A 60,948-nucleotide genomic window follows, 5' to 3' on the forward strand; every position below is an offset into this window, starting at 1 on the left:
AGCAGAAGGGACCTCCTGCTTGGATGTTATGAAGTGTGAGACCTTCACATATGGCTTGTCCTCAAAGGAGAACTCATACCCACTTATGCCAGTGGTCAACAACCTTTTAGGACCAGTAGGACCAGTGGGTGCATTTTAATTCTGAGAAAGTGCTGTGGGCACCAGTCAAAAAATGGCTGATGTGGGAGAATGGCATGACACAGAATTAGAGGGAGTATAGTCATTGCTGCTCCATGCAGCCTGGACAACCTCAGGCTTCCTGAGGGAAGTCAGCCATGTCCCGCTGGTCCTGTTTCTGGAGATACAATACTGATCTCTCTCTCTCTCTCTCTCTCTCTCTCTCTCTCTCTCTCTCTCTCACACACACACACACACACACAAACACACACATGCTGTTGCTAATAACAATAGGGAGCATTTCCCAGTACAAGAAACAATGAACTGGCTACACCATCATCCCTCTCTCGTGAACACTGCACACAAACAGACCACAAATGCGCCTGCATCACTCACTCACTCACTCACTCACTCACTCACTCACTCACCTTGAATGAGAGAAATAAAGACAAGCAGGCCTGAGAAATACTCAGATGCCCATTTGTACAGATTCTTAAAACATTTGGTGTTGCCATCCAAAGAATGCATGTATGAAATCTCTGTGCAGAGCTGCCCAAGAATTTGAAAATATTATTCCAGCACTTTTGCCCAAAGTGTCTTGTAAGCTAAAGGTACCCCTGCCCGTACGGGCCAGTCGTGTCCGACTCTAGGGTTGTGCGCCCATCTCACTTAAGAGGCCGGGGGCCAGTGCTGTCCAGAGACACTTCCGGGTCACGTGGCCAGCGTGACGAAGCTGCTCTGGCGAGCCAGCACCAGCGCAGCACACGGAAACGCTGTTTACCTTCCCGCTATAAAGCGGTACCTATTTATCTACTTGCACTTAGGGGTGCTTTCGAACTGCTAGGTAGGCAGGAGCTGGGACCGAAAGATGGGAGCTCACCCCGCCGCGGGGATTCGAACCGCCGACCATGTGATCAGCAAGCCCTAAGCGCTGAGGTTTTACCCACAGCACCACCCGCGTCCCTAAAGTGTCTTGTATTCTGCACCAAAAGGACCCAGATTTCCGCACCAGGAAATCCTGATTCGACCGTTAGAATATATGATGTTGTATTCTTGCCATCTGCACAGTTAAATCCTTCATATATATATATATATATATATATATATATATATATATATATGAAGGAGATGAGGGGAAGGGATTTATGTCAAATAACAAAGGCCTCTTGTAAACCTCGCCCTACCATTCTCCATTCGCTTGGAATCACAGAGGCTAAACTTTTACCGTGTGTGTTAGGCTCTCGGTGCTGCAACACACCCATCTCCTGTGTCAAAACCCTTCATTGTTTCCCCTTTAGCTGGCACAGCAGGCACTGCTTGGTCTGCTGCCTGAGAGGGAAGGAAGGAAGGACGTGGTGTCCTTCACTACCAGCTGTGCATCCAGAGCCAGGGGCAGGCAGCCCGATTCGCAGTCCAAACAATAACCAACAGCCTTCAGGGGACCAAACCATCACTAGGTTGGTTACTTGCGGCTAAGGGAGCAAGATGAACATCAGCTATGGGCTGAGGGGATTGCTAGTGAGTGACTCCTCATACAAGGCCTCTAGTTTAGGAATGAGGCAGCACACACACAGGGACATTATCCCAGTGGTCAATTTATTTGGTATTATTGCACTTGGTTGTGTAGCAGAGCAGGCCAGCAGGCAGCCCAAGGCAGGACTGACCTGTCCATGAGGCACATTGAGACAGCCGCCTCAGCCTCTGTGGGCACCAGAGAAGTGAGGAGAGGCGGCTCTGGTGGCTTCCACATTTTGGCGAGATCTTGCGAGGTTGCCCATAGGCCTGATACAACCTTCCCAAAACCCCGATAAGCGATGCGCCAGGGGTCTCAGGAAGGTCGTGTGAGGCCTCTGTGCAATCTCACAGACCACATGCAAAATCTCAACAGAGCCCAGAAGCCACAACCATGCAGCCCCAGAAAGCAAAGCAGGAAGGGGCATGAGGCACATGCACAAAGCAGCACCTTTCCATTTTGTCTCAGGCCTCAAAACAGGACAGGCCACCCCCTCGTCTAAGGGCCGGCTGCAGCCCTTGAAACGCTTTGAATCTGGTCCTTAAGGGGGGGGGGGGCTTTACAAAAACAGACTAAAAACTTGCTCACCGTTCCCGAGAGTGGGTGACTAGGTCCTCAAAGACAAGTAACCACCCACCAGGCAGCCTTGCAAGGCATGAACCCTCCCTCCAAACATGCACACGCACGAACACACACACAGAGAGTTTGCCATAATTATGGGCATTCTGTTAGTTATTAATAATGATAGTTCAAAGAAACAGAGAGCGACTTGAGGCATAGCAGAAGGGGTGGGGGAATCGCACTGCAACATTATGACTCCCAGCCTCAGATGCTGCTGCCAGGACTGATTTCAGAAGCGTGCAGAGCTATCTCGAGCACAGCTTTTATAATTGCTAGAAAGCCCTTTGCACCCTGCCCCATATCTTTCTCGCTGCCATCAACCTCCCACCCTGTCCAGTCCAAGTTCTCTGGCTCCTTTCCAATAAAATGAAGGATATCAGGCCTCGAGGCATGTGGGTGGGGTCCCTTTGGCTCACATTCCTGTTGATGAGGTCCCCCCCCCCCATACCTGTTCAGGTAAGGCCTCAAGCAATTCCTGGCCTGGATTCAATTGCTCACCTGGAGCAAAGCTTGTGTTTTCCCCACACTTTTTTTTGTGAATGGGTGTGGAATGTCATTGTCGGTTTCGCTCCTGGCAAGCTTGCTGTGCCTTTTAACAGCGGCACAGCAGCCAGAAATTCAGCAGTTATGGAAATGTGGGGAAAAGCTTGTCCTGCTGAATTTCTTCCTGGCAAAGTTTTGCCTTCAGATGTCTTCTAAAGGTTGTATACTTACCCCCTTGGCTAACGGGTTGCATAACTCCATACCCTGCAATATTTGTCTGATGAAAATAGGGACGTCCTAAGGAAAAGCAGGACATTCCAGGATCAAATCAGAAACCGGGATGGCTTCTGTAAATCTGGGACTCTCCCTGGAAAATAGGGGCACTAGGAGGTCTGCTATTTAGTCCAGTATTGCCTATTGAGTGGTAGATGCTTCCCAAGGCCTCAGGTAAAAGTAGTTCCCAGTTCTTCCAGCTGTTAACTTTTCAGATTGGAGATACCAGGGATTGAACCCACAACTTTGATGCATGCAGAGTATACACCAGGGGTCAGAAAACTTTTTTTTGGAGGTGGCTGGTTCACCGTCCCCCAGATCTAGTGGTGGGCCAAACTGCGAGCACACGGCGGAGGGGGCTTCTCTCTCCCCCCTCCCAGCCAGTGCCCTCCTCTGTCTACCTCCTCCACCGCTCTGCCTGTGGTTGGGGGCCGGTAGCGGTGGCGGTGCCTCTCCTTTTCGGGACAGCTTTCCCAGGCGCCAGGCACAGGGCCAGCAGGTGCGCCAAGCTCCAGCCCACAGCATGGCCATGGGGAGAGGCCAGTGGGCAGGCAGTGAGGATTTCTATCAAAGCCCAGCCCCCTTCCTCCGCAGAGTGAGGAGAAGCCAGGAAGAAGGAGGGAGGGAGAAGGGAGGAGGCGCCGCCACAGTGAGGGGGGTGAATTGAAAATGGCACCTGAAAAAAATGGCGATCACGCTAATCCAAGTGGTGATTGCAGAACCGTTTGCAGGCTGGATCCAGAGGGCAATTGGGCCAGATCCGACCTGCGGACCATAGTTTGCCTCCCCTGGTATATGCTGTACTGCTAAGCTCTGCCCCCTCCTTTGTGTGCCTTATTAATGTTTCACATGTTCCAATGCTGAAAACATGTCACAGAAAAACTGATTCTGCAGCCCATTCCCAGACTCAGATGTAGCTTTGCCGTGGAAAAATTCTGCAGTGATAATAAATAAAGTCTTCTGTTTAATGTGCATTATTATGCCATGATGCAAGCCCCTCCTTGTCCTTCATATCATCCAGTTATTCTCCCCACCCCACCCCCCAATTATCCTTGGCATAACTTTTTCATTCATAGGACAATATCTGTTCCATCCTTGTTCTATTAAGAACAGAAGACCTCCTACAGCTTTACTGAAGACCTAACAAGGCCTCCCCCTTTCTTCCATTTTTTAGTATTATTTTTATTCCCAACATGATGTTGCAACTGAGTAAACATTTTACACATTTTCCCTGCAGCTTCATCTGAAAAAAAAGGAAAGGAGGGGGTATATCAGATTTTGTTTTCTCCCTCTAATTTGTGCTCTAAATCTGCAGAATGTGCTTTAGAAATGCCCAGCTGTTTAGAATATAGATTGTAATTTGGGGCTGTGGGAATAGAGGGGGGGGGGGAGCGGAATATGTTGGAGGGAAATCATCGGAAGCCAGCCTGAGCAAATGGGATAATTGGATCTCAGCCCACGTTCTAGACGTGGGTAAAGATCCATTATCTAGGGCTGTCAACTTATTAACAAAATTAGTGGATTAAATTCACTATTTTAAAATGTAATCAATTAATTGATTTGCATACCGACACAATTTACGCAACAGTGCCTTTCAGAGAGATTGACGCAAGCAAAACATGACTTAACAATTTAATAAACAAGGGCTACCACTCAAAGAACATTTTAATTTTATATTACAGTACTATATCTGAGCCAGCATAAGAAAACGAAGCTTGGCCATTACCTGCCAATTAAAGTTTACCGTTTTTAGTTAAAATATATATAAAAAATTGTCCAGTAGCATCTTAGAGACCAACTAAGTTTGTTCTTAGTACACTGTAGTGTATCTGAAGAAGTGTGCATGCACACGAAAGCTTATACCAAGAACAAACTTAGTTGGTCTCTAAGGTGCTACTGGACAATTTTTTTATTTTATATATATATATATTTATATATTTCAACTGCATCAGACCAACACAGCTACCTACCTGAATCTTCAGTTAAAGCTATCCATCACCAAATCAGCCAACTGTATAGGGTCCTAGCAAAGCTAGCAACACTTATGGGATAGGTTTCCAGTAAGTTGTTTTGGTACTTGAGGGAGAAAATCCCCCAGGCAGCTCTCCCTAGGAGTAAAAATAAAAAAACAGTGGTACCTCAGGTTATAGACGCTTCAGGTTACAGACGCTTCAGGTTACAGATTCCACTAACCCAGAAATAGTACCTCAGGTTAAGAACTTTGCTTCAGGATGAGAACAGAAATCTCATGGCGGTGGTGCAGCGGCAGCGGGAGGCCCCATTAGCTAAAGTAGTATCTCAGGTTAAGAACAGTTTCAGGTTAAGAACAGACCTCCAGAACAAATTAAGATCTTAACCTGAGGTACCACTGTAAACTGAATTGTAGAGTAGCAACTCTGAGGATCATCTAGTGACCAGGCATGTCCAAACTTGGCCCTTCAGATGTTTTGGGACTACAACTCCCATCATCCCTAGCTAACAGGACCAGTGGTCAGGGATGATGGGAATTGTAGTCCCCAAACAGCTGGAGGGCCAAGTTTGGCCATGCCTGATTCTAGTCCAACCCCCTGCAGTGCACAGATCTCAACTAAAGCATCTGTGCCAGACAGCCATCCAGCCTCTGCTGAAAAACCTCCAAGGAAGGAGAGTCCTCCACCTCCCGAGAGAGTCCATTCCACTGTCAAGCAGCTCTTCCCATCAGAAAGTTCTTCCTGATGTTTAGTCGGAATCTCCGTTCTTATAACTTGAATGCATTGGTATGGGTCCTACCCTCCAGAGCAGAAGAAAACAAGCTTGCTCCATCTTCCATATGACAGCCCTTTAGATAGTGGAAGATGGCTATCATATATCAGTCTCCTCTTCCCTAAGCAAAACATTACAACTCCCTCAACCATTCCTCGTAAGGCTTGGTTTCCAGGCCCATGATCATCTTGGTTCCCCCCCTCTGCACACGTTCCAGCTTGTCAATATCATATTATTAGTATTAGTATTATTTGTATGCTGCCCATCTGACTGGGTTGCCCCAGCCACTCTGGGCGGATCCCAACAGAATATTAAAAACACAATAAAACATCAAATCCTTCTCAAATTGCTGCCCTTTCATGACAAGCAAAGTCAGCTGTCTGTGACAAACACCTCACTCTGTCTCTTGGGAGAGGTTGCAGTTAGAACATCAAGCCAAAATGGTGAAATGTACTGAGGTCATTTAGGTATCTCGTGACAAAGCTAGCATAAATCTAAAATCACTTCCCAAACTACTAACCTGATCCTTCAGAGGCCGTGCAACCCCATCTAATATTGGATGAAGACCTATTTTCAAACATGTAACCCATCCAACCTCAGAACTTCCATCTTGTTGGGGCCAAGTTTGTTTTTGGCCAACATCCAGCTTGTTACCATCTACCTGGGTGACAAATGCAGTTTCAGTTCTAAAACTAGGCCCAAACCCACACTGGATGTGAGTTACCTGTTTCATTGACAGCGCTGGGTCCTTCCGATGGGTGTTTATTGTGGAACTGGTGCTCCACATGCATGGACAGTGGTACCTTGGGTTACAGACGCTTCAGGTTACAGACTCCGCTAACCCAGAAATAGTACCTTGGATTAAGAACTTTGCTTCAGGATGAGAACAGAAATCGCGCAGCAGTGGTGCGGCGGCAGCAGGAGGCCCCATTAGCTAAAGTGGTGCTTCAGATTAAGAACAGTTTCAGGTTAAGAATGGACCTCCAGAACGAATTCAGGTCTTAACCCGAGGTACCGCTGTACTGGTAATTATTATTTTTTTGCAGAATCCACATGACTTCCTCCAAAGAATCCTGGGAAGTGTAGTTTGCTAAGAATTCTGGGAATTGTAGCTCTGGGAGGGGTAAACTACAGTTCCCAGTATTCTTTGCGGGGAGTCATCCCATTTAATCTGGATTCACCCCTTAAGGTGAAACTTAAACAAAAGCCTGTCCCTAGGTCTTTTTTCAGCTGGAACTTGCTGGAACTCAGTTCTGGCATGTCTCAGGTGGGTACCATTGCCATTCTAAGAGAACAAGGGAGGTGTTCATGGTGAGTTCCAGCACCTCTTTTTCTAGAAATATAGCACTGCCTATTACAAACAACTGTTTTGTGGTATCTCAATTAACCATTTGCTAATTAAGCCCTCATCAAGCAGCACCTTTAAAAAAAAAATGTATTGGGGAAAAGGTGTTGCAACTATTGAGAAATGGAGACTGGTGTGGGGCTGGTATTGGCTTTTGGCAAGGCTGAGTGTATTCTGTACCACAAGGAAGGTTTTAAAAACCAGCACTTAGATCCATAAGGTAAAAAAGGTAAAGGACCCCCGGGCAGTTAAGTCCAGTCAGAAGCGACTATGGCATGTGGGGCTCATCTCGCTTCAAGCTGAGGGAGCTGGCGTTTGTCCACAGACAGCTTTCCGGGTCATGTGGCCAGCATGACTAAACCACTTTTGGAGCAACAGAACACTGTGACGGAAGCCAGAGCACACGGAAACACTGTTTCCCTTCCCACCGCAGTGGTACCTATTTATCTTCTTGCACTGGTGTGCTTTCAAACTGCTAGGTTGGGAGAAGCTGGGACAGAGCAACGGGAGCTCACCCCGTGATGCAGATTTGAACCACCAACCTTCCAATCAGCAGGCCCAAGAGGCTCAGTGGTTTAGACCACAGCGCCACCCGCTCTCTGCCACTTAGATTAATTCATAAACATATGAACGGCTAAGATCTGCTGCCCCACAAAATTAAGACTTATTATACACCACCTTTCGTTTCAGGGCAGTGGAATTGATATAGGTAACCTCTTAATTATAAGATTAGAGCATATTCCAGCAGGTTGCTGGTATTCTGAGAAAGTCCAGGTCACATCTGCGACAACATCCATTCCCTGGGTAAAAAGCTGACAGCTCAGCAGGATCACACGCTGCTGGTGAATCAATCTCTCCACCTCCTCAGGTCCCTTTCCACATCACTGCCTGATTCTTCCAGGCAGATGGCGAACACTGTAGAGTCCTCTGTTGCAAATGGACAGAAATGGATGCTGCAATAGTCAGAAGTTGTGATACCTGGGATGGGGAAAATGTGGCTTTCTTGGAAGGTAGGAAAGAAGAGAGATGCTCTTTGAATCAGATTGCTGGATGGAGGAGAAGGTTCTCATTATAAGGCTTTGCTGGGAACTGTGAAGGATAAACTGCACTGTCCATAATTCTTTGAAGGAAAGAATGTGCTTTGAAAGTATAGTGTGTACACAGCCTACAACTGCAATTTACTGGTGTTTTCGATGCATGCTGGATGTTTTGATGAGTAGCTTGATATTACCGATTGAAAATGTAAACACAAATAAAAAGTACTAGGTGTTAGTAAAGAGAAGCTGCCTGCCCTGCCATGATTAATTTCTCCTCTGCATGTTCCATTTTCCTGTGGCTTCCTTGGTGCAAACCCCATAGACCTAGTCCCCACATCCTACTACAGCTAAGTCTAAGTGCATGCAACCACAGTAATTGCATATTCTTTCCCTTAATCCCCCTACCTCCATTTCCCACCCCCTTCCTCTCTTGTCTCCTTTGGGTTATTTTCTAGATTGTAGACCTCCTGGGGCAGTGATCTGTCCACTCATTCTTTCATTGGGTGACTCCATATAAACAATTTATTGTTAATTATATTTGCAGCCAATGCTTTGCCACCTTGCGATCAGCCGCTTCTGTGTCAAAAATTATGGCGTATTCTGTTCGGCTGAATGTATGGTTCTGTCGTACTTTTAGGGGAAGAAAGATTAGTACCATTCTAATAGTACAGTGCCTCTCTCAGATCATTGTAGCAAGTTATTTTTGAATGAAATATACTCTTGGACTTAATAATAATAATAATAATTTGTTATTTATACCCTGCCCATCTGACTGGGCTTCCCCAGCCACTCTGGGCGGCTTCCAACCAAATATTAAAATACATATTCATAAATATGACCGTTAAAATATTTTAATGTGCGCTGTTGCTGTTTTGCATTTATATCCTGCCTTTATTCTATCCTAGAACCCAAAGTGGTGTACAGGAGCTTTTCAGGTTGCCAACTGACCAGGAAAAAGCAGCCTAGACTGTTTTTCAGTCAGCTTGATGGCAACAGAGATAAGCTTGATCAACTTCCAATGCCTGCTTATCAAGCTGTAGACTTGAACTGTTCTGTCAATGGCTATTAGTCATAATAGTTAAATGGAGGCTTCACTTGCCAGAGACTTGAGGCAAACAACGCCTTCCTCCCTGGCAGCACTCTCTCATGATAACAACCAGAAATTCAGCAGGTGTAGCTTTTATAGCATTTGCACTTCAGCTCGTAAGTTTCAACTGGCTAATGAAAGACATTAAATAAAGAAAAAAAATCCTGATATTAAGAGGGAAAACATAACTGAAAATCTACTCGTCCTCATTTGTTGCTATGCAGTGTTGATTTACAGATTATACGGAAATTATAGCCCAGGCTCCTAAATAATCACGCTAAAGTAAACCCATTAACAAGGTCTGTTCAACAGCCTTTTCGCCTTTGTAAGCGTGCTCAGTCTCGCAGCCTAAAAACTACACTTCCCAGAAGCCCGTGCGGTTTAGGGGTGGATCCCAGCCAATCCGGGAAAGGTTCTTTGTTAGGTGCAAAGATGGCGGAGCCCAGGAACTAAGACAATTGTGTTTCTTTTGTACAGGAAAGGAAATCGGTAAGTGTTGGCAGCGCATTCTTCCCTTTTAGCGGTCAAATCCTGCTCTGGCCAACCAGTTCTCCTTGCCAGAGCTAGTTATAGAACCCGGGCACCCCAATCTCCCACCTTTGTTTTAATTCCGGTGCAAAATATCTCCAGCTTTTCGCGATCTCTCTCTTTGTTGAATGAATGCACCAGGTCCCATGTGTTCAGAATTTAACAGGGAATCCCATATGTGTGCATATGGAATAAAGTCTCTCTGAATTTAACGGGATTTACTCCCAGGTAAGCATGTTTAACATTGCAACCTAAGAGTATACACTCAGGATCTCCAAATCAGGCCTAAATGGTGTGTGATCTTGAGTACTTGTTCTTGTTTCAAAGTATGAAAAGCGTCTTGCTGGCTTAGACCAAGGTTCAGCATCATTTATTTACAGTGGTACCTTGGGTTACAGACGCTTCAAGTTACAGACCCCAATAACTCAGAATCTTAGCAAGTGCCAGGTGCTCCAACATAAATTAGCTAGCGGTTCACTATGATCTGCCTTCTCCCAATCTCTTTTCTAGTCTACATTATTTTCCTAGGATTTTTTTTTAAGGACTAGTGTCTTTGACCTGGGTTCTCAGACCTCCCTAATAGATGAGGAGTAGCTGGATGTAGTTATTCAAATGTAAGATGAAGATATTTCATATCATTTTACTTGTCTCATGCGTTGGTTAACAACCACTTCATGGATTACTCTTTTTTTTTGTAATGTAGCCTAAGGTTGACACTGTTAGACTCAGTGGAACTTCCAAGTAAGCATGATGCACAGGAATGGATTCTCAACATGTTTTACAAGTACAACTGTAAAGTGGAGACTATGGTATGTTGTTGTATCTTCAGAGTGCACCATCCAGTGTTCATTGTGCTTTAAAGAGGGCAGGTTTCTTCGCTGAGGAGCTTATAGCCTAAAACGTGTCTCATAAACATATGCTGATTCAGGAGCGATGGTTAGTAATGGCTCGGTGAGTGTATATTTAACAGCAAATACTGGCTTGTGAAAAAGCCCTTTTTTCTGAGCAGATGTAAGCTGGCGTGAATGCCTGCTTCTTACCTGTTCTGTATGTGAGAATCTGCATAGGTGTGCTTGCTCTGCTGGTCTTGTAAACATAGGACCAGCCATCACTGCTGGTTTACTAGTAAACTGAGATTTTCCCAAAAGAGGCATAAGAAGAGGCCTGCTGGATCAGATGAAAGGTCCATCTAATTCAGCATCTGCTTTCCCACAGTGGCCAGTAGACGCTTCTAGGATGCCTACAAGCTTAGTTTGAAGATAGTGGCCCTTCCCAGCTGTTACCACCTTCCAACTGGATTTCAGTGGTTTACAGCAAGAATATGGAAGCTCCATATAGGCATCATGGCTAATAGGCATTCAGATATTTTTTCCTCCTTAAATTTGCCTAATCCCTTTTTAAAAATATCACCACATCTTCTGACAGCAAGAATAAATAAATTATACGTTGTGGTGATGAAGGACTTGAGTCTGACAAGAATCATCTACAAATCAAGTTTGTTGTGTGACTATGTTCTAGTACTATGGGTCGCCATTTTCTCCACATCATGTCCACTCTTCATTTTCTTTCTTTCCTAAAAAAAACCCACCCAAGTGATTTATTCCTTCCTCCTGGGAAAGGTACTCTAACCACTTGATCATTTGGGTTGCCTCTTTCTGCACCTTTTACAGCTACATATCCTTCTTGAGATGAGCTTAACAGATTGTATGCCACAGGGGTAGGGTGACCTGATCTGGGCCTGATCCTTCTCTCTCCTACCTGCAGCAAATGGGGGATGAATTAGAGTGATGTGCAAATGTGATCTACCTGTCCTGCTGATCTTATTCATTTAATTTTGGTTCTGGGTCAGGCAAACCAGATAGAATGGTGGGATTTACCAAATATCTTCTGCTTTCTGTAGCTCAGTTTCTTAGACAAAAGCATTAGAATTTGACATGCGAAAATGATTTCCTCCCTAGGCCTGGGAGTATAAACCAGGAATTCAGGTTTCCCACTTTTTCTACCACCCAATTTGCAAGACCTACCAGTGCCATTTCATTTTTGCTGCATTTGTATAGGCATGCAACATTTGAAGCAAGGTTCAGAGACTTGTTTTTGATCATTTGCAACATTAAATTGCAAAATTGTGCTATATTTTAAGCATTTATGCCTTTGGTCATCAGTAATTAAATGGCTGCAGTCATAAACATAATTAGAGAATTGGTTCTTTTGAACACAGAGGGACTTACATCTTGATTAAAAACATGTATAGGATTGCATTGTTTAAAACCAGTGGGCTGGTCAGACGTGCTCCTGTAGAATAACGACCTATCTAAAACCTGGACATACTTATGCATGTGCACAAGCTATATGAATGATTGTGAATTATTCCTTCCCTAACTCACCTAGCACTGTATGGCACTACCTGCTTTTCAAATGTATTTTTTGGAAGTGGAAATAGAGGACAGGATCTGGCTGCCTCTCACATTTGAATGTCAAGTACTGTTCTTTGAGGGAAACAACTTGTCATAAGGCAAATGTCTAAGCAAAATGGGGCCTGTATATGGCATATAGGAGGTGGGAGGGATAAGAGTATGGGCTTGGGAAACACAGGTTCAAATCTTTGTGTACAGGAAGTACATGGAAGGCACCGAGAAAGGGTTTTCTTAGCCTAAAGGATGTAGGGGTTACTCTGTGCACACTGGAAAATGTTATAGGGTTGTTTAATAATAACTGGAGTGTTGGAAACTCAACAGGGATATATGGCAGAGTTGCTGCGTCATGTTTTTCTGTTTCCTTTAGGACAGGAAGATGATGAAAGTGGTCAACCTCAAACAGGCCATCCTCCAGGCTTGGAAGGAGCGGTGGAGTGATTACCAGTGGGCCATAAACATGAAAAAGTTCTTTCCCCGGGGGACTACATGGGACATCCTGAATTTAGCAGGTCTGGTTCAAAGTTCGTACAAATCATAAGTGTTGAGTTTGTTTTTCCTAAAGTTAACTTTGTGACCTATAAGCAATAAACTGCAGTTGCCTACTGTTTTGACAGCATAGATATTAGCACTTGACTGAAAATGACCCAGCCACTGCAGTGGTTTCTAGTTCTTTATAGCGCTGCATTATATTAAGTTTAGTCGCTACAGGGAGGTCCATCAGTTGCATCATGTTAGAGATGGTGCAGGTGGTGCTGCAGGTTTGGAGTAACTACCTTTTTCCTTCTGAAAAGAAATATATTTTCTCTAGTTTGGGTGCTGCCTAAAGAACTTCAGCAAGCTGGCAGCTACAAATTATGAAATGGATAAAAAAAGTAATATTCGAGTCTTGCGGCTTTTTCAAATGCCCCATCTCTTCCCTCTTATGCTATGCTACTTGCACATGAGTAAGAAGGTGTGTGTGTAGTTTGTTTGCTTTCAGATGCTTTAAATTGTTTTTCTGTTTTGATGTGTACCACCCTGTGCTCCACTGGGAATAGAATAGAAATTTAATAAATGGAAAAAAAATACATTTCATGTGTATTGTGTCAGAATACAAGGCAGTAAACATGACTAAATCACAATGTAGTTGTACATTTTGGTGCTGCAAAAGACAATTAGTTACGGTGAATGGGCACCATGCAACTGAATATTCTGAATTCATCAATTGTTTTATATTTTGTATTTTAAGACTCAAGTTGTGGGCAGTTTTGAGAGAGGCCGCTACTGACATTGACTCTGCCTACTCCTGTTATGAAGATAAATGCAGATAATTAGACAGAGACCAATTTGCCAGATCTGTGTGTGCCTTGACTTCTGTCTCCCCATTTGCCCACATAAAGGATGTATATCCACGGGGTTTTTTTGCTGTACCCCAGTACCATTTTTCAAACATAATACCAAACCATGGTTTAGCATGATGGCCAGCCTAGTTCGCAGGCAAATTACGGTTTGTGTTCAACAAACTATGATTTATTACGGGGTGGGGACTGAATTTGGCTGGTGGGCCAGATCCAAAAATTCCTCAACTCCCTGCAGGTGGGTGGGTGGGGCCGTCCACCTCTCAGCCATCTGATGTTGCATGGTGGTTTGCCTTGCTTCAGAGAAGCCATGGGCTGGAAAACCAGGAACAAACCTTGGTTACAGCTTGTGATTTGTGTGGAGCAAGACAAACTAAAAGGCCTGGGTTTGCTAAGCCAAACCATGGATTAGCTCGCAGCAGCAGGCCCAGAGAAGGAATAAAGCGGCTGCAAGTTCCTCTCTGGGTACCCTCACACCTGTGTTCATGCTAAGCCATAGTTTGGCTTAGTGTTATGAGCAAGCCAGACCATTCTCAACTCTGTTAAAATTTGTCTTTGCTTAGGCTCTTGCCAGTGTATTGACTAAAGTTTTTGTTGGTTAATCAACCAATTAAACTGAGGTTGGTCAGACTGGCTTGCAGTGGCCTTCAAACAGGTCTATCTCCTTACCGGTTCTTCAATTTTATTGCACATCTCGCAGTCATTGAAAACGCATCTAAAAACTTACACAATGTTTTAAGTTGGCTTTGGAAAGTTTAAATTTGGGTTTTTTTGGTCGTTGGGCTGATGTGTGGTTCTGATACGGCCCAAAAGGTGGTATTGAAATGAATTAAAGAGCACATAGTTATAATAATTAGAAGCATCACTTTCACATTGTGTGCATTGAAAATTAAAGAAGAAGAAAGGCAGAAGGAGGGACCTAAGGGAATTCAGACCAACTCAACTATTCTGGGGCCTCTTAATGTTCTGATTGCTAGAACTGGAGTGATTGAGAAGAAGTAATGGGTGGATTTATGAGAGCAAAACTCCTGGTTGATTTCTTGGAGCAAGAATGAGTAGTATAGAGTTCAAATCAATCTTATGTCTTGTTTAAACTTTGGAGCAAGCCTATTTTCAAATCATGCTGTAAAGGTAAAGGACCTCTGGATGGTTAAGTCCAGTCAAATGCGACTATGGGGTTGCAGTGCTCATCTTGCTTTCAGGCTGAGGGAGCCGGTCTTTGTCCATAGACAGCTTTCCGGGTCATGTGGCCAGCATGACTAAACTGCTTTTGGCACAACGGAGCACCGTGATGGAAATGAGAGTGCACAGAAACACCGTATACCTTCCTGATGCAGCGGTACTTATTTATCTACTTGCACTGGTGTGCTTTCGAACTGCTAGGTTGGCAGTTCTCAAGTAGAGAACTATGGTTAAACCATAGTTTATCAGTTGTTTGTCTGGATTTGAACATAATGCTAATCTGTAGTAAATTACAAACAGAAGTGGAAGTGTCTGAGCACCTCTTCATGGTCACGGGGGAGGATGAGGACAACATGCAAGCCTGAGATTCTCTTTGGCTTGTTCACATAATGATAAACCATAGTTCGCTGTTCCATCCGAATGGGAACACAGTGAAAATTAAACTTGCTTCAGATTTAATTTTCTAATACAGTTACACCTTCAGACCATGTTGCCCTCTAGATCCTGAAACCTGAGACCTAAGTAGACACTGTCCACAGGTTGTCATACTTGGTTTCATAACATTAAGGACTAAAAGCTTCCTTTTTAGAGAAAAAAATATATATGTGATACTTAGAATTCTTCTGTATTACTGAATTTTGTGTTACCACTTCCATGTAGTTTTCTGGGCTTCCCTCTCTTTTGGCTGTTGCTTGCATTCCTCTTCTGTTTTAATAATTTCTTTTCTTTTCAAAACCCAGATGACACTTTTATGGTCATTTTAGTTATCTTTTCTTGTACGGTACAAGCTTTGGAATTAAGTTTGAACAGCCCTTTTTTTTTGTTTAAGGCTGCAAAGATTTTACGGCTGGGATCTGTTTTGTTTAATTTTGTAACATACCATGTGGATTAATGATGAACTATAAACTGCAGTGATCATCATTAATACTCCTGCGTGACTTCTGGAGTTTTCCAGCTGAACCACAGAAGATTTGGGTTCTTTGTTTGGACGTGACAACTTTATGTCTGCGTAAGCTGTGGAAACTCTCCTCCACACGAAGGCCGTGGATGGACTATAAATGATGGGTGCCTTTGTGAGTAGCTGTAGTAGTTGGAGGAGGAATAATCACGGTGTTGACATTGATAACTCTCCAAAGGTCATAGGAGATGGATATGTCCATTGGAGGGAAGTCCTCATGTTGTGAACTGCTTTGGGTAGATGGAACTGTGAGCAGGCCTAGCGGTTGCTAAGGGTACCTTAGGAAGGACTGTAGGAAACTGGGCCTTGAGTGGGCTGGTCAGCATTAAAAGGGCACACCTGTGGTGGCTGTAGCTGTTGCTACGGGCAACTCCAGAATTCAGATAACTGAGAAACGATGCATTGTAAGCAATAGCATTAGACATAGGATGCAGCACCACTGGCTAGGCCTAGCGATTGCTAACACTGGAACAACTTAATGGCTGAGATTGCTGTTTGGGGTAGCCCCTCTCTGGGCCTAAATTGTTGATGGGGTGTGGTTCACTGTGAAGGTGTGCATCGGCTGAATTGTTAGTTTGCCTTTGGTGTAGTCTCTTTCTAGTTGTGGTTGGCGACCTTTTGAGTACATTGTGGATGTTGATGCGAGGCAGGGCTGGATTTAGGTTTGATGAGGCCCTAAGCTACTGAAGGTAATGGGGCGCTCTATATGTCCAGCTGTCCTTTGTCAACAACAAATTGCCACTGTTTTTTTGTGTTGAATATATGCTATATGGTAATTTGTGGACCTAATTATGTAACCTAATCTGTATGTAGGTTTTATTTTATTTGTTTTTTATCTTATATTTTGGAAATGTACATCCCGGTTTTTTGTTTCCTTTTTTAAAAAATTTAGGCCCCCAAGAGAGTGGGGCCCTAATATAATAATAATATTTTTTTATTTATACCCAGCCCTTCCCGGTTCAGAAAACCAGGCTCAGGGCGGCTAACAACAAATTTAAAACACTTAATTGTAGAAGCAGCATAAAATACAGTATAAAAACAATAAAATTCAAAGTTCTTGTTTAGCTTATATGTAAATCCGGCACTGATGGGCAGGGTGCGTCTTTTATACACCGGTAGGCAAAGAGGGCCAACCATGCAATGGGGGATTGTGGCCTTTTTTGGGGTCTAATTTGAAAAGGGAGCGGGGAGTAATAGTTAAAGGGCACACAGCAAAATGGGTTTGACTTGGAAAATCCCCCCCCTCATACCCCTGTAGTTATTCAGATGGTTAATCAAAAGCTTGACTGAGCAGATAAGACGTATGCTGCCCCTTTCAGCCTTGCCAAATCTGGCATGTTGGCAGGCTGCCACTGGGAAGCGCATGCCAGCAGTTGGTGCTCATTCTGCTGGGAGATCTTGCCTGCCATCTCTCCACAGCCCCTTCCCTCCGTACCACCTTCAGTCTTAGGAAAAAGCATCTGCGTACGCTGCTGCTGCTGCCAGCGAGCAGAGGTGAGGTCTGAGAAGAGTCTGTGTACATGTCCTTTTCCATCTGAGGCTGCAGAGGTCAGGCAGAGGTCATTGCATTGACTGCAGCAATTTCTGCACATGGGGAGAGTGTGTGGCCACGGTGTCCATTTCCTATCCAGAATGCCACCAACTGCCTCTTTTCTTCCTTGAATTATTTACTCCGCTGCCGCCGCCAGAGAATGCAATATTATAGCATCCTTGCAATTCCTGGAGTTCCCCACGTTTTGTGAGAGGCTGTGGCCATAATAGTCTTTATTCTTCATGAGAGTGTATATACATTTCCCAGATTGAATTTCTTTCCTTTTCCCCCCCTTCTTTTTTTAATTGCAGAAGCACTTCTTGAGCAAGCCATGATTGGCCCATCGCCAAACCCGCTGCTCCTGTCCTATCTGAAGTATGCCATTAGTTCCCAGGTAATAATCCCATCGTAGACCCTTTCATCTTCAGAGTGTGTAAACACATTAATGGGTGAATTATTTAGTTAGGAAATCTGTACGTTTTTTAAAAATTGATTTTTTGACAGAACCATGACCTAAGTAACTCGACAAAGTTTTCCTGCTTTTTTTCCTTTCTGAAGTACTTGACCACTTTTTTTTTTTTACAATGCATAATTTTTATGAAATAAATAAATATTTATTTATTTTGCATGATTCTGTAGTTCTTACTCGTTTGCATAATTTATTCTGGTTTTGCTAAATTGTGGGGAAGGTGATATGCAGGGCATTGAAGCTCCATCCCAAACCACTGGAAATCTTACTAAGTGCCTTTTCTGGATTCAGAAATTTCAAAATAAGTTACCCACACATTTTTGGGCACATCTTTACAACCACAAGCGCTAGACACTTGCTATTTTAAAAAGTAAAACATGTGCATCTGAAGAAGCAGAATTCTGAAGAATTCTGTGCCAGTGTAGTCTTGAATGTTATATTTTTGGTTTAGGAATTCAAGGGTTGTTTCAAGCCGTTGACCAATTAGAAAGAAAAATAAGTGAATGTTTACTAAGCAGTTGCTACTAAAGGACCTGTGGGTCTGAAAGAGAACCTTGGGGTATTTTGTTCACCTTACGCCAAGTTGATACTGACAGTGCATTTTCCCACATAGCAATTTTCCCAAGATGAAAATGACAAATAGCCTTTCCTCTCTCTTCCCCTTACTACAAGAGGTGCTTGGCTGTGTGTATACAAGATGCTTGCAAGACCCCCTCGCCACAGAGAGAGGCTTTTCAGTTGCTTTTTAACTTCTTTCCTCCTCTCTACTTGCTCACTGTAAAGTTGATGTGAAGCAAATATGCCATCACCTAAAAATGTCTGTTTAAATTTGTGCCAGACCAGTGCTTGAGCAACAAGCTGCGTCCCTGTTAAGTGACCTTGTCGCCCCCCCTCGGCGGTCGAAATGGCAAGGCTTGTTTGTGGATTGGTTTGTTTAAATGTTATCTTTGGCTTGTAACCATTTCTCTCTCTCTCTGGTTTGTATTGTTTACAGATGGTGTCGTATTCTTCAGTTCTGATGGCCATCAGCAAGGTAGCATTCAAGCATTTCTTTCTCCACCTTTACCTAAATCCTGAGCACCGCTTTCTTTCCTGATATCCCTTGATAGAAGGCATCAGTGAATACTGAGGGATTGCGGGAACTTCACTGCAGCATTGTATATGATATACAACCAGCAGCTTTTGTAAGCTCAGGAGAGAAGCACAGCAATTACATGTTTCTAGCCCTCATCGTTATGTACAAAATGTAGTTACTGTTGATGGCTGCAAGCTGTCGGAATATACGTTGCAGGTTTTGCTAAACTGAAGTTTTGAGAGGAGATGAGGCTTGTTTGCATTCTAGCATTCTCCGAGTTCATCCCTGCCTTCTTTTTCAGACATGTACCTTTTCCCTTCTTTCCTAGTCCTTCATAAGTGAATCAGTATATGCTTCACAATATGGTAGAAAATAAAACAGAAACGGCATGGTTTGTTGCTATTTCCGAATCCAGGGTTCTTTACAGAATTTGAGATTTTAAAAGACTTACAAAGCCCTTGCTAAAATATAAAAAAAGAGATCATGATATTTGAACAGGCAGCAGATCTGAATCCATCCCTCCTGAGCCTCTCACATGGTAGTCTTGCTCACCTCCTTCTTGAGATCCATTAACTGCAGCTACCAGGAGTTGAACTCTCATATATAAAAGCATCCTCTTCACTGCTGGGCTTCCAACCCTGTATAAGTGTAGGCTGAGTAGAGGTTAGCAGACAAAAGCCAACAGAAATCCAAATGGTACACAACAAATGGAATATTCAATACTTTTCCTTTAGCGTTTCTTTGCAGTTTCTTTCGTCAGTTATGAAAGTATTTACAAAGTGGGCCTAGTTTAAAAATGTACGCCCCAGAGGGTGTTTGCCATGGACCCCCCTCTTGCCCCCTCTCCCCTCGTTTTGTACCAGGAAGACTCCAGATCACTTCTGGATTTCTTTAATGGATAGCCAGGGCAAAGCGCAATCCAAACCAAAACCAAGGTGCTGATAGTTGATGATTCAGTGGATTGGGGAGTTGATGTTTTGGCCATTCTGGATTGAGTTGCACTCTCACTTAAGGAGCAGGTTTGTAACTTGGGGGTGTTCTGTTACATCCAGCCCCCTCCTTAGATGCTTGAGTTGCATACATGGGACAAAGCGCCTTTTCATCAGCTAGGCGTACTAATTATGGCCCCTTCTAGGCAGAGATGGACTTGGTGCAATTATCATTGCTCTTGTAACAGCCAAGCTAGACTATATGAGGTGCTGCAGCTGGTTCAGAACATCGCTGGAGTGAAATAATTCTGAAACTCCAGTACTGATTCTAAAAAAATGCGTTGGAACTGGTGCGCTGCTGGGCTCAATTCGAGAAACTGTGATAAACTGTACTACTTATTTATTTTATTTATTTCATAAGAATTTGTATGGGACTTGATTATGAGAAAAAGAAACTTGTACTGTATTTTTGGACTGCACCACTTCAAATGGAATTAACAAAAACCTGTGTAGGAAGAAAACAAAGATCTCAAGGTCCTTTCCTAGCCATCTCCTCAGTGTGTCAGTTTTCTATGTAAAGTGTGAGATTGATGTAATTTTTACATGAAGTATTTACAAACACTGTCCCACAACTCTACTCTTGAGTAGTACAGTCTTTGGAGCAATCTACTAAGTGGTTTTGCTGAGAATGTAGACATGAATGGCCGCTGTGTCATGGACTATAAAATCACAAGGATAGCAGTCTTACAAGGATCTACAAGGCAAAATGTGAAATGGAAACTGGAAACCAGTGTACAAGTGTTCTGCTTAGACTACTGAGGATTGAAATCTCTGCATGACGACAGTCTTGGGGCTGTTCATATCTCCTCTTCCCCACCTACCACATTAGATTCCTTAAACTCGCACGTGTTTCACCATTCTGTTGACCTAGGCCTGGTCTATACCGTCCAAAACAGTTTGAAGTTCGTCTCGTGATACTGGTTTCATAATTTTTGACCTGGCAATATATTGCAAATTGTGTGTGCGCGTGCTATGCAAAAATCTAAATGTGGGAAAAACCAGGAAGCTAGCCAGAATCTCTACATAGCTCCATGCCTATTTCAGACATTGTGATATATCAGTATATCACAGTGTTTAGCTGGTGATATATCACAAAGCTGAAAACCAGACATCGCCCAGCCCTACTGTTCGCCTCTACATAGTTCCATCCATATTTCAGACATTGTGATGTTTAAATGTAAAGGTAAAGGGACCCCTGACCATTAGGTCCAGTCGTGACTGACTCTGGGGTTGCGGAAATGAGGGAGCCAGCGTACAGCTTCTGGGTCGTGTGGCCAGCATAACTAAGCCTCTTCTGGCGAACCAGAGCAGCGCACGGAAACGCTGTTTACCTTCCCGCCAGAGCAGTACCTATTTATCTACCGTATTTTTCGCTCTATAAGACGCACCAGACCACAAGACGCACCTAGTTTTTGGAGGAGGAAAACAAGAAAAAAAATATCCTGAATCTCAGAAGCCAGAACAGCAAGAGGGATCGCTGTGCAGTGAAAGCAGAAATCCCTCTTGATGTTCTGGCTTCTGGGATAGCTGTGCAGCCTGCATTCGCTCCATAAGACGCGCACACATTTCCCCTTACTTTTTAGGAGGGAAAAAGTGAGTCTTATAGAGCAAAAAATACGGTACTTGCACTTTGACATGCTTTCAAACTGCTAGGTTGGCAGGAGCAGGGACTGAGCAATGGGAGCTTACCCCATCGCGGGGATTCGGACCGCCGACCTTCTGATCGGCAAGTCCTAGGCTCTCTGGTTTAATCCACAGCACCACCCGCGTCCCTTGTGATGTTTACCTGGTGATATATTGCAATGTTGAAGACCAGATATCACCCAGCTATGACTCTTAGCTGTGTTTATAAGACCAAGCGTGCACTTCCAGCTCACAGTTCTTTCCTGTCTTTTCACGCTTTGATTTCTCTCTTCTCATAGAATGTATGAAGAGCCTTATAAATCAGACCAAAAGCCCATATAGCCCAGTATCTTATTCTGGGAGTGGCTAGCTAGGTGCCTATGGGAAGCTTGCACACAAGACCTGAGCACAACGGCACTCCCAACTTGTGATTCCAAGCAACTGGCAGTACACAGCCATCATGGCTGGTAGCTTTACATGCCGTGAATTTGTCTTCATTCCCTTTTGAAGCTGTCCCAAGTCCGTGTTTTACATGCTTTTCTTTTGACACCAGCTCTTGCTTTTGTTTTACCTGTTTCAGTTTGATGACTTCTCCCGAGACCTCTGTGTCCAGTCATTGCTGGAAATCATGGATATGTTCTGTGACCGGCTCAGGTAGGGAGTGAGGGATACTTTTCAGTACACACGTATGTAGTGCGACATAATCCAGGGTGGGCAGAAGCTAAACAGTAATCAGCTAATGGACCACCTGGCACCTTCTGGTTGTTGGGATTGTTGAAAAAGAATTATTGAGTAGGTAGGCCTTCATCTGATCTGGCAAGGGACTCCTTAGGTTCTTAAATAAGAGCACGTACCGTACTTTTCCATGTATAAGACTAGGTTTTTTTCTTTTAAAACCATGCTAAAAAACGGGGGTTGTCTTATATATGGGTATAAGGGTGGATGTTTGATTGGTTGCTGCCGCAGCTGTTAACACCTATTGTGCGTGTTATTGGTTGCTGCGGCAGTGGTTGGTGTTGATTGGTTGACGCTGCGGCAATTGGGCGGGTGATTGGCAGCTTCTGCCGGTGAGCAGACAGACAAGAAGCAGATTTTGCGATGTGTGCAGGTGAGTGATTTTCATTAATCCCCCCTAAAAAAAGCTCAAAAACCATGGATAATCCCCCCCAAAAGCTCAACAACTCTGTGCCATCTCCCCCCATTTTCTTAAATTTGAGTCCCCCAAAATAGGGGCGTCTTATACATTGGGGGTGTCTTATACATGGAAAAGTACAGTACTCTGTTTTGCTGAACTGTGCCTTGACTCTAGTTACTGGTAGGTAGCCGTGTTGGTCTGCCATAGTCGAAACAAAATAAAAAAAATTCCTTCCAGCAGCACCTTACACGAAAGCTCAGACCAAGAACAAACTTAGTTGGTCTCTGAGGTGCTGCTGGAAGGAATTTTTTTATTTTGTGCCTTGACTGTTAGGCAATCCTATGTATGCACTCCTGCGTTGTAAATTGGATCATGGTAATTCTAGCTTTTTAAATAAAGCTCCTACAAGACTGAAATTGAACCACAGCAGACATAAACAAAAACTAACAGCCACCAACTACATCTCCTAATAATTAAAGCAGAACTAATTTGCATTGGATATACAGTATACTTGCTCGTGTAAGAGCATGAAAGTGTAATGAGAGGTTTCTTCGCCCAACAAAATGCTTACCAGAAAAAGATTAGAGAAGGGAAAGACTATGCTGAAATGGCAAAACTGTTCAGAAAGCTCAAGGACCAAGAAGACAAGAAATTCAAGAAAGAATGGGAAAAGTTTATAATTTATTTAGGAGACCACTGTAAGCTGATGAAAACATTGGCAGAGTTTTAATCTCCCTTGCAATGTAACAGATACTATGGACAATATGGGTAGGTATAAAATACAGATTAAGAAATAATATGCAATTGAAAATGTTGACAATAGGACCCATGGAGGGGATGGGGAGAAGTCTCAATATTCAAAGTAATCTCTTTATATGGATGTGTATTTGGTATGGCTATAAATTTATATCTGTAAAATAAAAAATGATTTAAAAAAAGAAAGAAAAAAGAACATGATAGTGTATTGCTAGATCAGACCAAGGTCTAGCTACCCCAGAGTGTCTGTAGAGTATGTTCTTGATAGAGTGTCTTGGAGATAATGGGGCTGTATGCCATGCTAGTCCTACTCAGAGCAGACCTATTGAAAATAATGAACCGAAGTTCATCATCTCCATTAACTTCAGCGGGTCTATTCTGAGTATGACCAGCGTTGGATACCACCCTATGATGGCATACTAGAGTGGAGGTGCTTTCTTAGGTAGGTTGGGCCAAGCCACAGAAGTCCTTGTAGCTCAAAATCAGCCACTAGACTTGTGATGTAAAGCAACGGGGAGCCACAGGAAAGCTTTTTAGCCTATATAACATGCTGTATGACAGTATTAAATGTGACAACGTGCTGCTTTTTAAATATAGATTCATCAAGTGCCTTGTCCAGTGGTTTTAAGTAGCTAGAGACAGAGTTTGTACAGGACACGCATATGCATGCACACAAAATACAGAGCATTGGAGTTTGGCGGATGAAGAGCCCTTACAATGAAAATACCTAAGTTGGCAGCAATATGTGCTGAAACCCACTGAGTGGCATGCAGTGACTGATATTGCAAATGTTATATTCGCAACCGTGAGAACTAGAAATGCGCTTTTTAAAATGTGCAGAATGATGTATCAGTAAAAGAACACAAGAATTGTCAGGAAACCCAGTTCTGCCCTCCGTACAGGAGAACCACGGTTTTTCATGGAACTCTTATATCTTTGGTTTTATCAAAGATTAAAAGCCCTGCCTTTCTAAAATCTTGACAAAGCCTGTGATATTTTTTCTATAGGAGCCCTTAGTTTATTTAGAGCTAACAGGTGAGTACGCTGGAGCAGACTGGAACAGGAGGAAGCAGGAACTCTCCCTTCCTACAAGAAAACAGAAAGAATGAATATTAACCTGTCACCAGAATGGTGATAAACAGCTGTTCTCAGCCACATACAAAGCCGACGACTTAATCCTCTCCCTGGTTAATTCAATCTTCTGTTTTTCAATTTGATCAAAACCCTTCAGGTCTGGGATTATTTGTTCCTATTGCAGTAGTGCTTGTCCCGTTGAGAGGGTTTCTTCTTCAATCCTCGTTCGCTTTCTGAGCCAGGCCACTTTAATCATAGGCTTGGATAATTTTCCTTTCCCCTTTTTAATTTGTTTAAACAAAGGCAAGTACTGTGGCGATGGTGAATGTGACAGTGTAGCCAGCAGTGCCACAGGGTGCAAGCTCCAGATGCTTGATTTCTTCCAGTCATCGATTCTGGTGTCCAAGGATGGTAGGAGAAATCCCCCATTATCCTCTCCCTTCCTGGAGTTGCTGTGAAGCCCCAGTAAAACAGTATTGGGCAGAGATGCTTGCAGGCTTAAGGAGGTTGGGCAACAGAGTTTTGCGACTTGAGCCATTCTCTCAGCCTCTACATTCTCCAAGTACTGCTGTGTGATGGCAGTAAGGATACGTCACATTATTGTGAATAGCTTTTAAAAGGTAAAGGGACCCCTGACCATTAGGTCCAGTCGTGGCCGACTCTGGGGTTGCGGCGCTCATCTCGCTTTATTGGCTGAGGGAGCCGGTGTACAGCTTCCGGGTCATGTGGCCAGCATGACTAAGCCACTTCTGACGAACCAGAGCAGCGCATGGAAACGCCGTTTACCTTCCTGCCGGAGCGGTACCTATTTATCTACTTGCACTTTGATGTGCCTTCGAACTGCTAGGTGGGCAGGAGCAGGGACTGAGCAACAGGAGCTCACCCCATTGCGGGGATTCGAACCACCGACCTTCTGATCGGCAAGTCCTAGGTTTAGACCACAGAGCCACCCGCATCCCTTGTGAACAGCTTTACGTACATATTATTTCAGTGATTCTTAAAATAGTCCCGTAAGGTAGGTACCTGAGTGTTGTTACGCTTATATTGCAGATGGAGGGTTGAAGCTGAGATAATGGCTTGCCTGTTCCTGTTGAAGATATGAACCAGGAACTTCCTGGTTTGCAGTTTAGTCTCTTAATAGGCTGCACAGAGTCCCTGAAAATGTACTTGGTCTTCTTTTCACTGAACCACACAGCTTTGCAGCTTTTATTCACTACTTCCTATGGATGACGTGAAGGCACCTTATGTCATAAATGCATCTGCCTCCACCCAATCCCTTGTCTATTGCATTAAGCATCTTCACATAGTAAATATGCTTAGACTTGCCAGACCATTGGGACTCTCAGGAATGAGGCTACTGTATCTCTTCAGAAAGTAAAGCAGAACACAAATAGAAAAAGACCTTCCCTGGTTGTGTTCACATTCAAGTTGTCTTTTCTGCTCCCATCTCTGTCCTGCTTCCCCTCCCCCTGAGAAGTTACTGGATGGTCCTCGACACACTTTTCTTTTGGAGGTTCTTTCGTTGTCTCCCAAGTTCCCACGCGCATCTGAGTGGAGCTTGGAGTGGGGGGGGGGATGAGACCTGGAAAATGATGCAGGTGTCCCAAAGTGAAGTTCTTAGGACCACCAAAGTCATGTGACTGAATTTGCCCTCTCTTTTTTGCTTTTTGTGCAGCTGCCATGGCAAGGCAGAAGAATGCATTGGCCTCTGCCGTGCCTTGATGAGTGTCCTCAACTGGATGCTGCGCTGTGCTGCCTTCTACACAGAGAAGATGAAGGAGCCTCTGGAGCAGGGGTCTGCTGAGAACCAGCTCACCATGTGCCTGGAGCGGCTGGCAAAAATCCTGGGCAGCACCAAGAACCGGGCCCTGATTCATATAGCCAAGTTGGAAGAGACACGTACGTGGCTGGTGGTCTTGTGGGAGAGAGGCAAAATATTTACATTGAGAACTGTAGGGCTTGATTTGAATCCAAGATTCCAGTGCCAACTACAGGACTCTCCTGTAGTTTTGGTATGGATTCCCCCCCCCCCCAAATCACAAGGGCCCTTTACAAGATCTGAAGTAGCACCACCCCAGTCTTCTTTATTCATGGGCCTTGTTTCTTCTGTTTTGCCTACATGGAGATTGCACTGCTGCTTTCCTATTGGGCAAGCCTGCTGTTTCACAGCTTTCCCTCAAAAAAATTAATATTTGGAAATACTCTGATGGCTGTTTTTAAACTTCAGAGTCTCCATTGCCTTTTTAAAAAGTTCAACATGGAAGCAGCATCTTCAGCGTTCGAGGTGTGATCCCAAACATTAATAAATTTACCCAGCCTGAGTTTGAGGAAACAGTTTCACAAAGAGGTAGACTACACTCTTAGAAGGTCCTGGGGTCAACTCCTAGCATCTCCCAAGGCAGCAGAACTATTACCAAGGGCTAAGAGCTGATTGGAACTTAAAATGCTGCTTTTCCTTTTTAGCTTCCTGGAGCGCGATCGAACAATCTCTTTCCAAGCTGGGAGACAATTTAGGACACATCAGCAACAGCCAGTTACAAAGCCAGGCAGAGGAGTGCATTGGCCTTGTCAAGAGGTGGGCAGATGGCAGCTGCACTGTGAGGAGTGAGCTTTTTCCTCTCCATACACAAACGGAACCGAACTTCTAATACCTCCTCTTCCTCCCTGTCCCAATTTTCCACACAGTATCCCCACTATGCTCTCTGTGCACGCGGAACAGCTGAACAAAACTGGCTTCCCCACGATCCATGCCGTGGTGCTGCTAGAGGGGACAATGAACCTGACTGGAGAGCCGCAGCCGCTGGTGGAGCAACTCATGATGGTCAAAAGGATGCAGGTATGGCTGGACCATAGTAAGGATGCTTTGTCTCACTGTGTCTGTGACTCCCATTGGATTGGGCTGGGCAGTCCCATTGCATGGTAGAAATGCTCCACTTCAGACTGCAGACGGGGGCTTGCATATTTGAATTTTCTTCCATGAATAAAGAAGAACATCCAGCTCTTAGGTAGCTAGCATGTCGCAGGAAGACTGGACTAGATCCCTTCCCCCTGGCACAGAGTTTTCTATATGAATAACATGTTTGTACAGCAGTGAATTCAGTCCTGTGGTCCCTCCTATGCATTCCAAAACGGTACTGTCCAGGATCAGTTTTACCATGAGGCGAATTGTTTATCTAGTCTGGGCATCTGTTGTACCTCTCTTTTGAAATGCAAATTAAAACAATGGAAAATTAAAGAGAGTTAGATGACAGTAGGAGACCTATACTGGCTGTATAGTGCTGGCTTTGCCCTATAAATTTGGGGATGGAAGGAGGAAAAAGGCAGATGTAGCTTTTTAAGCAAACTTTCTGTGCTTTTGGTTGGAAACTTGGGAGAGCTGGGAGCTTCTAGTCTCTGGAGAGAATGCTTCAGCATAATTTCTCCCGCCGTTATTCACTTAACAGGCTGACGACCAAGGCCCAGTTTTTCTTGTGATGCTTCTCTCTTTCTCTCTGAAGTGTAGGAGGGGATGGTGGCTTCATAACTGGACGTAATGGTGCTTAGTAGTTGAAATGTGTAGGAGGAAGACGCAGGAAGTTACCCACAGAGGTGGTGTATAGGGAGGGAGGAATGGACATGAGGGTAAAGGTGAAAACAGGTACATGGTGGGGCTGCAGAATACAAAAGAGAAGTGGCTTCAGAAATGGCTTGGGAAGGTGGAAAACAAGCTTAGTAATTGTATGGGGTGGGAAGGGGAAGGAAGCTCTAGGGGTTAATGTGGGAGGAATGGCAGGGGGTTGGTGAGAGGGGTGCAGCCCCTAGTAAAAGAACAATGTGGTTGTGTGTGTGTTGCTGCAAGGAAGAGATCAAAACATGGAGTGGGTGTCTATGATAGGAAAGGATATTGTTATTGAAATTGGAGTCCTACCTCACTTTGTATGGGCATGAATGAATCTGTGTAGAAGTGGGTGCAAAGAACAAGGAAGAAGCTATTTGAGTCGAGAGAGTTTGGAGGATCTGAGAGGGAGGCAGTATTTTTGTGAAGAGCTGTCGGACAGGGATTGGGAAATACCAGGACTAGACTTCGGAAGGGGGAGGCTCTGTTATTTAGTAGCATATGTTATACTTGCAAGGGAGGTGGGGGCCGTATCTGCTTTCTAATAAGAGAAGTACACAGGCGCCATGCCATCTGTCCTCTAAGCTCTTCTCATTCATTTGTGGGTGGGGGAGGAGGAAGGGGGGGGCGCTGCATTCGCTTTGTAGAAAGAGGGACTGTCGGTGCTTCTAGGCACTTACTCTTGCTGGCTAGGATAAATTATTACAGGTTATCAAGCCCAGCTGCAGTTTGTGGACTCTTGGCTGAAGGATCATGATGCACAACACTCTTCAGAGTGTGGGAAGTCTGCTTTGCGTGAGAAGTTGGGGTGATGGTGGAATGGGACTGCTGGCTAGTCCAACGAGTGTGCTAGAAATCTTGCATCCAGCCTTTTTTTGTCAGTACTGTGCCACTCTGAATCCAAACTGTGTTCCCTGAGGAAGATCCTGAGGCCTTCTCTCCCTGTGTCTCTTCTCCCTGCTAGCGCATTCCGTCCCCACTTTTCATTCTGGAAATCTGGAAAGCCTGCTTTGTGGGGCTGATTGAGTCTCCTGAAGGGACAGAGGAACTCAAATGGACAGCCTTCACATTCCTCAAGGTAAGGTGCCCTTAGGCCCAAATAGCTGGGGCTCAGCCTTTCGTAAAGTTCCTTTGTTTATCATCTGAGTTTCCCAGCTTACCAAGCAACAGAGACCAAAAGGGTTATGGGAAGTTGGATAAATTCATGGTCGTTTTAGGGCATCAGGTACAAGAGAGGGGGCAGTAACTCAGTGGTAGAGCGCATGCGTTGCATGCCCAAAGTCCAATCTTTGGTATCTTCATGTGAGGGCTGGGGAACATCCCTTGCCTGAAATCCTGGAGACAGTTGGTCACTCCCAGTTGGTGCAGGCAGTACTGAACTAGAGGGACCCATAGTCTGACTTGATATAAAGCAGTCCCTGCATTCCTGATACATTGCCTTAGCCCATGTTTCCTCCTGAGCTGTGTGGCTGACCTAGGTGAAGTGAATGGGTTTCACGTTATCCCTCACCTACCTCGCTTCTCCGTAATTAATCAGTTTTCTCCCCCCCGTAACAGGCTTCTTTCTGCTTCTATTTTCTGACATTGCACAGGCTTGATAGACTCTCCCAAATATCTGGTTGATATTCCTGTTTTTCCAACCTGGTTGCACCCACCCACCCAATTATCCTTGGGGTCTACCTGCAGCCCCCTGTCCCCTGCTTCATTTTTTGATAGGGGCACCTCTGGACACTGATTCCAAACTTGTAGCAGAAACTGAGAGTTTTAGGTTCAAGGCTGTGGTTGTTTTCTGCAACTGCAAGGTCTAGAAATATTATTTAAGCAAAATGGGGAAGGAGAGTGTCTCAGTAACCTGACCACTCTAGTGCTCCTTTCTAGGTTCTCAACCAGGGAATCTAAACCTGTGGCCTTCAGGTGTCATTGGACTCAGACTCCCAACAGCCTGAGTCAGTTTGGCCAGCGGGTCAGGATTTGGGAACTGTAATTGAACGACATCTGGAAAGCTACAGATTCTCAATCTCTGCTTAAAACCTTTATTGAACTCTGGCTGGGACCCAGCCTAATGAGAACCTGGGGCTGTGTATGCTTGGGCCCGGAGTTCTCTTCAGGTATAGAAGGCATGGATAGGTGTGTCCAACCTCGACCTCTGCAATTGGCAGGCAGCACGAGACCTCTGGCTTGGCCAGTCTTTTGAGCACTTTGGAGCCCAGCCTTCTGCTTTTGACTGGTCAACAGAACAGTAACTCCTGCCGACTCTACTCCAGTCCTCACCTCTGGCTTCAGGAACCCTGGGTTGGTAAAACACGCTGCTGATCGGGATCAAGTATGGCTGGCCCTGTATCAGTCCTGGCACAACGCAGCTGCAACATTAGGGATTAGGAAGGAAAGGGAAGAAATACCAAAGCCCTCTAGGGTCTTGTTCAAATACTTTTACTCTCACACTGTAACCTCTGCCATGATAATTCTTGGCCTTTGTAATCATAGTTTCCCCCATCTGCATCAATCCAGGTTCTCAGATCTACTGGCAGCCGGGGTCTTGGATGCCATTCACTATTATAGTGAGTGGAAACACCAATCTCTTCTTAATGCTCTTTCTGGGCTGTCATTCTTGGTAGAGCCTGGAGGAGTATCTGCATTTAGCTATATACTTGTTTTATTTATTTATTTATTTTGCAATGTAAACATAAGCCAGATGGCTCTGTCTTCCTTCTCCCTGGCTTTCTTGGTAAACACACTCGTGACGCTGCTAGATTCCCCCAAAGAGATCCAGCAAATTGCAACTTAGCATTCCCTGCCTGCTCAGTAAATCTCCATTGCAACTCAAGTACATCATGTAACTTATCAGCCATGCAAAGAGGAATAAATTAAGAAGTATGAAAGAGACAAACGCACACACACACACTCCTGAACAAACTGGAAAGCAAAAGAAATAGCAAACAGTTAATCTCTGGAGCTTGTTGCCATATGATAGCATGAAGATCAGATTAGACATGCCTAATTCTACATTTAGGAGTTTGTTGGTTTTTTGAATATTTATTTCCAGTTTCATGCGCAAAATGCTTTCTTATCTTCAAAAGCAAGGGAGAAATCTGTTTCATAGCCGAGTTGAGATTTGAAACCTTCCGATTCAATATTTAGCGCCCTCGACCACATTAGTGCCCCCCCCCCTTTGTCACTGGAAGTAATTAAGCCAGTTTGCGACTTTGACTTGGTTGATAAGGAGACCGGAAGCGGCAACCAGACTGACTTCGAACCTTTTCTGAGCATTAGTTAAGCTAGTTTCATGTCATGGAATGCTCGTAGATGGAACATGAAATGTTCTAACATCGGAGTGTGAAGATAATAGTAATAAGAAGTTGAAAAACAGCTTGGCATTTATGAGGAAAGCAAAGGCCAGTTTGCACAGGGTCTGTGTGCAGTTAGGGTTCACGGGAGAATAGAGGTATGAAGGTGTCTTGGGAAAGAGGACTACAAGCAGCTGTGAAAAACTTTGGACGCTTGTGATATGGCTGAACCATCCTTGGCCATTCTTGCTGGGGGTGATGGGAGTTGTAGTTCAGCAACATCTGGAGGGCCAGAGGATTGTTAAAGGGCATTGGGACTGAGTGGAAGTCAAGAACAACTGTCTTGCAGGGTCTAGGGAGAGGAGGAGGAGGGGCTGTGAAAAGGGGGAAGGGAGTGAAAAGGCAAAGGAGTTTTTGGCAGTCCAGGACGTGTGAACCAGGGAGCAAAATTCACAAGGAGATGGGGCGGGGGCGATAGTTTTGAGGTCCCTTATTAAATTCTTACTTTGCTCTTTTTCAGATTCCACAAGTACTTGTAAAACTGAAAAAATATCCTCAAGGAGAAAAGGTAAAGGTTGATTTTTGAAAAGCAAATCATCATCATCACCACAACAGCTACGTCAGTGTTGTATTTACAGTGGTACCTCGGGCTACAAATGCTTTGGGTTACAAACTCCACTAACCTGGAAGTAGTTGCTCCGGGTTGCAAACTTTGTCCCCAGATGAGAACAGAAATCGTGCAGTGGTGACATGGCAGCAGCAGGAGGCCCCATTAGCAAAAGCGCACCTCAGGTTAAGAACGGTTTTGGGTTAAGAACGGACCTCCGAAACGAATTAAGTTTGTAACCCGAGGTACCATTGTATTTGTTTAGAACTGCTAAAAATTATTTGGGAAGAAAAATGGATGGAAAATGGAAGCATGATTTTAGTTTTGCAATTAAGATGGCTTAGGTTAAAGATGGGATTTTCAGTGAGAACAAGGCCCATCAGTGACTCCAGCCATGATGGGTAAGGATGAAGAGCCAGAATTTCTATGATTATCATGCTTTAGGTCAAAGAAGAAAGGCATTTCCATCATACCCTCTTTGTGAACTTCACAGAGGCATTTGACTGCTGTCTGCTGTCTTAGACAGAATGCTGGGCTAAATGGAGCTTTTGGTTAAAAAGTAGTTCTTCTGCCACTGAGTGAGTTTATGGCTAAAGTGGGATTCGAACCGGTCTTCCCAGTCATAGAGGTCATCTAATGCGGTCTTTAAGAGAGGCGGATGAAAACAAATTAGCCTCAAAGCTTAACTTTTGAGACTGCCTCCGTTAAAAAATACAAATTAAAGAAATCACCTGCTATTCAGATTTCCCCTTTCAAACCTCAGCATAAGTTTTCTTTTTCTTTCTAAATTCCATGCCACATGAAATCTGGGGGGGGGGGGGGGGGACAAAAAATCAGTTCCACACACATTTATCATATTCTCCCTTACTCTATAAAACCCCCAACTGCAATGTACCACTTGCAAAGAGCAGTTCAAAAGAAGTAATTCTTCACCGGTGTGTCTGCAGGGCTTCAGTTTACTTAATCAAGTGGTTCGAGCTTCTATACCACAAAAGGGGGGCGTGGAGAGAAACAAAACAACCAACCCTTTAAGTTTGCTGGAATTTTTTCCCTAGCTTGTTCAATGGCAAATTCTGTAGAATGAAACTTGCCGAAAAGAAATGACCAGGAGCTAATGTTCTCTGTGGGCTTATTGGGATGCACTGCCTTGGCCTGTTTTTATAGGGGATTATATGGGTGGGGATTCCAGTACAGCATTGGCAGACCCTTTAGATGTAAGGAAGAAAATAATAATAGTGCAATTGCAGGACTTTACTGAAGATGTGAATTGTGCCTTTGAGTTCCTCCTGAAGCTGACGCCCCTTCTGGACAAGGCCGACCAACGCTGCAAGTAGGTTCCCCTTCTTTGTGGCCCTTCATGTAGAGCCAGTGTGGTGTAGTGGTTAAGAGCGGTAGTCTCCTAATCTGGGGAACCGGGTTTGCTTCTCCGCTCCTCCACATGCAGCTGCTGGGTGACCTTGGGCCAGTCACACTTCTTTGAAGTCTCTCAGCCCCACTCACCTCACAGTGTTTGTTGTGGGGGAGGAAGGGAAAGGAGAATGTTAGCCGCTTTGAGACTCCTTAAAGGGAGTGAAAGGCGGGATATCAAATCCAAACTCTTCTTCTTCTTCTTCATGTAGAGGGGACAGAGCCCAAGGGCTTTTCCTGCTTGGCCTGGGAGTTCTTCTCTCAGTTTCACTCCCATGTTTATCAGGGTCTTAGCTGCCAGCCACCATCCTTTGTCCTCCAAAGCTCCACTCCTTGAATCTCAGGGTCTAACTCTTAGGGAGCTTGGCAACCCTAGTGTTACTGTATGGATGGATGAAGGCTGCTTTTTAAATTTAATGTAGTTGTTGTTGTTTGATGTATTTAATTGAACACAAAAAATACAGCAAGTGACTAGAGACAGGACATAAACACATCATTATTTCCCCCGATTGAACCAAGTTGAATAATGAGCATTGAAGACTAGGTTGGAGGGATATTTTGGCCAAAACCAGTTTGCTATTTGGAGTAGGGGCACGCAAGGTGGGAGAACGGTCAAGGTTGAGATTGGAAGAACCTGATAGACACGGCAGAGTTGAGCAGGGTTAGATAATGGGAGAAATTGCTGAGGTGGTTGTCATCCAGAGGAAGTTAAATGGACCAACTCGTGAGGGAGGTGTGTTTGTTACTCAAACCGGAACCTGGTAGAAGCTCTCTGAAGTGGTCACCAGTCACAGAAACTGGTTTGGTTAGTAGAAGGGGCCTGTGGGAGGACTGGGCCTCTTCTTCACTGCTCAAACCTGCTCCCTGTTTTCTTAACACAGTAACATTCCAGATGTTGATTGGTTGACTGCGTTTACTTACATGCCGCTGTGTCCAAAGCGGCTTACACCAAGCATCCAAACATCGAAAGAGAGTGTTGGAAACACAGATATACAAAATACAGAACAATAGCACTGACAACAGAAAACTAGAAGCTAGCACAGGTTAATCTGAAATGGGATTTTTTCAAGGAAAATTCCCTGTTTTTCCCCTGCTGGGTGGGATATAACAGGAGATTAGAACTGGGGGAAGGGCCAGGGAAAGCGGACAGCCTTGTAAACAGAATTCGCCATGCATAAGTTTGCTGCTGATGTCGCAATTAGAACTGTTTGTTCTGCATGATAGATTAAGACCCAAACTCCCCAATGTGTGAAGCAGCCGGTGTCGCTCTTGCATAAAGTAGTATTTTGAATCAGTTTGGTCCAATTTTCTTGTGCCCAGCTCTTGAACGCTTTGTTCTGTTATGGAAACATAAGCACAAACTTGAGGTGGTTCTTTCTTAACGCTTAATCCTTCAGCCAGGGCTGGATGTGCTCTGTGCATGATAACATGATAAATTGCCTGCCTATGAGCTGTAGGGTACAATGAGCAACTCCTGGATTCTGTTCATTCTGCACTCCTGTGGTCTCAACTTGCAAGTGCAGAATTGCATAATTCAGCACCTTGAGAATCCAGATGTTTGTTTTAGGTTTCTGGTGGGTTTTTGGGGGGTTTTTTAGGTGGCATGCCTTTAACGTAGTCTTGAAAATGAGTGGATAGAGGCTCAGAAACGTTCAGTAATTAGCGACCTCTCTCTCATGGCTGGCAGAAAAACTCAATAGGTTATGCAAAGGAAGTGAGTGTACACATGCAAATGTGCTTTGAATTGAGCCAACCAATTTGGTTGGTCTTGTAGGTAGCTGTGTAGTAATGGGAAGAGCATTGAGCGTGGATGGAGGAGACCAGGGTTCATTTCCCTGCTCCTCAACTAGGAAGCTGGCTGGGCAGCATTGAGCAAGCTTCTGTCTCTACCCGGAAGGCGTTTATGTGGCTAAAATGACATATTCCCCATGAAAGCAAAACTTGGGAGTAGCACAGATAGAAATGCAAAACATACTGCAGTGGGCCACTTAGGCCTCTAGAGACAAAGCTGCATCTGTGGCCAATCTCAAAATGCTAACCAATCCTTGAGTGGGGAGCACAACCCCCTTCAGGACAGATTGAGCAATTTCCTTACTGGGCCCAAAGCGAAATTTAGAGCATGCAGGTGTCGGTCACTGAAACCACACATATCCTTTTTGACCTTTTGAGCCTTTCAGCAGCGGTTGCTTCCACTCAAGGTTTGTCCTTTCCTTAACGCTGAGAAGACTAGAAGATTGAATCCTGGTATCATTTGTAGTCCTCCTTTCCCCAATTGTTACTATATTTTCAACGTCAAAAATGGCGCTCAGTAAAAACTCTGCAAATTTTATGACAGCTGAGACGCAAGGACGTTATACCCGATCAAAGAGAGGCATTTTAATGGGATTCTTTCTGTGCCTCCCAGTTACAGTCTTTCACCTTTACTTGTATTCCCACCATCTCTTCCTTAACTCACCTTGTGCCATTTGTGTCCTTCCCCAAGAGGTCCAGCGAGAGAACAGTCTGTCTCCATTATGGACCATGTTTGTTCATACATTTTTTACACATTTTTTTCCTCTTTTGGTGGTTGTTCTTCCAGCTGTGACTGCACGAGCCTTCTCTTTCAAGAATGTGGCAAGCAGGGACTGCTCTCCGAAGCCAACATGAACAACCTCATAGCCAAACGGTAGGCTTATCTAGCTTTGCACAAAAGGGGCGATAGGCTAGGTGCAGGGGCAAAGGCGCAAACAGTAGTAGCTTCAACATTTCTTGAGCTTCTGCCCCTTAACTTGTGGGGAAGAGGAAAGGAAGTTCTTGGCTGCCTGACAACCATCTTGAAGACGTTCCCCCAGCAGCAGCTGTGCATTATTCTCAGCTTCTCTAAAACCATGGGCAAATGCATGCGATCAACTTATCAAGTGGTAAATGCAAGGAAGCTTGCCCATTTCTTAAATGTAAGCTTAAAAGTGCAAGTGTACACAAGTGACTGTGGCAGGCTTTGTTTTAATCTGTGGCTGCTGTGACTTCAGCTTCATTTACTGACTTGCTCTGCTGTAGTGGAGGGAAGACATCGCCCTCTGTGCCTTGCGGCAGTGTTTTGTCATAGTTCTTTCTTTGGGGAAGTGGATGGTTAATATATTCCCACAATCTTAAGGGTTTATTCATACTGATAATAGCGTTGTTGTTTCAAAGAGGCCAGTGAAACTTCTCAACCTGTCTTTCAAATTTTCTTTCTCTTAAGGGGGAAAAAAATACGGCTTTTTTTTTAAAAAAAAAAGATTGCATTTGGTTTTAAGCTGGCAAAGTCATTAAATGCATTGCTTTTTAAGCCTGCGAAGCATCTGCTGTGCTTAATTTCACACCTTTTAAACTGGTTGTTGGTGGTGGGGGGAATTGTATTCTCTCTCCCTCCCCACCCACCTCTCATCACAGCACAAACTGACGCCTTAGCAAATAAACCCTCAGACACACTGTAGTAAGCTGTCCAGTGCTGATTTAGTCTTGTTTTATTAATATGGATTGGGCAAGGATGTACGTAGACTTTTCCTTCCATTTTCTTTCAGTTTCTGCTCAGGGTATCCAGCCACAAACAGCTTGTGAGTAGGAGTTCTGTTTGCATATTAAAAGGTTGCTCCTCAACAAAATACACTAAACTTAAGTTAATAATTTTTTTAAATTAAAAAAACAACCTGTCAGAGGCTGTAGATATTTCAGCATGTTTAAATGATAAACAGCACTTGGAATGGATATCTGAACTCTTAAAAAAAAAAAAAACTATGGTAAAAAAGCAGGGGAGGCAAAAATCTTGCTTTGAAAGACAGCAGTAGCTGTGAAATGCTATAACTCAGGGGCTGTCTTCCTTACTCCTGGTCATATTTGCCTGCCACAGATTTCTAATACAGATGACCAGTTTATTAAGTTGGGACTGCAGGCCTTCTTCATCTGTTCTTCCAAAAGCCCCGAAACTTTTTGCTCCCCCTCTCCTTGAACTTCTTCTATTCTAGCTTGTTATTGCAAGAATTCTGTAGCTAAGAAATAATAGTTCCCGAGTTTGCTTCCCCACCCAACCCCTCCACCACCCTCTCAGTTGCGTTTCCTTTTGTGCCATGTCTTTTTTAGATTGTAAGCCTGGAGACAGGGACTGTCCTGTTGCCGACATAGCGAGATGAGCGCCGCGACCCCAGAGTCGGTCACGACTGGACCTAATGGTCAGGGGTCCCTTTACCTTTACTTTTTTTAGAACAAAAATGTTTCAAATAAATAAGCTGCAAATGTGGGGGAGCCTAGCCACATAATAAGGTCTTCAAAATTTAGCACACATTAGAATGAGTGGCAAGTGGATGGGCGAATTCTACCACTTTTTCCTTAATACAGACTGGGGATGGGATACCTATGGTTTTCCAGATGTTGGACAACCGTTTACATCACCTCCAGACTATTGGCCACACTGGCTGAATCTGGTAGGAGTTGGAGTCCAAAAGCTTCCAAAGGGTTAAAGGGTAAAGACAAAGCAAAACCATGGTAGAAAACTTTACCACTCAGTCAGTTTGTCATCTGCATTGAGCCCACGGGGACTAGGAAGCTTTGTTTCTGAGAACCCACAGGTTAAATATGCTAACCTGAGTCAAACTCTCAGAAATTACAAGTTCATTGCCCTGAATTTTCATCAGAAGCTTATAGATATGTGAATTTTGTACTGGTGGGGTGGCCCTTATAGCAGAGCATTCCACTTTCATTAAAGAGCTCTTTACCCTCTTATTTCAACTTTGGGTATTTTTCTTCTGACCTCACCCAGGACCGCCGATCGGGAACATGCGCCACGTTTGAAGTCTCCCGAGAATGCTAACATTCAACCCAACCCAGGCCTCATCCTGCGAGCAGAGCCCACCGTCACCAACATCCTGAAAGTAGGCACTAAACTTGTGGTGGCATCTTGAACACAGAAACTGGAATACCTTTATTATTTTTAGTACTGCTGCTGCAGTAGTCTTTGGTGCTACTGAAGACCAGGGGACCAGGGGTAGGCAAACTAAGGCCCGTGGGCTGGATGTGGCCCAATTGCCTTCTCAATCCGGTCCACAGACTGTCCAGGAATCAGCGTGTTTTTACATGAGTAGAATGTGTCCTTTTATTTAAAATGCATCTCTGGATTATTTGTGGGGCATAGGAATTTGTTCTTTCCCCCCAAAAAAATATAGTCCGGCCCCCCACAAGGTCTGAGGGACAATGGACCAGCCCATGGCCCATGGTTTGAATAGCACTGTAAATTAGGTTGAAAGAGAGTTTCTTGTCTCTGGCTGATAGCAGAGCTTCACGACTGGGGATTTGAACCTATGCCTTACATATCAAAGTGTATCAAATGATTCAAGGCATTTTGGGGAAAGGGACAGGGTACAAAATATCCTGGGACAGTGGTCAGCTGTTTGGCACAAGAGGCCACTTGAGTACTTTGTCTGTGCTTGTATTAGAGAGAACACAGCAAAACACACACTATTCTATTGTTATGTCACACCCATTGGGCTGTCACACATAAATCTGTGGTGGCTTTGCCCTCTGGGACAAAGTGACACAGGAATTGGGGGTGGCACACCAACGTTTACCAAGTTAGCAAACAGCGTGACCCTAGACATAAGGTATCTGAAAGTATGGTTTATTGGAGAAACAACTACCAGTTTTGCTACTCTGAAGGTTAAGTACAGCCAGGCACATTTTTACAAGGCCTGACAAACCTTTATTGAACATGTAACCAAAGAAACAATGGGTAGACCCTCATGTGAAGTATACAAATGCCTCTGGAAAGACATCCAAGAACTAGTCTTGGAAATGCAATCCAGATATATCTGTTAATTCTCTGAAGACTTCTCTATGTGTCTTGTTACCTTCTTGTATGTCTTGATACTGCTTGTAAAGACAATCAAGACAATCTATGGTAAGTTACGCATTCTGTGTCTTTTCCCTCTTAGCTGGTGCTTTGTTAATGTGTTTTGATTGATTGTGACTTAGTCATATTTTTTCTTTTTAAAAGAATGGAACCGGAGACATTTCTGTGTTAATTCTCTTTCTAATATTGGACAAAGCCTTCACATTCCTTTTAGCAATTGAAATTTTTTTGCCTTTCTTTAGTTCAAGGATTCCCAAGCTGTGATCTGCGGGCCACCAGTGGTCTGCTGGCTTCATTCAGCTGGACCACGGCATGTCCGCATTCATCTTGATTTTTAATTGTATTTTTATTTCTCATATTGCATTTTTTTGTTTTACAATTTGAATTCTGTGAAATGGTGATGAATACCCACGGGCATGTAGTTAAGTTGCTAAGAACTGATTTCTCTTTACACAATTCTCTGTAGTTTGTTCCCCGCCGGCTACCAATTGGGAGCCTTCGTCGACTCAGTTACTTTCTTTATTTATATCTCTGCTACTCCAGACAATGGATTCAGATCACTCGAAAACCCCAGAAGGGCTGCTGGGCGTCTTGGGACATATGCTGTCGGGGAAGAGCTTGGATCTGTTGTTGGCAGCTGCAGCAGCTACAGGGAAGCTGAAAGTCTTTGCCCGGAAATTTATCAAGTGAGTGGGTCTGGATATGATTGGCCACTGCCTCCTTTCAAGTTGGGGAGCTGGAGTCTGTCACTAAGGTCACAGAGCGTGCAAGTGCTAAAACATCCACCCACAGCTCGGTTGAGCTTCTGCTGTTCTCTGGCCAATTATTTTCAAAAACAACAACAACACAAACCTTTTAGCCATTGCACATCCGCTCTATAAGATGCACCAGACCATAAGATGCACCTAGTTTTTGGAGGAAGAAAAATAATATTCTGAATCTCAGAAGCTAGAACACAGCGAAAGCAGCGATCCCTCTTGCTGTTCTGGCTTCTGGGATAGCTGCGCAGCCTGCATTCGCTCCATAAGATGCACACACATCTCCCCTTACTTTTTAGGAGGGAAAAGGTGAGTCTTATAGAGCAAAAAATACGGTAGTCTTTATTAATAGTAAAATAAAAATAGTAAAATAAAGTAAGGTAAAATAGTAAAAATAAACAGTGGGGTATTAGCTCCACCCAAGGCATGATCGGGAGCAGCAATGGCTGGGAAAAGGTAGACATAACATTTCACAAGGACAGGAAGGAACACCACCAACAGAATAATTGTCACACACAGGAGGAATAAGGATATAGTTTGAATGCTTCACCTATAGATTTATAAATCATTTAATGTGTTAAGATGAGCAGATGTCGTTAATATTGCAGTTGTTGTATAACAGATTGTTCTTTTGGATGGAATGTCATTGAGATGAATAAGATTTGGGATGCAGAAAAGTAAATAATCAAACCATGAGTTCTAGCACATGCGGGAGGCCACCCGAATTTTGTAATTTGACATTTGAATGATTGGGATTAGTAATTGTACTTTGATTTGGCATTGTTATAATGAGGCTACCATTGGATTATTGTAATTGAAAACTAATAAAAATTATTGGGGGGAGGGTAAAAATAAAGTGACGTAAAATAGTAAAAAGAAAAGTAGCAAAATAAAATAGAACAGAACAGATAAACAATATGCTCCAAGGCTATAGTCTCACCCAGCCTTGGACTTCCAATCCTGAACTTGGGAAAATGAGATATTGTGCTGTTGTCATTCAAAAGGAGCTTGCAAGGCTGATGTGCAATGGCTAAAATGCAGTTGAGCATCCATTGGTTGAGTGTGTTGGAAGCTGTACCCTACCTGGCCTCTGTCTACATAGGATTCAGGCTGTTTTTAGATCCTCATCAGCATTTCCAGGCACAGTTCAGAGGGGGAACCATTGCACAAGGTGTCGGAGTAAAGCGCCCCCAGCTGTTAACAACTTTAATATCACTATCATGTACAAATCGCTCTTGATCTGGAGTGCGTTCTTCCCCTTCCTCCCCCTGCAGAAACAATGAGGCGGGTTCTTAGAATTCCCATTTCGCATAGATGGGAAACTGAGGTGGGGGCCAAAGCCTCGGTGGCATGGTAGGCTGACCTATCCCACAGCAAGAGCAGCGTGAACAGAGTCAAATCAGCAGTTCCCATTAATGTTTCTCTCCCCAGACATCTTGTGAAACACTACTCATGACATGACATCACTGCATGTTGTGTTCCTCTGCCCTGGGAGTTGGGAAACTGGAAATACGTGTTGACATAGTGACTTGGGTGTTGTTGGGGCAGCCCAATACAGATCTGCTGCTTTCAGTGGCAGCCAGGTGACTTCCCTAACGTTTAGCACTGGCCTTGGATCTAAGCCTTCAAGCCCGTAAGCCAATCTATCCTAACAGAACACAGGCACCATATGTATTTTAGCTGTAAGGCCGTTTTGCTTTTCTGAATTCCTGCAAATGACAAGAGATCAACCCCCTGTCTCCATTCCTCTTCTTTTATTCCACAGCCCATCCCCAATTCCATGTAAGGCTGCTGCATTTTTTTCTGAACCCATTTGTGTCTTAGCTGAAGGGGCTATTAGGTAGCCGCTCACGAGGCTGTTAAACCTCCCACAAGTGGCTATCTTACAAGCACACTCAGGCCTTTCTGTACTTGAGCAAATCAAGCAAGATTGTGGGGTGGGGGGCTTCTCCCACCCGTTATTAGAAGCAAACAATTCTCCTGCAGGGTAAAGACACATTTGTTTTTGATGTTGCTGCCAGGAGGGAGAACCGGGAGGTGGGGCTGGACTATCTTTCGAGCCATGTGATGGTATATTTCTGTCACAAGACTCCTGTCTGAATAAATCTACTCCACTTCTCCACGTATAAGCCTCAAGCATGCGAGCTCTAGCGCTGCAGTATAGCTGCTGTGGCCATGTGTAGTCCACACAAGTGTGGAATATGATACCGAGTATGTAATTCGGCATCCTATGTGAGGTTGAAAGCGAAAGGCTGTGCCATACCAGAAAGGAGGGCTTTCTTTCAGCCAAAACTCACCGGAACTGAGTGTGTCTGAGTTGGTGGGTTCTGTCACCTATCTGGCGTGTTCCGGCAGCTCTGTAGCATTGTGGCACGGTAGTGTGTGGTAGAGGCTGTGGGCGGCACATCTGTGCGGCAGAGGGTGGTGGCATAAGGCTCCGGAACTGGTGGTGAGGCCAAGGGGCGAAGAAGAGAACCTTTCTTAGGCGATCCCACCCCTAACAAAAGCTCAACAACTTGGGTGCTCCTCCTAAACAAGTTCCGGCACCTCTTTTATCTAGAAAAAAAGCCCTGCCAGAATGTCAGAATGTTTGCATTATGGGAACTTGGCTTGCTAGATGAGCCACATCAGGGTGGGAAAGGCCTGAATCTTTTCCAAAAGAGTAAAGGCAGACTAAGGCTGCATCCACACTGTATACAGTGGTACCTCAGGTTACAGACGCTTCAGGGTTCAGACTCCGCTAACCCAGAAATAGTACCTCGGGTTAAGAACTTTGCTTCAGGATGAGAACAGAAATCGTGCGGTGGCAGCACGGTGGCCCCGTTAGCTAAAGTGGTACCTCAGGTTAAGAACAGTTTCAGCTTAAGAACAGACCTCCAGAACGAATTAAGTTCTTAACCCGAGGTACCACTGTATTTTCAGAGCATATCTAAAGCAAGCCTCCCCCCCCCCCCCATATGGGAACTGTAGCTTACCCACAGCAGAGCTACAATTCCCAGCACCCTTTACAAACTTTAGTTCCCAGGATTCTTTGTGAGAAGAAATGTGAATTAAATGTATACTGTGTGCACAGCCTAAGAGGAGGAGAATGGAGGCAGGGAATGGCTAAGAAGGTTTCACCTTGATTAGGTTGGTACAAAGAAGAAAGGATGCGGCAGCACCCAGATTGAGATGGGCATTTAGTCTTGCCAATTTGCTGTCTTGGTTCTTTTTGTAGAATGGGAATGATTGCGACCTACTTTTTAAGTTCGCATTGTTTTTCGCACAGCAAGGTGATCAACATTTTAGAAAGCAAAAAAATAAATATGTGGGGGCAGTTATGATACTTGGTTTGGTCCCGTACGAAATAAATGCAGCCTTAGCTCATTTCCCCCCCTTTTCTGTTCCTTCACCTCTCATTATAGGCTTAATGAACTTACCAAGCACATCAGCGGAGAAGGCTGTAAGTCCCTGTTGTCTTGCTTTATTTCTTTTCTTTTCAGTCTAATGTTACTGCAGCTCCTTCCTGAGGCTCTAGATATTTTTTGCGTGTTAACTGAAAAGTCTGGAGGGGGTGGGGAAGAGTTGAAAGTGAGCCATGGTGCCTGGCAGCGTAGGCAGTGCCAGCGCAGCATTCCTGATGCAACAAGGGGGGCATTCAAGTTATGACTGGGGTCTCTTTGTCTTTTGGGCTACCACGTGCATCCTCCCGTTTCCCCACCACCCCTGAGAATAGTCACTTTGTGCTGCTTGGTGGGGGACCTCGGCCCTGGGAGGGGAAGGGTTAACTTGCAGCTGTGAGCTTGCCCTCCCTCTCCTCTCCCCTTCCTTTCCTCCCCACAGTCCTCTGAGCGCCCATACAGCTCAAGTCCTTTGGATGGAGTGATGTGTGTGAATCCCACTTAACCCAAGATAAGGATTCTGAATGCGTTTTGCATGTGATTAAATGCACAAAAGACCCTCTGACCTTCCACTGGACTGATGGGAAAGGGAGCTCTCTTTAGCCATTGGCAGTTTTTGTTTCCTCCTTGTTCATTTTTCAAGATGTTTGGAGTGCTTTGGAACTGTTAATCTTGGTCACACCCTCAAAAGGGTTTGATAAAACGTGAGGAGCTGGAAAAAGGGGCCTGAGTCCGATTTTCGTTAGGGATGTCCATTGCTCTGTTCTTGCTGCTTTCTATGATTACAAGAAGGCCAATAAATAGATAGGGACGCGGGTGGCGCTGTGGTCTAAACCACTGAGCCTCTTGGGCTTGCCGATCAGAAGGTTGGCGGTTCGAATGCAACGGGGTGAGTTCTTGTTGCTCTGTCCCAGCTCCTGCAAACCTAGCAGTTCGAAAGCACACCTGTGTAAGTAGATAAAAAGGTACCACTGCAGTGGGAAGGTAAACGGCGTTTCCATGCGCTCTGGTTTCCCTCATGGTGTTCCATTGCACCAGAAGCATTTTAGTCATGCCGGCCACATGACCCGTAAAGCTGTCTGTGGACAAACACTGGCTCCCTCGGCCTGAAAGCGAGATGAGCACCGCAACCCCATAGTCGAATTTGACTGGACTTAACCGTCCAGGGGGTCCTTTTTAAATAAATAGAAAGATACATGGGTTTTTTTGGGGGGGGGGGTCATTTATATATGCATATTTGGAGAAAAGACAGAGAAGAAAGATGCATGTACCAAAAGCCCAGTCAACGGCACTGTTTTCAAAAGATGTCTAAAAGAAAGCAGGGTCGGGCCCTGCCAGACTTCTCTTGGCAAGGAGTTCCACAGGGCAGGGCCAGCCCCAGGCTAAAGGCGCAGCGAAGGCATATGGGATGAGGGACTGCCAGAAACGCCCCGTCAGAGGCTGTCAGTGATCAACGTGGGACGCAAGGACTCAGGGATGGAAAGAAACAAAAAAACAGAGTGAGAGAACTCCTCTTGTGTCGGTACAATGAACAGGAATGTAGCTGCAGAGCACTTCTTATGCACCAGATGTTGTTAATGGTCATAATAAATTACTGATATATCTCTTGTTGTTGTTGTGTGAACTTATCGTTGTGGGTTTCCTCCCACCTCTCTAGCCAAAGCGGCGTCAGTCAGAGCGCTTCTCTTCGACATTTCCTTCCTCATGCTGTGCCATGTTGCCCAGACCTACGGCTCTGAGGTAGGGTCTTCTCTACGCTGTACAATACGGGGGCAAGGGAGAGGTAATGGTGGAGGAGAGGTTCTCTGCATAGGCATAGAGATGTAAGTAAAAGGGGGTTCTTCTCTGAACACGTGCAGTGTACCTTCCGAGCTTTGCACTCTCTTCTCCCCTCCACCTGGGAGGAATATTTTTAATTTGCTTTGAGTTTTGTCGTAAGCCACCCTGAGAACTTGGCAACAGGCTGCCATGAAAATGCCATAAATAAACAAATTGGGTGGCCAGAATCCTGACAGTGAGAGCTTATTCCAGTCATGGGAAACCAGGTCCCATGTTCATGCCCTACATGTGTTGTCCCTAACCTCTCACTCACTAGGTGGCGCTGTTGCTGTGGTCAAGGGCTTCAGGATGTCTCTACCCTGCCCAACTCCTTTGGCCGTCTCTCTTTCAGGTGATCCTTTCTGAAGCTGGTCCACCTGGGGAAGTGCCTTTCTTTGAGACCTGGATGCAGACCTGCATGCCAGAGGAAGGGAAGATCCTCAACCCTGACCACCCTTGCTTCCGGCCCGATTCCACCAAGGTGGAGTCTCTGGTTGCTTTGCTCAACAATTCGTCAGAAATGAAGTTGGTGTAAGTAGCTGCACTAGAATAGCTTTGCCGATGAATTGGTGCACTAAAAATAGCGCGCTGAAGGTTCCCTCCTCTCCCGAGCACCAGTCACTTTCTTCATGCTGCAGGGCTATTCGTTGTTTTCTCTGTCCATGCTGTAGAGCGGATTCCTGAACCTCGTGGCTTTCAATTTCTTAAAGCAGGTTTCTAGTCCTCATGGTTGAACACAGGGCAGGCAATCTCAACAGAGCTTTCTGATAGTTAAGATGTGGACTTTCTGTGCATCCCTTGCTGCTCCTGCCTCCTTCCTTATCCTGTATACATGGTTTCACCAACATTTACGTTTGGTGCGAACAAAACCTGCAAATGGTGCATAATTCTGCTTCTGCTTACTGGGGGAGGGAGAGACTGGAGCTCAGCCCCCTGCCACTTAGAAATCTTTGCTCAGCCCTCGCTTTTGAGCTTTTACCCGGTATCGCTAATACACTTTCAAGAGAAGAGGAGGCGGGTTTGGAATGGGGGGAGGGAATGGCTAATAATCTCTTATATTCCTGACCAGTTTTCCCCTTAATTCTTTCCCTCCCTGTATATCTTTGCATCTGAACAGGCAGATGAAATGGCAAGAGGCATGTCTGAGCATCTCTGCTGCTATCTTGGAGATCCTGAACGCTTGGGAGAACGGGGTTCTCACCTTTGAGTCCGTCCAGGTAATGACAAAGAGCAGGCTTTTCTAGTGAGCCTTGTATGCAAAGGAGATGTGTTGCTATTCACCTTTTAAAAGCCCACCACCATTCAGAAGCAAAAATCTGAATCAGGAATGGTGCAAAAACATTCTGGTCTGTACCATGCAACAGGGAGGCTGCGAGTTTCTCCCTTTATAGAAAACCTCTCTGAAAAGAGAAAACTGTAGCAACAAACTCACTACACAATCCTGATGATTTGGTGCTTTAGGCTTGTTCTTTCTCTATGGGATGCATAGAATTGAGAGTTGGAAGTGTTCTTAGAACTACTGCTGCAGTTGCAGTATGTTTGGTATCCAAACCATCCCTCAGTGAATCGAGAGTCTCAACAGCTGCCTTGTTGCCTCACTTTCCCTCCTCCACCTCCTCCTCCTCCCTTCCCCAGAAAATCACAGACAACATCAAGGGGAAGGTGTGCAGCATGGCTGTGTGTGCTGTGGCCTGGCTTGTAGCTCACGTCCGTATGCTGGGCTTGGATGAGCGAGAGAAGTCATTGCAGATGATCCGGCAGTTGGCAACTCCCCTGTACGCTGAAAACACCCTGCAGTTCTACAGTGAGAGGCAAGTAAGAGTCTGGGTAGCAGAAAACAGGGTGTTAAGCTCAGGGTTTAAAATGTGGGGTACAGGCTGCATCTTCAGGGAAGGCTAACCTGCTTGTATTCTGCTTTGTGCCTCTGGTGCGTGTTCTGCTTTTTTGTATGATTTCCATGCTGATATCGTGTGTCTCATAAAAAACACTGAATTAAGCATCCTGAACGATCAGATATAACTGGGAGGCTTTTTGTTGCATGAAAAAAAAAAGTTCAAATACTCTTTGGTTAAAGCGCAGTGCTGCTAACGCCAAGGTTGCAGGTTTGATCCCCTTATGGAACAGCTGCATATTCCTGCAGTGCAGGGGGTTGGACTAGATGATCCTCAGGGTCCCTTCCGACTCTACCATTCTGTGATTCTGTAGCTCCACAGGCAGTACAGGCAGTGAGCAGTTGATCAGCCACGTTGGGCTACTCTGGCTACCAGGCCGCACTGTCGCTGTTCTTAAGGTGGCCATCCTGGGACAAAAAGAGAATCAGAGGGAACCTGCAATGTGAAGCTGCTGAATTGCCACTCATTCATCTGGGTCTGAATGGAGACAATGGTTTCCTGTCCCAGTGCGAGGGTTAGATTTACACAGCAGCGCTAAGATAATTCTGTTATACCCCGAACACTGCTGCTGTGAAGGGTCCTTTTGCAAATATTAAGCTCTGGTCAAAGACTGCTTCAGCACATTCCTTAGAGCCTCAACCCGATGCCTTTAGTTGACGTTGCTTGGAATTTGGGGGCATCAGCAACTTGGAGCTGCCGAAGAAGCCTTGATAAGGATGCAGATTTAGTGTGGTCATGCTTTACCCTTTTTTCTCTCCCCTGTCCAGAGTGGTGATCATGAGTTCAATCCTTGAGCACATGTGTGCTGATGTCCTGCAGCAGACAGCTGCGAATATCAAGTTCTCAGCCACAGGGGTCGTCACGATGCCCTACTGGAACTTCCTTCCTGCCAAGAAGCCAATCAAAGAGGTGCTGATGGGCGTCTTCTCCAAAGTGCTGGAGAAAGGTTGGGTGGACAGCCGCTCCATCCACATCTTCGACACCCTTTTGCACATGGGCGGAGTCTACTGGTTCTGCAACAACCTTGTCAAGGTACGGGGCACGCGAGAGTACTGTACTTTTCCAACAGCTAGAAAAAAGACTTCACCTGTTGGAGGCATTATGTTGTAAATGGTTTTCCTGAAGTTGTTGTGGGTGCCATGCTTTAGTAGAAGATGTGGCTTGTAAATGCTTAATAAATAAGTGGAATAGCTTTGCTTTTCATAAAACAGGTTGCTTTACCTAAGCGGTCAAAAGGCTCTGAAAACCCTCGCTCATTCTCCTGCGAGGCAGAAAAGTTTTCTTTTTGCATTCCCAGTTGGGCGAGGCAAGACTGAAGCAGAGAGAGAGTGGCTTGCCTCTAAGTCACCCAAGGGATTCTCATGATGACGCCATGATTTGGATTCTTGGCCTTACCGTAGCTCATGAGGATACTCGGAATTGCAGTCTCTTGATGCCTGGCCTCAGCTGTATGCCTTCCTATATGCATATTTGAGAAAGACCTGTGAGCTAATTAGGAATAGTCAAGTCATATAATTCTAAGCTCACTCCCCCCCCCCCCCCCGGGTAACATTGCCTATAATTATTATTATTATTATTTACTTACACCCCACCCATATGACTGGGTTGCCCCAGCCACTGTGGGCAGCTTCCAACAGAATATAAAAAAGCAAAGAGGAACATCAAACATTAAAAACTTCCCAATACAGGGCTGTGTTCAGATGTCTTCAGAACATCTGATGGGAGAGCGTTCCATAGGGCAGGTGCCACTACTAAGAAGGCCCTCTGCCTGGTTCCCTGTAGCTTCACATTTCGCAATGAGGGAACTTCCAGAAGGGCCTCGGAACTGGACCTCATTGTCCAGGCTGAACAATGGAGACAGAGACTAAATGTCCACAGTGATGGACTCAGGTGGAACTGCAGAGCAGACAGTTTCCAAAGGTTCAGGATCGTGACAGACACAGCCCTGGGGGTATTTGTAGCTGCATGTAGTGGACTGAATGCCTCCTGAGTATATTCCCTTCTCCCAACCATCTGAGAGGTGGGCTTATGTGGGTCAAAATTATGCCTCTCTCTCTACCTACCCCATCCACTTCTTTCTGTTGGGGATACTGCAAGAGGAATATTTCTTCTTCTGCGTTTAGCTGCACAGTGCTTTTCTATGGGGCTGTTTCTGACCACTGACAAAGCATGGGCGAGAGAGAGAGTCTGTGTGAGCTTTGTCCACGGCCCTAGGCTGCCATAGGCTCCCAGAGTAGTTTGGCGCTCATAGCATTAAGCGAATGTCGCTGCTCTTTGCCCCTCTGCTCTTGTCACTTTCTGTCGTCCTCTCTTCCCTCTCAGGAGCTGCTGAAAGAGACACGGAAAGAGCACGCAATGCGGGCTGTGGAGTTGCTCTACTCCATTTTCTGCCTGGACATGCAGCAACTGACGCTCACCCTCCTCGGACACATCCTGCCCAATCTGCTCACAGACTCCTCCAAGTGGCATATGCTGATGGACCCTCCGGGCAAGGCTCTTGCCAAGTAAGAGATGAGCAGACAGGTGTTAATGAGCCCCAATTCTGTGCTGGTATGAAATCCACAAGCCAGAACTTGATGGGATGTTAAGGACACGGGTGCCATTTTTTTTGCACAGTTTATTCAGTTTCTGGTTGCCATGAGAAAGGGAAAAATATTGAGTGCTGAAGCTCAGTCTCCAACTTCCTGGGAATCCTGCATTCAGTAGTTACCAGGTAGCAGTGAAGTTACAGGGAACCAGGCAGAGGGCCTTCTCAGCAGTGGCGCCTGCCCTGTGGAATGTCCTCCCATCAGATTTCATGGAAATAAACTACTATCTTACTTTTAAAAGACATCTGAAGGCAGGAAATTTTTTAATATTCATTTGGGGAGTGCCCAGAGTGGCTGGGGAAACCCAGCCAGATGAGCGGGGTATAAATAATAAATTATTATTATTATTGCCCTGTACCCTTTCAAGCCATGAAAACTAGAGTCTTTCTTTCTTTCTTTTCTTCCTTCCTTCCTTCCTTCCTTCCTTCCTTCCTTCCTTCCTTTCTTTTTTTCTTTCGAAAACATTTTGCTGAGCGCTTTAAAACATGTGAAATAATGATAGCTGAAAGCTAGAAGCAATAAGACATGGGAAGTTAAAAAATAACCACAAATTGCAAATGCTGTTAGAGGCAAGCTTTGGGAATGAAACATGGGAGCCCTTCCAGCCCATCTCCAAGGCCCTCCTAGAACTTCAAAGCTGAATTCCCACAAACACTAACAAGAAACATATTTTAATGCATCAAGGCAGTAAAAATGGCACAGTTTCACAACCCAAATGCAAGCTTCTAGGGTTCACTCCATTAAACCACAAGCTCGGCTTTTCTCATATCGCCCCAGCAATATGTTGTTTCCCCCCATTGAGGCTGCCTTACAGGCTTAGCGTGACATCTTGTGTGCTGGGGTACCAGGGATGATGGGGTCCAGGGAGTGGAAGAATGCATTTATTGATGTAAACTTAAGGAGACATTCTCTGATTACTGATCTCCTCCAAATATGATGCTAGTTTCCCTGTACTCCATATACGGTATGAGAATGTCGTGGTTCATGAAAACCCTCATCCAGTAAGAAAAAGCAAAAAAATCACTTGTCCTTCTTTGGAGCTGATGTATGTTTCTTTTTCCATTAGGCTGTCTGTGTGGTGTGCCTCCAGCTCTTACTCCTCCCACAACAAGGGGCAGACTTCGGCTTGGCAGCGCAAGAGGCACCGAGAAGATATAGAGGTAAACTGCTGTTCCCACAAGGATGTTGGGAAAAGGAAAACAGGCCGCAGTGGATTGATAAGTGCAATGGGAGTGGCTGGATTTGAAGAGGCGAGAGGAATGAATGGGGGAAGGAGAATTGTGCAAAAAAGCAAACTTGTACAATTTTCAGTTGTAAAATTTAATTATGATTTTTCCTTTTAAAAAATTAATCGCAGTTTTAAAATGTAAGCTTTGAGATTGTAGCAAAGGAATTGTCTTTCCTTGACCTCTAAGAACATTAGAAACCAGCAACACCTTGTTGGATCAGACCAAGGATTCAAATCAACTAGCATTTTGTTTCCAGGAACAGCCAGTCAGTTGCCTCCAAGAGGCTCAGAAACAGGGCATGGAAGTGACAACCTTCCGCTTAATTTATGTTCCCAAAATCAAACTGGTATTGAGGTTCTTTTTCACTACCATGACTAATAGCTGTTGATAGACGTGTCCTTCATGAATTTGTCAATCCTTCAATAAGATGATCTGATTGTGGTTAGCTATCTCCCCCCCCCCCGCCCCTTCTGATATTGTGTAGCATCTCGGACTGCAACCCTATCTGAAACAATTTCGGACTTTAGTTTTCCTTACTTGCTTGCATTAAAAAAAAAAATATGCAGACCCTTGAGATATGAAACTTTTTATGATATCAAAGTGACTCCCTATGTTCACTAAGCTCTTGGGCAGGCATAGGCAAACTTGGCCCTCCAGATGTTTTGCGACTACAACTCCCATCATCCCTGACCGCTGATCCTGTTAGCTAGGTATGATGGGAGTTGTAGTCCAAAGACAACTGGAAGGCCAAGTTTGCCTATGCCTGCTCTTGGGAACTTCACCAGAGTCCATGCATCAGATAACATGGCTCTGCAGTGTTAGAAATTCCAAAAGCAATTATTATTAAGTGAGCACACACAGAGAAAAAAAGTTCTGTATGAAAACAAGAGTTGTGGCGCACAGGGAAACAGGAAAGTCCTTTTTTTCTCATTCTATCCCTCACTTTCTTCCTGGGTGCTTCTTCAGCTCATCCAGTGAAGGAGAAAAACCATAGTTCAGTAAGAGTATATACTTGGGTTTCAGTCTTCAGCATCTCTTGGTTGGGCTGCGAAAGACTTCTGCCTGAATCCTTGGAGAGACACGGCAGGTCAGGGTAGAAAATACTCTGCTAGGCAGACCGACAGTCTGACCTTGGTACAAAGCAAGCTTCCAGGCTGGTGACTGGGAGTGGCTGCTGAGACCATATAACACCAGTCCTGAGAGACCTACATTGGCTCCCAGCACATTTCCGAGCACAAAGTGTTGGTGCTGACCTTTAAAGCCCTAAACAGCCTCAGCCCAGTATACCTGAAGGAGCGTCTCCATCCCCACCCTTCAGCCTGGAGACTGAGGTCCAGCTCTGAGGGCCTTTTGGTGGTTTCCTCACTGCGAGAAATGAAGCTACAGGGAACCAGGCAGAGGGCCTTCTCGGTGGTGACACCCGCCCTGTGGAATGCCCTCCCATCAGATGTCAAGGAAATAAACAACTATCTGACTTTTAGAAGACATCTGAAGGCAATCCTGTTTAGGGAAGTTTTTAATGTTTGATGTTTTATCGCTTTATTATTATTATTCTATTGGGAGCCGCCCAGAGTGGCTGGGGAAACCCAGTGGAGTATAAATTAATTAAATTATTACTACTACTATTATTATTATTATTCCTGTTTCCGTGAGATCAGTGTGCAAAAGCAGCTTGTCATGTTTGCAAATGGAACAGACATTTTACAAACAAGAGGAGGGATAGCATTCCGTTTCTGCAATGTGTCACATCCATTGTGGAGTAGCTTAGCCCTGTGAGGTAGGTTAGAACTGGAGTTTGAATTGGGGGCTTGTGGGTCACAGTTTAGTCTCAGCCATCACACTACAATGCCTCTCTGGCACCTCTGCTTCCTTCTTTTAAATATGTTGATGAGAAATGGAGTATGTGAATCATCCTTTTTTTTGAGAGAGAGAGGCAAAGGTGAGACAGTACAAGTCCATACATGAATGACAAAATCAGGACCAGACTGCCTGCCTTATTCATGGTTGTGTATATCAGTAACCGTGATGGACTCTTTTCTGTCCTTTCGGTTCCTCTTCCAGGATTACACCAGTCTCTTCCCATTGGACGATACCCAGCCTTCCAAACTGATGCGCCTGCTCAGCTCCAATGAGGAAGACACCAGCATCCTCTCTAGCCCCAGTAAGTGGAATCATGGTGAGAAAGCTTTTCCTGGAATTAATATGAGTCCAAACAGGCTCCCTGGAAAAGACTGGCCAATCTTGAATCCATTCTAAACCTGACTAAAGCTCATTCCACTTCCTCTCTCTCTCTCTCTCTCTCTCTCTCTCTCTCCTTTTAATCATGTCAAAACAACAACGTCTCTACATCTAGGAGGATTCAGATTAGATGGATCTATTTAAAACATTTAACATTTTGCTTTTTTAAAAAAAAGTTATTTATTTTGAACTGCTTCCTCCAAGATAATAAGTAAATAGGTATAAGCCACAGGGAATGAATGTGGGGATTACTTTGTTTGCTTCAAGGAAAATTTAGGTGTGCTGTTTGGAATGGGTAGAGGCGTCAGAGCTCAGTGTAGGTCACGTGCCAATGCAGCTCCTCAGCTATCTAGCAATTCTGGCCCTTATTGGAGGCTTCAACACATCATTTTGATTTGTAATTGTGCCCCCTGGGAGGGTGTGCTACCAGGAGCATGTAAAGGTAAAGTTTCCTACCTTGCTGACTTTTTAAAAGTTAAGGATAGCGGCGCAGCGCAGAACACTGTTGGCAGTGGAAATGTCCAAAACGGAGTCTGGCTCAGCGTGGCATCCAACTCAGATGGAAGAATCTCTTGATATGAAGGAAGAGATGGCGCAGGAACTAAAAACCAAAAACTACTAGATGGAAAGAAGACAAAAGTCCCTATCAGATAAGAATGGCAGGTTAAGTTGATGGATTATGCTGAAATGGCAAAAATGACCAGAAGAAATCAGGAAAACCAAAATTTCAATAAGAAATGGGGGAAATGTATAATTTATCTTAAAAACCATTGTGTAAACAGCTAAAATCACTACTAGGATTATAATAGCAATTGTAAGGGACGCGGGTGGCGCTGTGGGTAAAAGCCTCAGCGCCTAGGACTTGCCGATCGCATGGTCGGCGGTTCGAATCCCCGCGGCAGGGTGCGCTCCCGTCGTTCGGTCCCAGTGCCTGCCAACCTAGCAGTTTGAAAGCACCCCCGGGTGCAAGTAGATAAATAGGGACCGCTTTATAAGCGGGAAGGTAAATGGCGTTCCGTGTGCTGTGCTGGCTCGCCAGATGCCGCTTGTCATGCTGGCCACGAGACCTGGAAGTGTCTCCGGACAGTGCTGGCTCCCAGCCTATAGAGTGAGATGAGCGCACAACCCTAGAGTCTGGCAAGACTGGCCCGTACGGGCAGGGGTACCTTTACCTTTTTTTACCTTTAATAGCAATTGTAGTTTAATGTTGAGTTTTGGATATAATGGAGATGTAGAAGGTTTGGGTTATTATAAAAGATGCAGGAGGAAATGGTTAACACAAGGACCCACAAAGGGGAGGAAGGAAGTTCAGGAGTTTCTTTGGAATCTTGTTTTTATGTTGGTTGCTGGACTGTAAAACTTTAAACTGAAAAACTAAGTATTTTTTTAAAAAACTAAAAACTACTTAGAAAGAACTGAGACCTGGGTGGGCTGTGTCCAGGAGGAGCTGTAAAAGCTAGTAAAAGGTGCTTCATGTCACAAATCCCACTTGGGCTTTCTGTGTTCTGGGGGACCAAGAGCCACATGCAAAGAGAAAGGCCACTTTCCTATGCATCTCCAGTTATCAGCTCACAGATGAGAACCAGGTGATCAAATGATCAGTAACTTTTGTCAGTAGGGGAAACTGGTGACCTCTTGTTTATGGATATGGAGAACATCACTGCTCATCACCTTGGATTCTTGCCCGGTGATTCAGAGATCTTGTTTTTGTATATTTCCATTGCTCTCGAGGCCCGTGATTTCCCTTTATTTCAATATCCTTTTGTTGTGGTTTTACTTTTGTCAACTTAACAATGCAATTGGGGAGTTTTCTCTCCCTAATTCCTCCTGTCATAGCAGTGATTTGGCACACCCGTGTTTCCTCTCTGATTTGCATACGAGATTATTTACAACCAAGCATCTATCCTTGATCCAGCTATGAATCAGAGGGAGTGTTGGAATTTAACTTCCTTTCTTGCAGCGTCATTGCATCTGATTCCACTCTCAGGGCAATTCCATGGCAGAATTGTGGAAATGGATAGATAAGGTCTGTGAAACCCACTATCCAAGGCTGGACTGCTTAGCTTTTAAACACTTGGTGGTGCAGTTGATTTTGTAACCTGTCTTTGTACATTCCTCAATTATGCCACATAGAACAGATCTGAGCACAATTGGCACTGGATTCAACAGTTGACCAATCTCTGTGTTCATTTCTTCTTTAAAAAAGAAGTTTCTAGTCCTCTTGGGATATTTGCAGCAGGTGCTCAATCACACCTTGTTCATTTTTCTTTTTTTAGTGTTCTAACATGCAATGTGTGGTAAGAGGAAGTTAAGTCTTTACATTTATATAGTGCAGGGGTAGGGAATTGGTTATAACTAGCGGGCCAGATCATTCTCCGTCTCTCTACCAACAGCCAGGTCCAAATTTGACAAGTGGGCAGGGCCACCACCTATCATTCATCTGACATCACACAATGACATCAAGTGACCCTTATTTGCCCACATGGTTTGAAATCAATGTGCTGGCAGAGGGACAGCCTTCAAAGTGCCAGTGATTAACTGATCTTCGGATCTTGGGAATCCCCTTGCAGACTGCTCTGGAAGACCAGATGATCTTACTGGATCTTGACAGACTCTTCACAGGACTCGATGATCAGCTGATTCTTGAACGTTGCAAAGCCCTGTGCGCAGTGCTTTGCTGGTGCCACCAATCAGCTGATCGCCAATCCTGCAAACCCCCATTTGGCTTGAGCCAGGTCTTTATGCATCCCATACCTGACATCAGGCATAGGGCAGGTGTGCAGCGCTTGTCCAAAACGGCCTCACAGAACAAATTGGGGGCAGTGGGCTGGCAAAGCCTAATTATGCTTGCAGGCCGGAGCTTCTCCACCCCTGACAGACTGCTTTCATATGCCCAATTTTTTTCACTTACGTTACTATGTTGTAATCCTTCCAATAGTTGTGCAGAGTAGGTCAGTGCTATTATTCCCATAATGCAAATGTGGGGCTATTGCCTGAGAGAAAATGGCTTGAGGCCTTCCTTGTGGAGGTAACATACGTTGAACACTTGGAAATTCTAAATTGTGGTGCTGTTAGTTCAGTGTAACATTGTTGAACATTAGGATGGCGATCCAACATGATCAAAGTGACTTGCCAGAAACCTGCTGCTGCTGCTGCTATCTTGTTATCCCAAGCCCCTCAGGCAATCATTAGAAAAGGGAAGGAAGGTCCAATTCAATGGCATTTCTTGTTTGGGATGCAAGTAGTCACCAAACTCTGGTATTTTCTCTACTATCAGCAGACCGCACGATGAGCACTTCGCTGTCCGCCTCGCAGCTGCACACAGTCAGCATGAGAGATCCTCTCAACAGAGTCCTAGGTAAGCCTCTTCAGTCCTAGCTAAGCGGAGGGGAAAGTTATAGAAGCAGACCGGGCACCCAGCTGGCCTGGTTGAAATGTAGCTCAGTTTATGTGGGGCTTCGTTTGATGGTCACTAGGGGTTCAGCAGTGAAACCTGCTTTTGATAGAGGCGGAAGGGGTCTTTGAAGTCATCTAGTCCAACCCCTTCTTTATCAGTGCACAATCTGCAGTCTAAAATGATGACATCTCTGCCAGGTGGTCATCTAGACTTGGCTTAAATCAAAGCAGGGGAACCTATCCCCTCCTGAGGCAGTCTGTTCCATTGTCAGGCAGCACTATGTTAAATCTCTCCAGTACCATGAACTCCCTGCTTGGTGGCCTTGGGCAAGCCACAGCCTGCCGGTGTGCGGTTACTGATGTTGGTATAAACTGAATCTGGGATCTTGTGGCTGCCAAACGATAACCTGTTGAAGATATAACCGCACTTTGTGGGGTTCTTGTAAGGATCACAGAGAAAAGATGCACTTGAAATTCTATCTATAGATATAGATGCATGTATGTATGGTGAATATTACTATTAACATTATTAGTCGTACCTTGGAAGTTGAATGGAATCCGTTCCGGAAGTCCGTTCGACTTCCAAAGCATGGCTTCTGCAGCCAATCGGAAGCCGCGGAAGCCCCATCGGACATTCAGCTTCCAAAAGAATGTTCAAAAACTGGAACAGTCATTCCGGGTTGCGATCGCTCGGGAGCCAAAATGTTTGAGAACTAGGGTGTTTGAAAACCAAAGTATGACTGTATTTTAAAAAACTGAAAAGGCCTCAAAATAGGGGTTTAGAGGAGACAATACTTAGTTCCTTCCTCTTCTGCTCCCCAGCCAACCTCTTCCTGCTGATTTCTTCTATCTTGGGAGCCAAGACAGCCGGGACACACACACAGTTTGTTCAGTGGTTCATGGAGGAGTGCGTAGACTGCTTGGAGCAAGGAAGCCGTGGCAGCATCCTCCAGTTCATGCCCTTCACCATGGTGAGCGACTCCCATTTTCCTCTTGAAGATTTCTGTAGTTTATCTTTGGACTCTTGGTCCATTGCTGCTCTCTAGCAAAGCTTTTGGCTTATAGGGGGTTGCAGGGAGACTTCTTCCATGTGACCTGAGTAAAGGCCCATTCCCTGCAGTTTTCCTCACTCAGCAGTCACAATTCAACATGGCCCCTGGGAAGTAAGGAATCATTAAGGGAAACCACCTCCATACCTTTGAGTGCCCTATTTTAGCCCCTTGAACTTCTGAGCCGTGTGGAAAGAACTGTCACCTAGATCTCAGTCCTAGTTGGTTCTTTGCACTTCAGAGTTCAGTTTTGGATGAATTTAACAGATAGAGAACCACATAATGTTAGGGGTGTTGTTTCCAAAGTGGCTAAACAGTGGTGTACAAAACAGGTGGGTTTTGTGTGTGGTGACGATGCACTATATGCCAGCAAAAGTGTTACTATGAGCTGGGGGTGGGGGGTGGGGATGCCTTTTAAGTACCCAACAGTCATATGACTTGGCCCAGAAAGGCACAAGCAAATCTTCCCTTTGCAGTTCCCCAATGCATGTAGACCAGTCTTCTCCAACGTGGTGCCCTCCAGATGTTGCTGGACTGCAGCTCCTATCTTCCCTGACCGTTGGCATTGTTGGCTGAGACTGGTGGGAGACATAGTATAGAACATCTGAAGAGCACCAGATGGAGGAAGGCTGGTACAGATGATCCATATGAATCCTAAGAGTTCAAGTCTCTTTGGTTCTCTGTTCTTAGGAAAGGCAAACACTAGAGGGAGTCTGTTGGCAGGAACTGACAGCTCCAGAGACAATGACAGAGGAGTAAGTGAGGGTCACCCTAAGCTGTAATCCTGTGTACAATTACTTGGTGTAAAGCCCATCGAACACAGTGGGACTTAACTGCTGATTAAGCTTGCATAGGAATGTACCGTTAAACACCTATCATAGGTTGAGAGAAAATGTACTCAAGGAACATAATTGATCCATTTCTTTGACTCGTACATGCACATACCTTCCTCTTTGAAGAAGCACTAGAGATGTGAGTTTTGCAGAAATATGAAGGTGGGAATTGTCCCCAGCTTTTGATGGTGTCTGTTGTGTGCATGTAAAGCTATATGTTTAAAGCTTTATTGAGTTTGCACATTACAGAATGTTGGGGTTGATGTAGAATGTAATCTTGCAGACTTTTCAAAATCATGTGAATGGAAAAACAGTTGAGAGGGAACAATCGTAGAAAGGAACAAAATAATAATAACTGTTGTCATTATTATATTTATTCTGCTTTACCTGTTATTCCACTTTGAGCATAACAGGTAAGGTTTCAGTATCTCCTCAGCTACTGTTAATCCTATGCTGGGAGTGCCTAGGCCAGAAGGTATAAATTCTCACTATCAACCTCTTCTTAAAGGGAAAAAGATCTCATGGGGAAATCTACTCCCTCACCACCCTGGAATTTCCAGCTTCCTCAGCATCCAAAAGACTCTGGGAAAAGAGGGTTGTGTAAAGGCCAATTAAAGATTTTCATGCCTTGAGGAAAAGCAGAAAGGAGGAAGCCCAGGCCAAGGAGTTTAGGTCATCAGCTCCTGAACAAACTTCCAGTAGCCTGAGATAATCCTGCTGTTCTCTTGTAACTCTCCATATCCCCTGTATTTCAAATTTGTTAACTGCCCAGAATGCCTTGGCAGAAAGACAGTAAAAAAAATAATATTGACCTTTTGTAGCCATTTATAGCCTACAATTCCGTGAATCATGCCCAAGTCTGCTAATATTTACAAGTGCAGTAAATAAATATAAACACCCCTACACGCGGTATGAGACACAGGCTAGGCAGTGCATCTGGACCAGTGCCACAAGCTCTCTTGAATTGTTGCTTTGCCATGGAGGGAAATGGGTCGCTTCAAAGATAACTAGCTCACTCTGCTAGTATCTACTTGCCACTGACATGTCCTCCTTGACCTCTTTCCCCCTCTTTACTTCTGGGCAGGTGTCGGAGTTGGTGAAAGCATCCACCATGTCTAGCCCCAGAATTGTGCTGGCCATCACGGATCTCAGCTTGCCTCTGGGACGCAGGGTGGCGGCCAAAGCCATCGCAGCCTTATGAGCATCCCGTGGGCCCTGCTGCGGGGGAGACGGGGAACCCTAAGAGCAAAATCCCACCCATGGGATAATGTTCCAAGGAAGCTGCCACGTGGTGTGCATTGAATTGTGTACATGCTCTACAGAAGTGGGCATTGCTGTGATGAGAAAATACGCCAGGGCAGACCCCTGAGTCAGTTTCCAAGGCATCTCAAGAGTGTCCTTCCAGTCGGTTTGGAGTCCCCATGGTTGCCATCCCAGCTTTTCCAAGAAACCTTGGCGTTCCAAGTCTTTCAAGCCACACTTCCACTTCTCACACCTGTGACATCTGAATGTGTCCATCAGTTTTTGCTAATACTTCCCCTCCCCTTTTGTTTGTCTTGTTTTATAAATGCCTGGGTGTATCTTTTTCTCTTTAATGGTCAAATACTTGAACGAAGCTACATTTACAAGCAGCACATCCCATTACAAGGTGTCTCAGAAGTGCCATGGTTTTTGATATTTTTATGTTTAAAAAAGTTACAGAAATCATTGTAAAAACAGCTATATTCTTTTATATATATGTATGTGTGTGTATATATATAGTTTTTATTCATTTTCAACAATATAGCAGTTTAACAATGTATAACATGTATTCTCAATCTAAAAAATACAAAAACAAATTTAAAAAGTTTCTGATCAAGACATCATTATAATTACATTTAACAATTTTCTAATTAGGTCCATTATGTTTCAGCATGGAAAAAAGCCAGCCTGGTCTGGGGCAACCAGTTTGTACAATAAGTGTTTTATATGATTGGCTAGCACTTGTAATCTTGATTTATCAAATAGCTTTATTCTATACTACTATTTTCCTCTTCAGGAATATAGAGGCTGAATTTTGCAAACAGGATAATGTTGACAATCCTACATGCTTCCCCTCCTTGTCTTTGTGTATATAAGTTTAGACAATTTCAGTTGCTTTTTTGTATAAATACTGGGGAGAATCCTTTTTGTCCCCTCTTAATAAATTCATTTTGTGAAACACAGAGCTATGTTTGTCCCCTGGTTCCATGATCATACCTTGGAAGCAGAGAGTTTGGGATTGCACACATAACTGAACATCCTGGGAATCTCAGCAAATTTCTGATCATTATGGATGCAAAAATAGGCTTTGAAAAGGAGGCTGTTTTTGGTGGGAATCCCAAGAGCTGAGATAGGATAGTGTTGGACTATTGAGCAGGGGTTTCAAGGCCCCCAACCTCATTTTATTTAGCCCACAGCACGTTAAAATTAACAGGGAGTCTTGCGTTAGCTTTATTATGGCATAAGCTTTCGTGAACTGGAGTCTACCATCGAAAAAATCTTATACCATATTAAATTTGTTAGTCTTTAAGATGCCACTAGACTTTGAATTTTCTGCTACAGCAGCCTAACCTGGTTACCCTTCTGGAAAAACGTTTGCCTTAAAATTGGTTGCCTTTATATTCCTGATCTAGGATTGCTGTAGATGAGGAAGTGCCACTAAGCCCCTATGGTTTCCTGGAAATTCCATAATTTGTGAATGTGA

At 44.6% G+C, this 60,948-nt stretch overlaps 1 protein-coding gene across 13 annotated transcripts; it reads left to right on the top strand.

Moving 5' to 3' along the window:
* Positions 1-9,603: 9,603 nt before the first annotated feature.
* MED24 (mediator complex subunit 24) lies at positions 9,604-60,427 on the top strand. 13 transcript variants are annotated; one of them, XM_083408536.1, is made up of 27 exons: positions 9,604-9,707; positions 12,528-12,669; positions 17,480-17,562; positions 18,632-18,670; positions 21,905-21,978; positions 25,965-26,188; positions 26,753-26,864; positions 26,975-27,125; positions 28,849-28,962; positions 31,689-31,736; positions 33,023-33,105; positions 35,761-35,847; positions 36,725-36,757; positions 37,957-38,068; positions 39,586-39,728; positions 43,205-43,242; positions 44,838-44,920; positions 45,351-45,529; positions 46,116-46,215; positions 46,634-46,809; positions 47,658-47,922; positions 49,213-49,394; positions 50,545-50,638; positions 52,769-52,883; positions 56,223-56,303; positions 57,164-57,312; positions 59,308-60,427. In XM_083408536.1, the coding sequence occupies exons 2-27, from the start codon at positions 12,537-12,539 to the stop codon at positions 59,422-59,424; spliced, it is 3,015 nt and encodes a 1,004-aa protein (XP_083264662.1). In that variant the 5' UTR covers positions 9,604-9,707; positions 12,528-12,536; the 3' UTR covers positions 59,425-60,427. The 13 variants fall into 13 exon arrangements, with proteins under 13 accessions (XP_083264662.1, XP_083264668.1, XP_083264669.1 ...); XM_083408542.1 differs by having other exon boundaries at positions 56,226-56,303; XM_083408543.1 differs by having other exon boundaries at positions 52,769-52,868.
* Positions 60,428-60,948: the final 521 nt, after the last annotated feature.

This window comes from Podarcis tiliguerta (assembly GCF_965153285.1).
Source record: "Podarcis tiliguerta genome assembly, chromosome: 13".
Taxonomy (NCBI): Eukaryota; Metazoa; Chordata; class Lepidosauria; order Squamata; family Lacertidae; genus Podarcis; species Podarcis tiliguerta.

Coding starts and splice junctions, on each gene's coding strand:
- MED24 (XM_083408536.1), top strand. CDS start 12,537: ATGATGAAAGTGGTCAACCTCAAACAGGCCATCCTCCAGGCTTGGAAG. Junction 26,189..26,752: donor AGCCAAGTTGGAAGAGACAC/GTACGTGGCTGG, acceptor TTTCCTTTTTAG/CTTCCTGGAGCGCGATCGAA. Junction 56,304..57,163: donor TCCTCTCAACAGAGTCCTAG/GTAAGCCTCTTC, acceptor TCTGCTCCCCAG/CCAACCTCTTCCTGCTGATT.